General features: G+C 44.7%; 4 protein-coding genes and 1 long non-coding RNA gene across 5 annotated transcripts in view; all 5 read left to right on the plus strand.

Annotated features, from left to right (window-relative positions):
• Positions 1–4,426, plus strand: part of LOC310803430 — a 6,915-nt gene extending 2,489 nt beyond the window's left edge. Inside the window, exons 2-3 of the long non-coding RNA XR_014554181.1 lie at positions 3,495–3,623; positions 4,326–4,426. This is a non-coding gene — a long non-coding RNA (uncharacterized lncRNA). The remainder of the gene's footprint in view (positions 1–3,494; positions 3,624–4,325) is intronic.
• A 1,734-nt stretch (positions 4,427–6,160) lies between these two features.
• On the plus strand, positions 6,161–18,656 carry LOC310803429 (cytochrome b-c1 complex subunit 1, mitochondrial-like). Its single transcript, XM_083668182.1, has 22 exons — positions 6,161–6,217; positions 6,332–6,387; positions 6,559–6,687; positions 6,877–6,991; positions 8,369–8,488; positions 8,576–8,768; positions 8,872–9,020; positions 9,219–9,462; positions 9,701–9,960; positions 10,237–10,412; positions 14,295–14,435; positions 14,618–14,704; positions 14,859–14,988; positions 15,114–15,312; positions 16,138–16,217; positions 16,319–16,434; positions 16,590–16,733; positions 17,018–17,178; positions 17,356–17,441; positions 17,534–17,622; positions 17,834–17,909; positions 18,053–18,656. Exons 2-22 carry the CDS (start codon positions 6,373–6,375, stop codon positions 18,115–18,117), a joined length of 2,775 nt encoding a protein of 924 aa, XP_083524308.1. The 5' UTR covers positions 6,161–6,217; positions 6,332–6,372; the 3' UTR covers positions 18,118–18,656.
• Positions 18,657–28,397: 9,741 nt separating this feature from the next.
• cidec (cell death inducing DFFA like effector c) lies at positions 28,398–31,161 on the plus strand. The gene is made up of 5 exons (XM_083667548.1): positions 28,398–28,456; positions 28,621–28,774; positions 29,369–29,518; positions 30,437–30,624; positions 30,865–31,161. The coding sequence occupies exons 1-5, from the start codon at positions 28,404–28,406 to the stop codon at positions 31,046–31,048; spliced, it is 729 nt and encodes a 242-aa protein (XP_083523674.1). The 5' UTR covers positions 28,398–28,403; the 3' UTR covers positions 31,049–31,161.
• Positions 31,162–42,282: 11,121 nt separating this feature from the next.
• Positions 42,283–43,806, plus strand: LOC310803351 (G-protein coupled receptor 22-like; the record flags this gene model as incomplete). Its single annotated transcript, XM_083668087.1, has 1 exon — positions 42,283–43,806. One exon carries the CDS (start codon positions 42,283–42,285, stop codon positions 43,804–43,806), a length of 1,524 nt encoding a protein of 507 aa, XP_083524213.1.
• Positions 43,807–62,067: 18,261 nt separating this feature from the next.
• LOC310803292 (inositol hexakisphosphate kinase 2-like) overlaps positions 62,068–62,500 on the plus strand; it is a 7,571-nt gene continuing 7,138 nt past the window's right edge. Inside the window, exon 1 of the mRNA XM_083668021.1 lies at positions 62,068–62,500. This exon is cut by the window's right edge and continues 268 nt beyond it. The gene's annotated coding sequence lies outside the window, so the exon portion shown is untranslated.

A 62,500-nucleotide genomic window follows, 5' to 3' on the forward strand; every position in this document is an offset into this window, starting at 1 on the left:
GTGTGTGTGCGCGTGTGCGCGCGTGTGTGTGTATGTGCATGCGCATTGTATGAATGTGTATCTGCATATGTGTGTGTTTGTGAGCTTGCAATATATGTCTCCATACAAACGTGTCTTTCCTAGCTCAGCTCTGAGTGCATATTGATGCTCTCCACATACCTCTCTTATCTGGCCTTATCTCCATCGCCGTACAAGACATTTCTCAACAGCTTTGACCTCTACTGTCCAAATACAGTGAAAGACAAGCCGCGCTCTAATGCGCCGCGCTCTAATGCGCCGCGCTCTATCTACCTATGTTGTTGCTGTTGTTCCTATGCTGTTATCTCCCACTATATCCCCTGGTGATACAAACAAAACTGTGTAGTGGAAACTGTAGCCAACCAACAGGAGACAGCCCGCCAGCTCAGGGAGCTCCATCATTGGTCCAGAGCAAGTAAGGGGAGGGATTTAATGCAAAGTGTTTTCAGGTAAACACAGGCAGTGGGCGAGACCCAGGAAACACTACAATAAAGTAAATATGACCAGAATGTTATGTCTACAACACAGTGATTTGTGTTGCAGATCTTATATCGGTTGCCAGAGTAACCTCCACATATCTCTAGGTGTGTTGTGCGTCTGATGTGTCACTAGAGTCTAGGCATTAACATAAAACAGACTGCTAAATAGTATCTCCAAAATTAGCTCCTACTGATATAATCATGTTGAACAGACAGCTCACAAAGTAAACAAAAGTCTGCTGTTCTGTTCATGTGTCAACTCTTGTTTCGTCTTATCCTGTGAGAGAGTCTCTGGGGTAGTGGTGTTCCTGTACCTGGCCCTGGAGGGATATGAGGGGGATGTGGGGAGGGCCCCCACCCCCCACGTACCTCCACTTCACCCCACAGTAAAAACATCCCTGTCCCCTGAGCTACATGAAAAAGAAAAAGGTTTATTTGCATGTGCTGGCAAATTCAGGAGTTGTACAAAAGGAACTTCAACTGCCATGCAAATGACATGCAAATGAGGCATGATAAAGGAAGGTTCAAAAAGCTGAGGGTTATAGTATGTTTATGTGTACTGTATCTCATGACATATGAGTTATAGCATATGAGAAAGGACTGATTAATGTGTGAAGCTGGATCTCAAACAATAAAACAAGAGTTTCTAGGCCTATGTGTCTGTGTTTATGACTCTCTGTGCATAGGGCATAGATGGTACATAGTTGTGAGTGTGAGTTTCTGTCTATGCATGCGTGTGTGTATAAGCATGTGTGTGTGAGTGTGTTTATGTCCCAACAATGTGTGTTTGTGATTTTTCTCTCCCCTCTAAAATATCTGACAGTAAAAAGTTAACCACAACAGCAACAACAGCTCTGGGGATGACAAACTATGACATCACAATAGTAGAAGCAGTCACTGTGAGGACAATGGGGCTCTGTGAGGCAGAGGAGTCTGGGCGGGGTCTATCTGGACAGAGGCTCCTTACACTGGAGGGACCACAGCAGCTGTCTGAACCTCTGTGTCTCCTTTAGCCCCACTCTCTCTCTCTGTTCAGCTCCAACACTGGAACGCAGGGATGGAGGTGGAGTAGGAGGACAGCCAGAGAGAGAGAGAGATAGCTAGCACAGACTCGAAAACAAAGGTCCAATGGACAGAGAGGCCCTCTCTGTCAAGACATACACATGCATAAACACACGCAAGCATGCACGCACACACACATGCACACACACAAGCATACGCGCATGCACGCATGCACACGCACGCGCGCGCACACACACACACACACACACACACACACACACACACACACACACACACACACACACATTCCCACTCACAATTGCACTGTATTCATCCTCTCCTCAACACCCCCACAACCCTCATACACTTAGCCACTGTTTGCCTCCTGTCCTTCCCAGCCATATAAACCTTGAGCCTGTGGATCTGTTTTGAGTTAAGTATTATTTACCCAACCCTCCAAATGGAGTGCTATCCTCTTCAAACACCAATAAAGGTTTACTGGCCATGCCAGAGGAGTGAAGAAGTTACCACTACTAAGCTGAATTTTATATTAAGGAGGAGGATTAGAGCTGTGACTGAGCTGTGAACTCTGCATCTGGGAATGAATGAAGTTAGGCCTCTCCACAAGTATTCATGACAGGGACAAATAACCTAGGTAGAATCTGAGTAGAACCTGAGTCTGGCGGCCACTTAAAACAGCGTAATAAGTGATTGTGCAAACAGTGGGTGCGCATCACTGAGCATGTATGAGCTCAGAATTAACACAAAGCCCACCTGCCCCTCAGTTTAGTTTTAATGAGAAGAACAAACAGAACAAAAGCTCAGTACAATCCACCTAGCCCCAGGGCTTCCGTCATCCACTATGTATTCAGCCTCTTATTCACCATCAGCTGTGAATAGGATTCAATAGCTCTATATGTGTTTAAAGCTAACACGATGATCATTAGCAATATACATTTGCCTAGAGGACAGGAGAAGCCAGGAGACTTTTTAAACGACGGTGTGAAACCCTGCTTTTGATCTTGATACTTAAAGGTTACAGCTGTTCCATGCAGGTTCTCATATAGCTAATATAGCTCTCACCGGTTCCTAATATAGCTACTGCCAATTCTGTAGTTTTGAGCAGTGGCCTATCTCGTCATATGGTAGAAAAATAGACATTTAAGCTAGTCTATTTCACCAGCTGTATGACTTGAGTTAACCCCTGTCATGTCCCTGGTGAGATAGCCCTGAATGACTTTGCTGGTTCCTGGTTCCTGGCCCCCAGAAGGCTCTGGCCATAGGATGACAGCCATGACCTTGCACATTCATATCCCATAGGGAGCTGTGGACCGTGAGAGAGGGACTTACCCTGTGTGTCTCTTTACATGGTTATGGTTGAAAATTATGGCTGAGGTATAGCCATGATTTGAACACATATAGGCCTATCATCTACCATATTAAGGTCAGTAACAAAGCCTAGTTGTAGGCATTGGCATATGGCTTTGCTGGTGTCCTAGCTAGGATATCCCAAGCATTTCTGTCATTGGTTGTATATGGGCATTGATCGCCATCTAGCGGCATTAATATAATCATACACATTTCGGGGAGATACATTTAAGGCATTTCAACAATGTAACAGCTGAAGATGAGTGGTCGTTCATTCACATTCAACAAATCTCAGGAGCAGAGAGCGAAGCATCATGAAAGATGTGCAACAAAGAATTTAGGCCTACACAGTTTATTAGATTTTCATTAATTCGACCTCAATGTGGAGTAGCAGTATAAAACATTAATGGTATGAGTTCATGGAGGTGAGCTATATCACACAATAGTCATTCATATAGAATTTTAACTTCACGTCTGGGTAAAAATGGTTTACATCTGTGTCATCATGTCTTCTCATGTGGAACTGGTTCAGGCTACGTCACAATGACTGAAATATATTCAAACATTTAGGCCTACACATATTCCAGTGTCTTTGCAGTCCTTTCACTGACTTTTCCCTTTTCGCAGTCCTACTCGAGGTTGTTATGGAGACAGTAAACAGGCAGCAGGGAGAAATGTCAATCAGAGATCAGTGAAGAGTGAAGAGATTGCGCAGGTGCGATCCTGCACGGAGAACGCGCCACATCAGTTGTTGAGGTGAGTGCATTCCGCGCTTTTTTGACAACTACCTTTCTCCAGAAACACTGACAATTCAAAACCAAAAACATAGCTTTTCCTGCTGTCAATGTAGGTCGCGAACAATGTAAATCTAGGCAACGCGCCTTCGGGCAATCTCTTTGAAGGGACACTGGATGGGAACGTTCTGGCGTCACAGAAGGTGATGCCGAGGTCTTTACGCGCGAATTGACACGGTGGTGTTGTAGCCTATTATGTAAATAGCCTACACTATGGATGTCCTAGGCTAGATTATCACGTACACAGAACAGGCAGTGTCAGTATGAGATAGGTAATCGTCAATGTGTTAGTCCTTATTGTGTTCTGCTGTAGTAGCCTATTGTGTGAATGTCATGGTCAGATATATCTTTAGAACTGGGCCAGTGCTCCACTGTCTGAAGTAGGTAGGGTTGGGTGTAAACACGTGACAGGTGTAGCCAAGCTGTCTCCTGCTCAGCAATTTCACCCAGTTGCTTTGTAGTCTACTGCACCAAGGCTTACTGATATTCCTCTGCGCCTACAAAACACTCATAAAGTATGCAACAATCTATCCTCTCCTATATTAACAGAATATGAATACAGTATTTGAAAATGTTTGCATGCATGTCAAAGTGATTCTGTCAATAATTGTTGGACACTTTTAGTTTTGTGTCGCTGAAATCTAATTGGCAATTCTCTTTACAGCTACACCACAGCATACTGAACCAGCCAAGGGACTGTAAGGAAGAGAACAGTCAAATACATCATGAAATAGGAGGCTAGAGAGCAGGGGCCCTGGGGATAGTGAGGGCCAGTGTCTGCATGGAGGCTCCTAAGCCCAGAAAAAGTGTCCATCATGGGCAGAGGGAGGAGGGAGGTCAAAGCACTGATGGAAGTCCAACACCATGTACTGACAGTGGTGAGAGAGACCAGCTACTGTATACCCTGCCTAGTACCCTGCCTGCCCTAACCATCTGTCTGTGTAGGCTCCAATCTCATACTTGTCAGTTACAGTTGTGTGACCTAACCATTTAAATAACTATTCTGTGTGACTTAACATTTCTTTCCCCCTGGACTCAGCAAATACAGTATAGGGGTGTTGCTGTATGTCTTACATTACCAGAGGGTTTGGCCCTTGTGTTTATACAATATGTAAAGAATGTTAAATAAATTATGAGGTCACACTTCAAAATGCCAGGTTGTCGAATGTGTGAATACAGAGGCTAGGCATTAAAGTTTCATGTGTTTGCTCGTTTGGTTGTGGGCTGAGAAGGTCAACGTTTAGGCTTCAATTACAATTCTCTGTGTAGGAGAAGTTCATGACATATTTATCTGATGTGCTTATTACATGGAGATGTTGAAACACATGTATGTCATGATGTTTATTAGCTATTTTATACCTTGGGTAATTGTTCAGCTTAACTGTCACAGCAATGTGTTTTTATGTTTTGTTTTATTGTGTTGAATTGAGTGTGTTGCATACAGTATCTTTGCTAGATGTATGGATAAACGTGTGTTTTCTCTCCTCAGATTCAGACCTTGCAGGAGAGAGAGGAGACCCCTCTAAAGACCACCAGAGTAGAGCCCTGTGTCAGCGACGCACCCAAGTACTACTGAACCTCACCACAGAGAAGAACTTACAGCAAATACAATGTACACACATTACCTTTATACCCAACACAGTGAACAGGGATTTACACAAATTGAGGATGGTTACAGCAACTTAGAATGAACTAACTTTACAATGCACTCAATGTGGATATGACTGTGTATGTTGACATGTTTGTGTGTGTGTGTGCGTGTGTGTGTGTGTGTGTGTGTGTGTGTGTGTGTGTGTGTGTGTGTGTGTGTGTGTGTGTGTGTGTGTGTGTGTGTGTGTGTGTGTCAGCGCCACCTCCTGAGGGTAGAGTGCGACGCAGCTTACTCAACCTGCCCGTCATCAACCTAGAGAGATTGCGGGCAGTCAAGATCCTGGTGGACAAAGCTGTAAAGGTAAAAGCCGGCAAGATCAATTCAATTCAATTCAAAGGGCTTTATTGGTATGGAAAACAACCGTTTACATTGCCAAAGCAAATGAACTAAAGTTAAATAATCTATACACATTTAACAGTAAACATTACACACAAGAGTTTAAAAAGGATAGTTAACGTAAAACAATGTAAACGTTTTGGCATTTAAAATGTTACATTATTGACGATGTGCAGTGTTGTATAAATGTTTGACGTACTATAGGAAAAATAGATAAATAGTTAATTAAGGGTTTATTTACGGTTGTGTTTGTGCTCCACTGGTTGCCCTTTTCCTATGGCAACAGCTCACACATTTTGCTGCTGTGACGGCACACTGTGGTATTTCTTTCGCCTAGCAAATATGGGAGTCTGTCTATCTCTCTCTCTCTCTCTCTCTCTCTCTCTCTCTCTCTCAGATGCGTAAGGTGTTCTCCATACAGGGTCCGTACCCTGTAGTTCGGGCTGCCCTGAGAGCCAGAGGCTGGGTAGAGCATCGTCTAGCTCGTCCAAATCAGCATTGGAGCCGCCACCGCAGAGATGAGGATGATGATGTGAATGATGCTGATGACACCGATGATGATGGTGCTGGTGAGGAAATATCCATTTAACTGTAGGATATATTTCTGTCATGAGTTTGCATGGTAGAATACTTGGTATTTTGACTGACTGGTATTTTGATCTCCCTCTCTCTGTTCTGTTCAGACAGTCCAGAGGATGTAGAGAAAGAGGAAGACCCAGATGACATGTATGACCTCATGGTAAAACACCTGTTGAGTGTGTGTGTATGTATGTGTGTGTGTGTGTGTGTGTGTGTGTGTTTGGTGTGAGATGATAGGATGGGGGGGATATATCCGTATCCATTTACATGATCAATAGTTGTAGCAAACTGTTATCTGTCTTTCCTCTGCCAATGTTCCATTATGTTCCAGTCTCGCATGGTGCGCAATGAAATGACATATTTCTATTGGACAACACGTAGAGAGACCATCGACAACCGCTCATTGCAAAAGGAACAGATGACGAATCACTATGCTAAAGCAGGCACCTTCACCACCAAGGTTTGATGTGACTGACTTAGAAGTTTCCAGAACAAAGCTGTCCTTTACAACAAGCTATTTATATACCTTCCCTCATCTCTGATTATTTGTACTAATGTATGCCTGTTTTCTCCCTATTTTTGTCCTTTGTTCCTCTCCTTTGCTATTTCCCTCATTTGCCATCTTCCTCACTCTCCATCTCTCTCTCAGGTGGGGTTGTGTGTAAACCTGAGGAATCTGCGATGGTTCGATGCTGCAGACCCTGACACCTTTTTCCCACGCTGCTATAGGCTGGGTGCAGAGGATGAGAAACATGCTTTCACTGGTCAGAACATCCCTGTTCTTCTTCTTTCCCCCTGTCCAGGTTTACCTCTTATTTGCTTCCTCTGCATTTGTTTTCTTTGTACCCCACAATGAAATCAGGGAGTGGACTATGGAGTCTCTATTTGTTCATATGTCACACGCTTTATCTCCGACACCACTGGGACAGTTTTGACGAAACTTGGGTGAATGATGCGTCTTGCAATACAGATGCGGCATTTACAAAATGACACTGATTGTGTTACTCGCGAACGTCTGAGGAACCAAATGACGGCACACACTGACATGGTTATATAGCCCGAAGGCGTATTTAATAATAATAATAATAATATTATGAGGAGAGGGATAGGGGAGAGAAGGATAATCCGAGGGGGTCGTCGGGGTCCGGTCCAGGGTTCGGTAATAGGAAATCCAGTAGCTGAGAGGGGTCGGGGAGAGAAGGATAATCCAAGGGGGGGGTCATCGGGGTCTGGTCCAGGGTTTGGTAACGGGGGAATCCACTAGCAGAGAGGGGTAGGGGTAGGGTCCGTGGAAGGGGATAACAGAATCCGAGGGAGACGAGGGTTCTGGAGGGGCACAGGAGAACAAGGTTAACAAAACACTAGGAACACGTAGGGATACTTGCGAGGGCTGAAGCGTCTGCAGGTTATGTGGAAGATTACCGTAGACACAGTACGTTCTGGCACTGGAGTGGAGTTCAGGCAGGGTTCTTGTAGGGAGGTGATTGCCGATGGGTTGCAGGTGTGCTGATGGGTGATAGGAAACAGGTGCGCTGTCGACTGGGAGCTGGACGATCCAGCGATGACCGCCGGGGCCTCAAGGTGGTGTAGGAGGGTTGGTTAGGGGGAGGGACCGTAACAGATTGGCCCGATTTTGACGAAACTTGTGAAAGTAGCGTCTTGGCATAGAGATTGTTTAGGAGATTAGCCGATTCATCTTGTGAAGTGCAGCTAAAGTTATTGGTTGTTATTATTAAAAACGTCATAATAGGGTGCCAATAGGTGAGCGCACCACACCACCGCACCTTTTGACCAGTTGACTGTTTTCAAATAATACTGTGAAATCCTTGGAAATTAATCAAATAAGCACTAACTTTTCAGTCAAACGTTTGAATAATTGTCAACAATTCACACAAGGAGGGGCACTACATCATTCATGGGAGACAACATGTTTACTGTACACTTGTTCTTGTTTTTGCTTGGTTTTCATCCCCTTCTATTTTTACATTCCTGTCTTCCCTGTTTGTGTTCTTTTTCTTACCATTACCTTTTTAGGAAATCCCAAACTCTCTATCACTGCTGATCTATTCACCATCCCTCTCCTTCATCTGGCTCCATATTTGATTTGTTCTCTCTCTCTCTCTCTCTCTCTCTCTCTACAGAGGACTACAGGAGGACAGCCTGCAGCAGCCTTTTGCAGTGTGTTGTTGAAAGGAGTCGGGGTGAATGGGGAGAGGGAGAGGGAGGTGGAACAAGTGTGTCAACTGATCAATCAAATCAGGGTGAGTAGCATCCCTCACAAAATGATGAGTTACACACAAGAGGTTCCATACATTTTAGAGCTTCCATACTCTTGTCCCACACTTCAGGGCAGAAAAAGCAATACAAGCGCCGAACCATAGCATTGGTGACCTCCAGAGTGATTGACAGCGCATTACAAGTGTGTCAGGACTTCCTGGACAGTTTGGAACACAATGACATAGATGTTTCCTTGGAAACACCCCCAGCCCTAACGGAAGAGCAGTGGACTGAGTTCATCCACAATTACTACCTCACTGTGCAGTGAGTGCTCCATGTAGTGCGTGATAATTACATGTCCCTGTTCTTATGTTTCTCCAGTATCTCTCTATGAGTGTGTTTCAGTGGCACTGTCTCCATTTCGCAGTGATGGAGTAGAGATAGAGGACAGTATTCACTATGTGGACAGCTGTCAGGCCATGCTGCGCAGGCTCCGGGAGGTCAGTCCACAGCTGGACACAGATGGAATTCACAACATCTGGATCGTCAAACCTGGGGCCAAGTCCCGGGGCAGAGGTGAGCTCCAATAGGAGAAGAAGAGAGCATATGGACACTGTGTTTCTTCATTCATTTTATTTTATTTTTGTTTTCCTACAAAACGATGATATTTTTGTCAAAAGGCAGACTTCCACAGATATAAATATTCCCATTCCCAGACATGCTCTTGAGCTCCCTCAACTGATGATCAACTAAACTGTCCCTCTTCCCCTCCAGGCATCATGTGTGCCAAGAGGTTGGATGACATCCTGAGGCTGGTAGACAGTGACCCCGCCCTCATCAAGGACAGTAAGTGGGTGGTGCAGAAGTACTTGGAGCGCCCCCTGCTGGTCCATGGCACCAAGTTCGACCTGCGCCAGTGGTTCCTTGTGACTGACTGGAACCCCCTCACTGTCTGGTTCTATAAAAAGTGCTACATGCGCTTCTCCACCCAGCCCTACTCAGTGGAGACACTGGACAGGTGAGAGGTGGGGAGAAAGAGGAGGGGATAGGGGGGGTAGAGAGGAAAGAGGGGAGAGTAGTAAGGAAGAGGGGAAAAGAAGGTCAGAGAGAGGAGGGAAGGAAAAGGGTTCAGTTGAGACAACAGATGAGTGTGGAAGAGCAGAGTGAAGGTAATGATGATGACACCCTCTTTCCTCATCCACCTCCAACCTTCTCTTTCTCTTTCTCGTTACTCCTCTCCACCCCCCTTCCTCCAGCTCTGTCCACTTGTGTAACAACTCCATCCAGAAGCACTTCCAGCCCTCCCAGCAGAGACACCCGGAGGTGCCTGAGGACAACATGTGGTCGTGTGACCAGTTCCGGGCCTTTCTGTCTGGGCAGGGCCGGGTGTCTCAGTGGGGGTCTGTGGTGGTCCCAGGGATGAAGAAGGCAGTGGTCCACGCCCTGCAGACGGCCCAGGACCTCGTGGAGTCACGTCGCGGCAGCTTTGAGCTGTACGGCGCTGACTTCATGCTAGGTATCATGTTACCTCCAGCGTATCTGTCCTCATTGGCAGTGAATAACCTGAGTGCCAGCCTGAGAAGTTAAGCTAAGTTGCTCAAGTTGGCACTCAGGCTAGACCAGAACAGAGTTAACAGGATTTAAGTTAGTGCTGCAGCTTTGGTAATTGTAATGCCTATTATCTAGAGATGGGGTTTGGGTGCTCATTGGCTGCATATATGCAGCATGCAACATGTAAGACATACAGTATATAAAGCACAAGATATATAGATAAAAGTCCTGTGTTCCCTAGGTCGTGACCTGAGGCCCTGGCTGATTGAGATCAATGCCAGCCCCACCATGGCCCCCTCCACGGCTGTGACAGCTCGTCTATGTGCCGCCGTGCAGGAGGACACACTACGTGTGGTCCTAGACCGCAGATTCGACCGAGGGGCACACACCGGAGGCTTTCAGCTCATATACAAGCAGGTGGGGTGTGTGTGTGTCTGTGCCTGTGTCTGTGTCTGTGTGTGGGACTGTGCTTTGTATTGTAATGTAGTGTTACTCAAGCAGTTTTTCTCTTTCTTTCTCTCTCTATCTTTCTCTCTCTCCAGGCAGCAGTGGAGGTGCCTCAGTATGTGGGGGTCAACCTGCTTGTCGAGGGCTCCCAGATCAAACGACCCCGTCCCCGTCCCCCTCCTCCAAAAGCCTCTAATCCCTCTGAGCCTCGAACCAACCAGTCAGGGCTCAGACGTCCTCCACAAAGCAAGGAGAATGAGACAGGGGTGGAGAAACCCAAGGTCCACAATAAGAGGTGGTTCAAGGCCGTGGTGAGACAGCTCACTTTCGGCAACATCGGGGTCCAGCCCCCACAATCACCTGAGCGGCCCCTGCCTGGGGAGTCTTGGAGGCTGCAGCGTCTAGGCCTGGGCCTGGGGGTAGTGGATTCCCTTCATCTGCCCCCCAGGGCCCAGTCCCGCTCCATGGACTGCTGGCGGAGACCCCAGGTGCTGAGCCCCCGGTCAGGGCGAGCACAGCACCCTGTCGCAGACACCCACCACCAATGTCCCATCCTTCCCTTGGAGGTGATCAGCCTGCAGGACCCAGACAAGGACCCCCCTCTCGTGCTTGTGCCTGCTCCTTTGGTCCCAAATGCAGGGTTCAGGTTCCATAACTTCTCCAGACACCAGAACATCCACCGCAGGGTGATCAGGGCCACATGTGCAGGGAGGGGAACTCACAAGAGCTCCTGACAGGGGAGGGTTGCCGGACCATTCACTCACTGCTGCTACTTGTTTTTAAAGCTGTCTTTTTGCACTCAAACATTGTAGGCCTACCTCATAATAAAGTCAGTATTGGACCTATACTTTCATTTTCAGTCTTGAGGTAATTGACCTTATTACTTACCCCTCAAACTACCACTATACAAATATTATGAGTGTGCAACAAAAGGCACAATTCACCCAATTCAGCCTATGGGAGGTGAACAAATAATTATGATTAACATTACATTTTGGCATGTACAACTTGTCATGGCACTGCCTATGTCATAAAATAGATTTCAAGTGATTTTAAAAATTTGGGGCATGTGAAATCTTGAGCCCCTCCCATTGGTTTTATCTAAACTATTAACGTGTAAACTGCAAGATAAATAATTGTATGTTATTGTATGTATGTAAAATGTTATTATAAATGATAATGAAAGAAAATATATATATTGTGAGTTTTTTTTTAATGTTTTCAGTATTGGGGTCCGCTGTTGGTAAACAACGTATGCAAAATTTGTTGGATATCATCAGCTGTACTGAAATTGTTTTTTTTTACAAGGATCATTTTGGTCTTGTCAAATATTTTCTCTTTGTTGGTCTGGTCTTGCACTTGCGTCGAGAGCTGTGTTCTCTGAACTACAGTCACCGGTGTCTTCGGCACGTTCCGACAATAAGACTTTCGGTTTCTTGACTTCAAAATAAAAGCGCGAGGTAATAGATCACTGTAAAGTGTTGGGATCACAATATTTAAGAATATGTTTCATGAGTTAATGAAATATTACCTAACAGAAAGTGTGTACAATTTCAAAAAACTAATTTTGATTATTATAATGTACATATTTGTGCAATTCCTTGTAATTTTACATAGGGCACATATAATGAATGGACTGTACACCAATAATATTCCAAGGCTAAACATGATTTTTACTGCTAACCTACTCAACAACACTTCTAGTATACATATAAAGTGAGTTTCAACCATGAGGGGTGTTACACAAAGTATTCCTGGCCTTTTACTGTGGCCCAACAGTTCAAAGTGGCACCTCGAGATTGCATAGGGAACACATAATGGACTTTACACAAAATATTTTCCAAGGCTAAACATGATTTTACTATCATGTACTCAGCAACACTCATAGTATACATATCAAGTGAGTTTCAACCAATATTTTATGTATGGCCCATTTTGTGTTCCCTAGGCCATCTTGAGTTAGCACCTGGCGATGTTTGGCATGTCATTTTCTTTGAAACCACAATCTTCCCATTGTTGTTGAAATAATTATATTATTTAGTGTAGCTTATTATACTCATTTGTCTTCAGCATCCTAAATAATACCAGTTATGCACACTTTTAGAAAATAAAAAAAACCTGGAAGCAAAAGGTGAAGTAGGTTGTGGGACGCGAACCCCAAATTTTAACATTTTAATCAGCAAACCTCACGTCTAGCCGGCAGGTGTCACTCATGGACAATGTGTTAAAAGCTCCGAGTAATGAACCGTTTTCTGGCACAATTTGGTGAAAGCCCAAACAGTTCAGAAAGCCTCGGTTTCCCATGACTAGTTGGAAGGCAAATAGGCCACTTTACTGATAATGAACAGTATTATACAAAGGAAATACTAGAGAATAACACAAAAATGATGAAACAACAGAAAACACCTTCTTATGGAGAGGTTAATTAGTAAGGATGAGAAACACCTGGGAGTCCAGTCTCTGGGGGCGATCTCTGCCGCCCTCTGGTGGCCAGGCGGAACCGTGACATTCATCAGGGTAATTAGGATATTAGAAGCCTTAACCCTTAAAAACACAAATAATACATTGAGAGGATTAAATGTTTATTTCCAGATATAGTTACATGTAATTTGTGGTTTCTTTATCCACATTTAGTATTTCTAAATTCTTAAACAAGTTTAACGGTGGGCGCTTTTATTTTGAAGAAGTCCTAAGCTAAGTGGGCGGAATTCCACTGTTGTCGTTCACAGAACTCAGCTCCAAACGAGGACGGCCGCGTCTGTTCGTGCGCGCCGCAGACTCTTCAATATTTGCCAGGAAAAGATGGCAGCGTCCGTGTGCCGAGTCGGTAGCACTGTGGGTCGAGCCCTCGCCAAAGCCCGTAACGTAAGTTATTAGGAACAATATAGTAATCAGTACGGTATGTAAGGTTGTTGAGAAAAGTAAGATCGTTGGTTCGGAACAACATTTCCAAACCATGGCGACGTTAATGAAGAATAGGTCTAGCTAGTTCACTAGCCGCTACATAGCTATGTAACCACAGAGCACAGTGACTAGCCAGTTAGCTAGCATTATCTTGGAGGTCAACTCACTGACAGGAGAGGCGCAAGCCTTATATTGCCAGATTAATGACATCCATGTTCTGCACATTTCAGTCAAGACATTTTAGCTTTGATCTTGTCTCTGTTTACAGCTAGCTAACAAGGTCATTCTTATCACCCTTCCGAGTTGTCCTTACTTGTCCTAGCTAGCTAGCAAGCTAACGTTAGCTTGATCGTCTCACCTGACGTTTTGGCCAGCCGGATGCTGGTATAGTTCGCCGACGAGTTGCTAACCGCCGTAGTTTAAGTGACTCTTAAACTGAACCATATAACATTGTAACCGTATAGACTCATTGCTTGTGTATGATGTTTGATGACTTCAAGCAGGATGCTATCTACTGCTTGCAATGTGAATGAGATTGTTGATGGACCCTCGGGGAAGTTAAAAATAACTTGCCTCCAGTAACTAGCCGTGGGATCAGAAGCAGAGTACCCCTACGATCACTGGATCACGTGTAGATCTCTCCTACTACATATTTAGTGCTGTCAAGAACGTAACAATCGAATTAAACGTTATAAACCAACTCCTTAGCTAAATGTGTCCTTTATGATGTTGCTATATGGGTGGCTATGTCTATTACAACTAACCTACAGCTCTGGAGTTGTGTGTCCGTGATGGGCTGTCACGTGTCGCCCATGTCCTTGAAACCTACCGATTGCTGTGACATTTTAGCCATTCTGGTCTTGGCACAACCTCAATAACAGTTCTTACTAATGTATCAGTTGCTGTTATGGCCACATACTAATCCAATGACCCCTCTTTCTCCTTCAGCCCATCCTACTGTCTCTGCGACGTGGCCAGGCAACAGTGTCCTATGCCCAGAGCCTTCTGGGAGCCCCTGAGACCCGCCTCAGCGCCCTGGACAATGGCCTGAGGATCGCCTCTGAGGAGACGGGACATGCCACATGCACTGTAAGGGACAGACCATCCACAGGAATAAGACTCCTCAAACAAATGATGCCATCATCAGTACCAAGACTGTTGAATTCTTGTGATCAAACACTCAAAATACTTGGAATGTTTTGGCAGACATTGATTGGATGCCTGTATGTCGATAATGGCATTTACTGAGTAACTCCCCTCCCTTGTCTCAGGTTGGACTGTGGATCAACTGTGGAAGTCGCTATGAAAGTGAGAAGAACAATGGCACAGGGTTCTTCCTGGAGCACATGGCTTTCAAGGTACACTCCAGCTAACAATCTCTGCTGTGTCTTTATGGTGTTCTTGAACCTGAGTGTCTATATGGGGGGGGGGGGGGGCTTCAAACAGGGACTGAACCACAAACCAGGGTATCACACACTTGTGTTTCCTCTTTTTTTCCTCTCCTCCTCCCAGGGGACAAAGAAGCACCCCCAGGCTGCCCTGGAACAGCAGGTGGAGTCTATGGGAGCCCACCTTAGTGCATACACTTCCCGCGAGCACACTGCATACTACATGAAGACCCTAGCTAAGGATCTGCCCAAAGGTGAGCAAACCATATACTCCATATAGCTACCCAAGCATAGTAGACATAGCATACTACCTAGTGTTTAACCCAACAGGGTTATATGCATATTAAAGTGTGTGTGTAACACTCTCTTTTGTCCCTAGCTGTGGAGCTGCTGTCTGAGGTGGTGCAGAGCAGTGCTCTGAGCGAGGCTGATATTGAGCAGCAGAGAGGGGTGGTACTGAGGGAGCTGGAGGAGGTGGAGGGCAGCCTGCAAGACGTGTGTCTGGACCTGCTGCACGCTACAGCCTTCCAGGGCACCCCACTGGGACACAGCGTGCTGGGGCCATCCGCCAATGCCAGGTTAATACACACACACACACACACACACACACACACGTGACTAACGTAACAGCAGTTATGCATACATTAACTCTAAAGATTAAATGAGCCATGTAGTAAAAAAAACCAGATTTTTTATATGGTTCCACACTATGAGGTTAAAGTAACTCTGAAATTGACAAAAGTATGATGAAGGGCCATTGCGATGACAGCAGTGTGAAAAGTGCGCCTCAAGTGTACAGCTTGTTTTCTTTTGGGTGTGGTATTGGCTCCTCGCGCTGCGTCAACCAAAGATCTGATTTTAATACACCGATGACGACCCAGGTATAACTCAATTAAATAAACCAGTAATATAATTTGTTAACATTTACATCCTCCCGTTTTAGCCAGAACCGTTCCTGATTACTGCCGAGACTAGATGAAACCGGCCATTTAGAATGTTGTGGTAAAATGCAGCAAGACTGTTCAAAATACAACAGTAGGAAAATGACATTGTTGAAGTTATCTTGTTTGAGCTAGCACAGTGGTGTATATTGCAACTTATGTTTGTACAATAGAACATTTTTACAAAGCTAGCTACAAAGTAACTCACCAAAAGTGTCATAGCATCCAACTGCCAACAGAAATGCTGCATAAATTCACATCAGACACACTTATAGGCTGCTAACGAATTGTTAAACATTGAACGTAAATGGCTCACAAGACAGTCTTTTCTTACAGAAAAACAGATTGACTTTTTAAGATACCCTGAGATATTTGGAAACGATTACATGGAGACTTCAACACTCTTCCTTACATTTCAGAGCACTTTGAAACAATACCACTTTTTGTGTCTCTCTTTTTCAGGACTTTGACCCGTCAGGACTTGGTAGAGTACATCGGCAGCCACTACAAGGCCCCTCGTATGGTGCTTGCTGCTGCTGGAGGTAGGGCTCCTAATTACTGCTGTGTGTGTGGAAGTATAGGCTACTGCATGCGAAATCCTGATGGCGTTCTAATTGTTCTGTGATGGTGTTCTCCTGTGTAGGTGTGAATCATGAGGAGCTGGTTGGGCTGGCCAAGCAGCACTTCAGCAGCGTTTCCTTTGAGTATCAGGATGATGCTGTGCCTGTTCTGTCCCCCTGTCGCTTCACTGGCAGTGAGGTGAGAGAATTGTGTGCGTGCGTGTGTGTGTGTGTGTGTGTGTGTGTAGTGAGGCAGTGAAGTGAGAGGTGTGTGTGTGTGTGTCCGTGTGTCCCATGACTGTTCAGATAAGTAACACACTCCGTTTGGTCCCTTCTCCCTCCGTTTCTCTGCAGATCCGTATGCGCGATGACAACATCCCCCTGGCACACGTTGCCATCGCTGTGGAGGGTGCCAGCGCTGCCAGCCCAGACATTGTGCCTCTCATGGTGGCCAACGCCATCATCGGCAGCTATGACATCACCTTTGGTGGCGGAAAGGTGAGGATGTTAGGATCCCTTTCCTGAGCTTCTCTTGGCCGTGTCTGTCCTCCATCGCTGATCTGATAGGTTCCACCATATTACTTCCATGGGCCATGACCTATCCAGTCCTGTCATCTATCAGTGGTAGTACAGGAATGAGAGGCAGCCCCTTCCCATGGGAGACTCTTCTCAGTCCTTGTAATGATGGGGTCCCTGACCATACCATGCTCTGTTCCAATGGTTAATATAGCCGGCCTTTTCTGTGTGTTTGTGTGTGTGTGTGTGTGTGTGGGTGTGTGTAGCATCTGAGCAGCCGGTTGGCTCGCCAGGTCGCTGATGAAGCTCTGTGCCACAGCTACCAGGCCTTCCACTCCTCCTACAGCGACACCGGCTTGCTGGGAATCTACTTTGTGTGCGACAGATTCAACATCGATGACATGATGCACTTGTCACAGAATGCATGGTTAGTGTGTCATCACCTAATACGTACACACACACTGACTATTCACCCCATTCATCTCAAATGAATAAAAACACACATACACACACTCCTAGTTCATCTAACGTATGCTCAGCCTGTGCAAAGTTGTGTATATATTTCATATGATGATGATGAGCCTTACACTCTCCCCTCCTGCAGGATGAACCTGTGCACCTCAACAACCGAAAGTGATGTTGCCAGAGCCAAGAACATCCTGAAGGCCAGCCTGGTCGGACAGCTCGATGGTGCGTTCCCTGCCTTTTCATGTTGCTGACACAAACACACACACACATACTACCCCTCCGTTGGTTAATGCTGCCGCTCTTCTCTCCCGTAGGAACAACGCCGGTATGCGATGACATCGGCAGGCATGTCCTGAACTACGGCCGCCGTATCCCCCTGGCTGAGTGGGACGCCCGCATCGACGTGAGTTCAACTACCACACCACTGTTACGCCCGCCTCTACTACCTACCCCTGCACCACATTCCACCTATAGACTTAGCTACAACACACTCCTGTCACACCTACTCCACACACACACACCCTAACCTGATCTCACTCTGAAGTCTCTTACATCCTATCTTTTTATCCGTCCTTCTTTCTAAATCCTTCTCTCACCTCATCTCTCCCCCACAGGCTGTGACACCCAAAGTAGTGCGTGATGTCTGCTCCAAATACATCTATGACGTGTGTCCGGCCGTGTCTGCTGTCGGTGAGTTATATGTATTACATCCCAGCCCTCCTAATGGTGTCATTGAGACCACAGTAAGTATAAGTGTCCTTGTGTGTGGCTACCTAGCTCTGCAATGCTCTGACCTCTCTTTTTTTCACTACCCCCTCACCCTCCTCTCACAGGCCCTGTTGAGCAGCTGCCCGACTACAACAGAGTGCGCAGTGGCATGTACTGGCTCCGATTCTAAGACCCCTTCCTCCTCGCGTGTTCGACGTCTGCCCTTCTCGCCGCCACTCCCCCCCCCCCCCCCCCCTCCCCTTTTAACTCTCATCACAACAAGCGTGAAGGTCTGTGGAACATCACCGTAGCTCATCTGCACAGACAGCTATCAGCTCCATCCATTCTCCTCCTCCCCCCCCCCCCATCTCTCCATCTCTCCCCCTCCTGCTATAGCTTTAGTCGGTTACGAGAGGGAGACCTGGGGTGTGTAAGTCCTGAGTGTTTTGTTTCATTGTAATTATCAAATGATTACCTCTTGAGAAAGATTGTAATACACAGCTACTTGTTGTTTACTGAGCATCTGGAACTGTTTTTGGGGAAGGGGGGAAAGAGGGGGAAGTGTGAACACATTCAGTCATACATATACAGTAAAATCAGGGCACTGTACAACCAGTAAATGTGGAGCAGAAGTATTTATGAATTGATGTAACGTTTTGTTTCTGTCCTCTATTGTACATAACAGAAGCGCTCATTCCAACAAATTCAAATAAAACATTGTAAAACGGTCGTTTTGTGTGTGCACGGATCATTCTCATTTTATGATGATTGCACAATTGCCATCATATGATCTATTGGTTAATTTGGTATGAAAGGCTGGAGTGTTAGGTTAGAGGGATGGCCACATGAATAGGCTGAAGAGGATAGAATTCAACCACCCAGACCTGGTTCTATTTCAATGCATGCCAGGGGAAGGGTGCCAGGGAATAGTAAGGGAACTGGCCTGGAGTTGCTCCCATTACAGTTGACCTGCAGCGATCACTTATGTCCAGCAGAGGGACAATACCTTCTTTTGCAATGCTTTATTGAGGAGAGAGAATAGCCTTTCATGTATGAAAAAGGCAAATATGACATGTTTTCTGTTGTATAAAGATCAATTTGATATGCATACCAACATTGCAAATTAGATTAAAATCCAGCATCGTGGCATATAATTGATTTGTGTTGCTGCACTGCTGATCTCAGAGCTATGAGCCACAAAGTTACATGCTCTATATGTTTCTGTCACTCTTTAAGAGAGAAAACACACAAAAACTGACATATAAAGAGACAGTCAGCTTGGTCAAGATCAGATGAATGGACTTGTCAGGACTTGTTACTGTGCACCAGCACTGCATTTCAAACTGCTACGGTTAGCATTTACACTTCAGTGAAGGAGAAGAGCTCATTTACAGAAGACGGATGTTAGGGTCATTTACTCTCTTATTGATGCTCGGGTTGACTATCCCCTCAACTCCTGATGCGGTCAATGTTGCTCTGTGTATGCAGATTCTTTTTTTATCCCATAGCTTCTGGCTAGAAGAGAGCAAACCAAAACACAGACCACACAAACACGCTCTCTCCACCTCACTTCTCCTCCCTCATCTCTGCTCCAGCGCTACTCTATAAATGTATCTCTGAACCATTTTTGGAATCAGCGGCAACTTCCTTCATACTCATAATAATTGGATATACCTTGCTGTCAGAGGATGCTGGTGGAGGTAGAAATCGGAAGACAGGCTCATTGTAATGCACGGAATGGAATGAGGAATGGTCTCAAACATGCGTTTCTAGCCATTTTGATTGGACAAACAGTAGACAGAGAGCTCATTGCTGTACAGTATAGATTCAGAACCTCTCCTTATCTTTAATGAGGCTATCTTGTTTGGCCCATCTAGGATATATCTTCTGAACAAACATCAGACCCCAGGCTACAAGTCAGGACATGCCTGTGTGTACTTGACTGGACATCAGTTCCCATGGAGTCATTCTGGATCCTGGGTCTACTGGTGGGACTTAGATGTTCCTTCTGGGAGTCAAAGTAAGGCCCAAGTCGTCTCAATTTAGGCCTGTTCCCTCCCATATGTACAGACTAAGAGATAAGCCTTTGTATCGTCCCCACCCCCACATGCCTGCTCCCACCCCTCATATATGCTGATCTAACGATGGTGTATGTAATGTATGATGTGTACATGACCCCTGCTTTGTGTTTACACATAGGGGTCACTGAGGCGGAGCCCTCTCTTAGTGGCCCTGGGGGTCCAGTCCCTTAACTTAGTCTGTGTTAGTAAAACAATGGCTATCATTACACAGATGAGGATAATGTCTTGATGGGCTAGGCTGGAGGTGACACCGGAAACAAAAGAGGCTTCTTTTTCTCTCTCAACCTTCTGGGGTTGACAGCATTTCCAGGCTTTCTCTCTAGCTGCTCTCAATACCACTGCTCTTCTGTACATATCTGTCCATACTGTTCATACTGTTCATAATGCACATAATGCACATATCCTTATATTTTCTTAATACTACTGTTAATACTCTGCACATACTGTACATACCTGTTTATACTGTTTATACTGTTCATACGGCATCCCATATTTATATTTATTCTGCTATCTACCTCATGTTACTGTTAATACATATATATACTGCTAGACTGCATTACCTATATGCAAAATAATACCTATACAGTTCATATGCTGCTACACTGTTCATACTGTAACTTATTTACTCTGCTATAATGCTAATGCTACTCATATACTGCTTACACTGCACTACTTATATTATACTGCACTACTTACTGCTCATATATTGCACTACCTGTAAATACTGTTCATTGCACTTTCTGCTATTTTGCACTTCTGGTTAGACGCTAACTGCATTTTGTTGTCTCTGTACTTGTACTCTGCACAATGACAATAAAGTTGAATCTAATCTAATCTAATCTAATCTAATCTAGCTGCTCCTCTCCTCTCTTACTCATTTTGGTTTTTCCTCTTTTCTCCACGAGACCCATATGTAAACCCTGTCATTATTCAAAGTGCAGTTGAACACAACATTGATACATGGCTCAAATAATGCGTTATATTATTCAACTGTGACGTCAATCAAAGGCTGATCTGAATTGAAGAAATGAAACAATCTACAGGATGATACTTGATTGAAGAGAGAGTGCATCTGCACAAAGTTTTTGGATGTGCATATGCCTTGCATTTTCAAAACATTTGCATTGAAAACTCCACATACATACAGGACATGTCAGTAACCCAGCGTCTCTGTCTAAAGCCAAGGATGTGTTTACATGAGAGATGACCACACATTCGTGCTCATACACACAGAATACACAATACTTAGTTTAGAGTGGAGGTGGTGGGGGGTTGGGTTGGGCGGGGGAATCTTATACTCCATACAAAGACGGCAAGATATTGTAATTAACGTCACGTTATTTTTAGACAAAGAGGTTGATAGCAATGAGAGAAAAGGAAATGAGATGAAATGAGAGAGGACGGCCAAGAGAGATAAGATGAACAAGATAAACAGAGAACAGGGGGTGGAGGTTGAGAGAAAGGGGTGATGTGACTGTGCAGTGGGGCGTGAATGAAAGAGAGGGAGAGTCTTGGGCAACGAGAGACGAGTCCAGTTGAACATTGGTCCTTGCATATGAGTGGATGCTCCTCCACTTGCTGTGCAGAAGAAGCTGAGAGATAGAGAGACAACCAGAGAAGAACAGAGAGGGACAGAAGATAAACACATTGCCACAACTGCTTGGTTCAAAGAGGAACAGGACAAGTGCCTTTTTGGAACACTACTACTCCAGAGCCGTGACATTGGGTAAGTCCTTGGCACTTATGCTTATTGGACTTAAAAATGCTTCATCTACTTTCCCAGAATGATGAACACATTTCTGAGTAAATCCATTTGTGTACCTTGTGTACTATTTGTGGTGACCCACAATTGGGGCAAGTATTGAACTGAAATTGAGTTTAACCTACAGCTAACCCTAAGACAACAGCTGTATTTCTACACATATAATATGATGTATTGGGTGAAAATAGAAATAGTTTATGTATCAGTTAGAACCACTGACATGTAAATCACAGTGGGTAACTATTAATGACGGCAATTACATCCCATGGAGTGACCCATTACATAGGTCAAGGAAGTGATGGTATATTAATGGATTTACTTTATATTAATGGATTTCTAAAGTGCATGAGTTTCACTCTGGAGCTTGTGATTTTGAGCCATTTTGTGTCTTTCTACCCCAGACCAAGTGTGCTGACCATGGGAGGCATGCATTTGTGTATGTGCCTGGCTCTTCTGCTGCCCTGCTGCATCCAATGCCAGCGGAGGGACACGGCCAGCAGTGAAAAGCTGGGAGAAGACATAGATAGAGACCTGTTGGCTGTCCACATTCTAAACCGCAGTGGTGTCCTCCAGTCCCTGTTCCCCCCAGAGTACCATCCAATACTCCGACAAGCCAGAGCCCCTCGCCCCGCCCAAGTCCCCAAGAGAGCCCCCCAGGGGTCACGTTTCGCCCTTTCCCTTGATGTTCCCACCAGCATCCTCAGCGTTCTAATAGACCTGGCGAAGAACCACGACATGAGAGCCAAGGCAGCGGCCAACGCAGAGCTAATGGCCCGCATCGGCAAGAGGAAATAAGGGCTGGAGGGGAGCTCATGTAGGCAGGGGTGAGGGGGGATTCTCACCTCTACAGGGGTGAGAAACGTTTCCAAACCAGGCTGAGGGTGGAAAAGATATGGGGTCAGTGTTAGTATTAGAGGAAGAGGACATCTTTAGGAGTTTATTTAGTTTGGCCCTATATTGATTTTATATTGCTGTTGCATAATTCTTACCTCAGTTTATGCCAAAAACATTCCACTGACTGCCTCTAGAAAACCAATAACAATGTAAGATGAAGCTGGTCTTTTGTCTCTGCTACAATGAGCTAAATAATATCTCATGGGCAGATAGTATTACAAAAAAAGTGATCAATAAGATTTAGAGTCTATTTATTGTATTTGTATGTGTAACACATTTGGGAATGGTGGCATAAATAAAATCTGACAATGTAAAATCATTTTTGTGTGTATTGCTTTCATTCTGCACTGACGTCAGAGGCGCTTAATTACAAGCATCAGCGACCAATAAAGCACTAATGAATAGACAAATCATCCTGCGTCACACACAAAAATCTCTGATAGCGGGACAGGCACAATGACAAGGGGAGGAAATTGACCTCCAAGACAACCACAAGCCCCTTCATAGAGATTTACTGTATGTTTGATCATCAGTTCTCGGGTAAATACGGCACCAATTCTGAGGGTGTGAAACTCAGGCCATTTATTATATCAGATACATAAGAAGAGTATTAGATAAGACCAGGAGAAGTCTTGACTATTAAAAGTAATGGTAATGTACTATTCATTTGTAATCCTGCTGTAAGTGTTATATTTTACAGTTTGCTTCTGGAAATTATTTAAAAATTGTGATTATCAAAGACAAAGAGCATGTTCATATACAAATATGTATTGCAGTGAATATAGCTTATGATTTTAGTAGATGCATACAATTTATAATGAGATTTTAAAGGTAAAGTAGTGCAATGTTTCCTATGAAGGTAACATGTTTTCATGGGCCTGCGAGGGGCTTATGAGGGGCTATTTTAACCCTCCTGTTATGTTTGATAAAGCTATACACACTTTATGTTTGGGTCAAATTGTTTATAAGTCACCTTAAAATAGTCATTACCTCCTCCATGTATTTTCCCAGTGTGTAGTGTGAGTGTGTGCAGATGAGGGGAAGAGAGATGAAGAAGAGAGAGGGAACAAGAGAAGTGAGAGGAAACAGGGAAGTTTATATTGTGCAAGAACACAACAAACCCTATTCACTCTAGCTACCAGGTCAAATTGACCCATCAATGTTTTCCCTTTCATTAAAATGTTATTATTAGTATTTTTTATTTATAAGTTCATTACCCCTGCGTACCTAGAGGACTGAATGAAGGCTCATGCTGTAGCATTTCAGTGATGTCAAACTCTAAAATGGGTCAATTTGACCCGCAACATAACAGGAGGATTAAGTACTAAAAACGGATATTTGAAAATGAATTACTTAGTCACTGAATAGATGAGTCGCTGAAACCGGACCGAGACATTATTTTGAGAGCACTTTCAACAATGGCCTGGTCCCCTGTTGACAGTTATTGTGTCCTACCATTACTACTTTCCTCCGCGGACCCCCAAGCGCTCTGAGGTCTACCAGACTATCCAGAGATCTGTGCGTTCTCAATCTTGCCTTTAGAGAAACACAATTTGAAATCACTTCCTTTTAATAGACTACTGCCGACGAGAATAATTCTGGTTGAAGGAAAACGCATTCAAAACCGACCGACGCAAAAACCATAAATGTTTGCATTATTTATTATTATTTGTTTGCAATTAACAAAATACAAGAGGGAACAATTCACAAACAGCATTATACAAAACATTTAAAAATGAAACGAAGACAATCAATTTAAGACAGATACAGATACATTATTTGACAACAATAAGGCACATAGCTCCATAATGAGCGTTACAAGGCTACATTAAATTAGGTGCTGAGACATAGGATGATATATTTTCTTCGATTTTCTAGAAAAACATGTTTTGTTAAATCATTAATGAAAAAGATGAAAGAGAGTCTGATATATATAGTCTGTGATATTTACCCATTATAATAATCTAAAATATCTACCGAAGGTCATCCATATAAAAAACGAATATGTGAGACCGACCCTGGACAGAATAGACCCCATATCTACCTGTGGGAATGACTGCGTTATTTCGTTGTTTGCCCACGCGGTGTCGTTATCGCACTCTAGAATATATGAAGTAGAGGACGACAAAGTATTCTCTTCGCATGCGTGCTTTGAGAAAGCTAAATCATGCAAATAATTTAATCAGCCTTGTCTTTAAACAATTAAAACCACCCATAACATTCAACAATAATTTCTGCACGTCTTTAAGTTAGTCTAGGGCCAAGTCAATACGACAGACATCTTTTTTTCGACGCTTTAATTACTGCAGGTGTTACTCATTTTGGCTATGCGGTACTGCGTGCGAGGCGTAACTCCTTGGTGAAAGCAAGCACTATTAAAAAGTAAGTTCAATCGCAATTATTTCCCTGTACTCCAAAGGCACACAAAGATCAACAGGTTGTTCACTTCTGTCTATCTAAGAATTGATTGTGGTGTGTGACTATGAACTAACATACCAAGGATATGTACAATGATGTACTGAAACATAGGCCAGAGTTGGATATTGTGTCCTATTGCTTCCAACTTGGAACCAAATTAGATTTTGATCAACCAATGCACACAAATTATGATCTAGCCAGGCCTGTTTGAGCTCTTAATTTACCTTATTTTGACCCCCTGCAAGTAGGCCTAGTGGTGGCAGGGTGGCTTGGTACTGGGACTGTGTTGCTGATGATGAGTGACCTGACCTGCCCCAGCTGGGTATTACTGAGGCAGGGGTTAATAATGGAGGTGTGTGTGTGTGTGTGTGTGTGTGTGTGTGTGTGTGTGTGTGTGTGTGTGTGTGTGTGTGTGTGTGTGTGTGTGTGTGTGTGTGTGTGTGTGTGTGTGTGTGTGTGTGTGTTCTAAGAGCAAGACAGCATTCACAGCGGGACATTGTCACCTCAGTGCACTTAAGCATTTATCACACTTTCCTGCGTCCATTCTGTCTAATCCGTTTATGTTCTTCCATTATTGCGCTGTCCCCTAGAACAAACAAAGCTGTGTATGTGTGTGGATTTAAGATGCAGTTAAGTTACCATTTCCATGTTAGTTTTAAATGTTCATCCTTATTGTGTTCAAGGAAGCTTGTTAATGCTCAGTCTTGTGGGTTTGTTTCTGGATGTAAAAGCTGCAGGGTCACAAGACAGTGTGTGAAATAATTGGCACCAAAAGTAATATGTGAAAGAGTGGTGTGTGTGTATGTGTGTGCTTGCGCAGTCTGTTTCCAAGTGAGAATTGAGACACTGGGTAAAATGATATTCAACTGGATAAAGAACATGCCCATCAGTGTTCACACTGACCCAAAATGCCCTAGTTTCTCAGTGACAGAGACATGATCCATACACATGCATACATTAATTTGATACCCAGGTTGGACTATGACATGGTTGGACTATGACATGCTTTTATTGCCATTTATAAATTTACGGTGCTGTGATTTGTCAGTGACATCCATTTTCATACATTTCTATAAGCTTCCTGTTAATCTATTCCACAAGTGGTATTTTCTTTACTACGCTGCTCTAAATGCTTGTGGCCAATGTGACCAGGACTAATTGGGAGAGCTGACCACATATTAACCATTATATATAGGCTAGTATACAGCAATGGTAGACTACCCACTCTACCCACTGCTGTAAGACTTTTCAAATCTGGCTGGACATTATGATACAGGTATACAGCTATATTTGGGGACAGACCCTATAGAACAAAGGAGATAAGTAGGCTACCCCTGCTCTGGCCAGGCCTGATCTAACCACAACACTCTCACTCACCTGGGTCCTTTGGAGTTCTTATTCTGACCATTTACTCTTAACCCCTCTACAACTCCCCAGCTTGTCCTACTATACACCTACAGTATTACTTCTGATTTCTCAGTGCTGAATTAATGAGGAAGCTTCATGTATGCATGACATTTACAGACAAGAGATTAAGAATGAAGAATTGGATGATAACACACTGAATGGATAGAGAAAGGACTGGATGGGTTAAGAATAAGGACATACATGTATTCCCCAGTACAACTTCAGAGGGTTATGGACATGATAAAGCGGACTCTACACACTAGTGGTCACATGACCAACTAACACAAGTTATCATTACGTTATATCTGACTCCAAAAGATATTTTATGATTAATAATTATTTTCTCATTCCTGTCTGACAGGCACTCGAGATTCCATTGAGAATACCCAATATGCTATTACCATGCTTTCAAGTTAGAAGAAATCGTAAGGAGTTTACATATGGTCCAATACCTAATGTGATAACTCGAGTCTACGTGTTGCTAACGATGCATATGAACATAAGACATGATTATGTTGTGCTGTTCTAACAAAACCTTTATCTAGCACACAACATCACATTAATGCACATAAGAAGAATATCAATAAGAAACATATAAAATAAACAAACTGTGGTAAACGAATGGAAGTTTAACCATACGTCTAACGCTGTGTGTGTGTCAAGGACAACAGAGGAGACCGGTGCCCATAGGCTTAACCTGAGAAACTCAAATAATGAATGGTCTGTATCTTCCTTAAATATTCTCGAAAAAATAGAAAATAGGTAGGAGAGGCCAAAAGAATTGACGACAGGCAAGGCTCGATGTCTTCAAGACATCCACCAGGCATGCTCATTCAACTGTAAATAGGTGTTGCGGGCTGAGAGAGGGGGGTATTGATCACCATTCACAATGGAAGATCAGACGATCACTCTCTTTGTATCAGCCACATTAAATACATTTAAATCACATGGCTGGTGCCACCAAATCCGTCTACAAAGAAGAGACAGAATAACAGTGCTGTGTACAGTATAGGGGAGGGATAGTGGGAGGCAACTGGGAGAGTTGGTCAATATAGCTGACTGCATGTGGTTGACGGAGTAGTTAGAACAAAGGTGAAAGAACAAGTGACGCAAGGGAGAGAGGGAGTGAGAAAGAGAGAAGACACAGAAATTGAGACCCTTCGATTGAGTGAAACTCGGGACAGTAGAGCAAGCTAAAAGAAGGTAACCAAAACTCAAACAGGACATGATATTAAGTGATGGAACTCTCAACAATTTGTATCATTGTAGCATTTGAAGGTGTTAATGTTTCAATTGGATTGCAAGTGTAAATTGTTTTTTTGTTTTTTTACTGTTGTACATAGTGATAATTAGCAAAGTATTTGAGCAGAAACCTTGATAGGTGCGTAACATTCAAGTGAGACCTTTTACAGTTTATTATTAAAGGTTAGGTTATTACATTTTACAGAGAAAGCATGTTAAATCCAAGTAACGTGGAAGTTAACTTCTCGGCTTTTGGAAATGGGTTGCCTTTGGTCTGCAGGCCTGAATGAGATTAGATTTTAAATTAAATTTGATTTTGAATTACTGATTGATTTATTATTATTTTGTTTTCCGGCTCTGTGTTTAGTGTGAGTGAAACAGACGTCCAGTTCTTGCAAACAGTAGCCCAACAATTCAAGTTGCTCCAACCGAGTCTTGAACTTGCGACTTCTGACTTGCCAACACGTGTCCGTCTCCAATACCTGATACGCTTTCGAAAAGCTAGTAATTCGACAGCGCGGGTGGGGGTATTTAAACTTGAGGAGTGAGTTTGCCATCTCAACTCAGTTACATGAGGATAGGCTCTCCTGCTGGTGATCAGAGGCATTGCCGTGTGAAGACCTCATTGATGAACTGTTACTCCCTTTGGCTGGTAGGGCTGGTAAACTACCAATGGATTACGCCATGAAGTCCCTCAGTCTCCTGACCCCTGCCAGCCTCTCCAAGTAAGAGTTCTAACGTCTCAGTACTGAGGGTGGTGGCCTCTCTGTTATTTATTGATTATCATGAATGGGTTTTTGAGTATAATGTTTGTTTACTGTTGTTAGTCATGCATTTTGTGTGTGTGTGTGTGTGTGTGTGAGAACCCTTGTGCCTGTGTCTTCACCAGGTGTGTGACAGCCAGTGTGTCAGCCAGCGCTTCCATGACCCAGCAGCTCCTGAGCGGTCGGGCCCCTCGACCAAAGCCCTTCCGGGTCACCAGCGCTGACCGCAGTTTGAAGAAGGGCATCATGGCCGACGGGCTACAAGACCTAGTTCACAAGGTGAGTAGAAGAGGGGCAAAATGAGCGATGGAAAGGAGGGTGTATCAGTAGGAGGACAGGGTTGAAAGAGGGATGAAGGGAAGGGCATGGAGCAAAGAGACGGTTCCTTCCTTTTTACTCCCTGATTTGATCATAAATTCAAGCCAGCAAACAATGTGACTCAGATATGGATGAAAGAATAGGAGAATAAAGGGAAGGGTGAGTCAGAGCCTTTCAGAGGGAGGCAGAGAGAACACATTTCTCTTCACAGGCTTGTATGCAGCAGTACATGCTCAAGCACACATACCAAATCTGACTCGTTGTGGTGCACCATCTGTGACGTTATACTGCTCTGTCACTTACATGTGTAGTGACATACTCAAGACTAGGACATTGAGATGGAGCTTTCAGGAATGACTCAGCAGTGACCTGCAGATTTAATTATGCACTCTATACTCATTACTCGCTGTTGAGATCTGTGACCCTCCAGAGAAAGGAGTGGCTTTGTGACCTCTGTATGGACAGGCAGGTCTCAGCCCCCATGGACTGGAGACTGATTTACTCCATCTCCCTCCTTGATAATGGACAGTGTCTTCCTACTACTCCCCTCCACAGGTCATGAACTCCCTGCATGTGACCTGTGTCGGTGCCCTGGTGCTGGATGAAGACGGGACTGCGGTGGACACTGAGGAGTTCTTTCAGACCCTGCCTGACAACACTGCCCTCATGGTCCTGGAGAAGGGCCAGCAGTGGACGTCTTCACAGGTTAGCGGTGCCATATGTTCATAACCTTTGACCCCTCTTACAGTGGAGGCCACTAGGTGGCGCCATTGGTTAGCAAGGTTTTGATCTGAGGGTTTCTTGTGAATTATCATCCAATGATTTCTCAGATGTATTGCAAGCAGCCTTTTAGATGTCCAGAATGGCTGCCAGGATATAGAGGGTAAACATCTGTTGTCATATTGCACATGAATATGAATGCCATCTGGACTATTGGAATAGAAAATACAGGACACAGAAGTTAATTAATTAATGTCCGATGGATAAAAAAGGCATTTAGGCTGAATAGGAAATGTCTGATGTCTGACTTATCATTATGCAGTGCCCTTAAGGCAACAAATAGGGTACCTGCTCAATTAAAGGGTAAAATAAAGGCAGCTTTTGAGAGGGTTAACAATGGCCCTGCCAAATGTGAATGGTGTTTGTCCAAAAGCAGGTCATTTCCATATTCATTTGATTATGTGTGTAATGATTTGCTGCCATCTAAAGGCAGCCACCTTGCTTGTTTACTTTGCTCCTCTCATGCTAAGCCTGTCTCATTATCATGTCATTTCCTCTCTCCTATTGTCTGTCTGCCGTTTAAAATGCATTGATCTGTATTCTAATGCTCACTACATTCATTGGCGGATGACTGAAACCCCTGGATGGAGGGGAAGACTTGTTAGTGTTATATTCATCCATCTTAGTTTGACCAGACCATATAAAAGTTACCTACACACGTCTTCTATTATACTTGAGTTACTATAAACATTGTGGGAACAAATCTAATGTGAATGACACGGTACACAACAGCTATTTTAGTCTGGCCATGTTCCATCATGTAGGTGTGTATGAGAGATAAGACAATGAAAAATTAGGAAACTTGGTTCTCCTCTCAACCTCTTCTTGTTTCTGTCCTTCAAGGACAGTCCTCCCAGAATGCAACACAGTGATTGCACACGACGCAAGAAAAATGTGGCTCGCCTGACCTTTGACCTTTACAAGAACCACCCTCAGGATTTCATTGGTGTTCTGAACGTAAAGGCCACCCTGTATGGTGTGTACTCTGTGTCCTACAGCCTCCGTTGCTACGCTGCCAAGAGGATACTGAAGTGAGTGAGAGAGAGAGAGAGAGAGAGTAGTAGTGTGTGTGTGTGTGGGACGACGACGACGACGACATCTGTTCTCCTGTCTTTGTGTCCATTTGTCCCTCAGTGTATCTCTTGGTCGGTCTGTCTGTCTTTTTATAGTACAGGTATTTTGCCTTAAGTACAGGTGTTTTGTCCATAGTACTAAAGACAAAATACCTGTACTATCTTTCTGACCACCCCTCTCTATGATCCTGTACCCAGGGAGGCTCTGAGGTGGACCCTGTTCTCCATGCAGGCCACAGGCCACGTCCTCCTGGGCTCGTCCTGCTACATCGAGCAGCTGCTGGAGGAGGAGGAGACGGCGGAGAAGAGCCTGGCACTGCCACTGCCACAAAACAAGATCCAACAGCTGCAGAGAATCCTGCTGAGCAAAGCTGGGCTGTGACCTGGCCAGGGATCAGACACTCACACATGGGAGATGGGAAGAGTCAAACTTTAGGCAATGCTGTTCCCTGAAAAATGTCATAGTGTTGCAGAACTTAGACGTCATGGTTACTGTGGCAGATACATGCCATTTGGTGATGTCACCTCTCTTTGCTGGCTTAAAGCAGGAGATGCTTTGTTTATCCATACTTTGCATATACTTACTGTAGTTGCAGTCACTTATTTGCACTTTGTTACATGTTTATCTATATAGCGGTCAACATTTCTCTGAATGCACTTTTCTATTGCTACGGCTGCTGCTGGTCTTTTCATTTATGACGCACTGTAAACCACACAAATAAATCATGAAATGATTAACATTTGCATCTTTATTCCCCCCCACATTTTACTCTAAATGATTGTAAATTCCAAGCACACCGTTATATATCCTCAGCAAGAGCGCCAGAGTTTGTGAGGTCATTAGAGATGACGTGTATCTTGCTCCTGGGCAGTGTAATTGGCACCAGGTCTGGCTGTGTCTGTTCCTGTTACTGTCCCCTGCACTGGCAGCTGGTGGCGAAGCCTTGCTTGGCCTGAGAAAGGGGAGTGGGGAGAGGGAGCCGGCCAGGGAACAGCTCACAGCTGCAGGAGGTGAAGTGGAGGGGGACGGAAACAAGCCATTACTTTGAGAGGAAAGAAGAGGATGTTTTTGGCAGCAGCACCCAAGGGATCCACTCTCCCTGTAACTTCAAGGAAAATAGCAGGGACAAAAAGGTGTAATTTACTCCATTTGGATTTTGGGCCATTTGGCCATTACGTCTGAAATATTGAAGAGTGGTCCATTATTGTCCACTCAGGCAGGGTTTGAGAAAGTGAGTCATATAAGTGGTAAGGCGGTTCAGTGGTTCAGTCTCTGATCACAGGGTTGCATCTCTGGTCTCGTTTCATGACTAGCTACTTCAGTTGTAAGGACCTGCTTTTATATTCCTTCATTAGAATAACAGAGCATCTTGTTATAAAAGGTATGTGTGTTTCCAAGGAGTGGGCTGATGGTTTAGTAAGATGATGGGACATCAAGATTCAACTTCACAGAGATAATTTCATTTTATCCACTAACTAGAGACTTTTCTCATTTCAACCTACCTGATCGTACAGCCACACACACACACACACACACATACTTATTGTGCGTTTATGTGTGTGTGTAAGTGGTCACTTCACTTGAGCATTTCCCCAATGAAGTGCTCTATGAAGCGAGAGGACTGTGGTCCGTAATGTGGTGTATAGACGATCTCTCTGCCCCATTCTATCCAGCTGACATGTCTCAAATATGTTACTGGTTAATGGAAACATTCAAGTGCATAGAAGTCAAACCATGCAATCGTGTTCACATGGATGGTTTTGCATATTTTTTATCGGCTCATCTGCAGAATTGCAGGCTGGGTATTTCATGCAGACATATTTGATTTCCTTCCATAGCTATGCGTTCAAGTCAAGAGCACCTGTTCTTCTGAGTAACCTCTCCTGTACCATGGTCAATTCTGACTGCATGGGGAGCCAAGAACACATGTTTAAATCCTGTAACCTGCTTGGCATAGTCAACATTTCTCTGTTAGTAGGTAAGACTGCATGTCCTATGACCTTGGAATTCAGGGGTCCATTAGATACACATCCTGCCTTGGACTGTAGTAGGCCTTTGCTGTTCTATAGCAATTGTGTCTATGTCTACCTAAATCACAATCATGCACAGTACCTCACATCACTTCTTGTCATTATAGGTCTCCCAAAGCAGTCTCATTCCAGATGTGTTTGTTACCGCTGAATCTAAACAAGCAGCCTGGAGAGTGGATGTTTCTTGCAGTCTCGTGCGTTGTTGTGCTATAACTTATGCTCAACGAAAATGTGGGGTCGGGAAAGGATACATTTTAATTAATTTTATTGATCTTGCTTGTTAATTTGGCACCTCCTTCCTGTCATACGCGCATACAGTCATCCCTGAAACCGCGACACCCCCGCCCCTCTCCATAGTGACCTGGTAGCTTAATCCGGTGAGCATGTGCGAGATGTGTGGAGCTTGTTCAAGGTAAACACTGGCGGGTATAGCACGTCTTTGAAAGGACAGCGCGTCAGTGAAAGCCAACGTGATTTTTTCCAACCAATTGCGATGTTTATAATTTACTTATATTTTAGCCTAATAGAATATGTGATAGAATATAATATTGTCTGACAATCTATTTGTAACTGGACAAGCGACAAAACGGATTGTCACCTGTAAGATAATGTAGCGGGATCTCCGCGACTGGCACTGGCAAGAGCAGGTAAATCCTACACATTTCACCTGAGGAACTTTAATGACATCTGAATCAGAACACATTGCGAATATACCGTGCATGATGAAATAGTTGTCATTGTTGTCATCAAGAATTGTTATTAACGTGCTGTTTGCGCAGTATACTCACCTTGACAGTTGTAGCCTATCTGTCTACTATAGCTAACGCAGTTGCACTAAAGGGTCAAACAGGTAATTTGACAGACAACCACCTACAAGTCCATCACAATGGCTTAGCACAGTAGGCTGTAGAGTATTCATAGTTACACATTTATTAGGTTATATCTTTGCTTTGTACAACTATACGGTTTGTAGTATCACTGCGCCTTGTTGCAGAAGGAGTTGGTGCAAGTGCAATTTCTCCAATAGTGACTTTTGATTGGTTTTGTAAATGACAGATGGTAAATAACACTAAATGGAAACACAATGAATACAAATACAATGGAAATATGTAAGAACAGTATGGTATTGATCATGAGTATGGGTTGTATTGAAAGCCTTAGGCTTTATTGTGGGAGTAGATGCTTGACATAGTTACAGGCTTTGAGGCTGTGTGTTTCTCCCACGCTCCTATGGGAACTCCTCCACTGCAGTCCTTAGAGGTCTGACTAGGAAAACATCTCTCTGCATATATTGAGGTGTGTGTGTGTGTGTGTGTGTGTGTGTGTGTGTGTGTGTGTGTGTGTGTGTGTGTGTGTGTGTGTATGTGTGTCTGTGTGTGTCTGTGTGTGTCTGTGTGTGTGTGTGTGTGTGTGCTATAAAAAATGCTAACCATCTACATGAATTGCCAGATTCAGTACCATATAGCATGTATATGTCTGTATATCTTTATCATCATTCTAGAAACTAATCACACCTGTGAAAGGGGTCTACATGATTTCTTTACAGTAGCCAACCTGTGTGTGTGACTACATAAACTGTTTCTTAGTGAGTTGTGATATCATTTTTCCATTGTGAATAAAGGTGTCATACATTTTGTCCCCATTCAACTATTTTAGGTTTTTCACCAGTCATTATTCATTTGTTTCCAATGTGCATGTGTTATTACATGCACAGGGTGTTTTTCTCTTATTTTAATATTTTACCATCCAGTCCAAACCAGTCCAAAATAAATGTCTAATATTAATTTTGCAAGGCTCGCCACACTTACATAAGAACGAACTAAAAAGGCCTATCAAGTGCACTAGTGAGAGGCAAAGAAGAGGGTGCGAAAATAAATAGGAAAGAAGGAGAGTTTGAAGTTCTTTGAAAGAGAGGGGAAATGGATAGAAATAGCAGACAGCGGGCAGATGAAAGCCAAACTGAGGAGGGAGAAATGGAGAAGGAGAGAGCAAGAGATGAGATAAAAGATAAAGATAAAGATAAAGTGGATGCGGGGGGGAGTGCAGAGAGAGATGGAGAGACAGAGAGGTGGGGGTCAGAAAGAACAAGGTAATGAGAGAAGGGTATGATTTTGATAAACAGATTTGTATTTGAACTCTGCCCCTCTTTCATATGATTTGTGCATGTATTCTCTGCTGAAGTGCTTTGATTGTGGATGGAGGGTGACCTCTCGACAGGCACAGAGAGACACATTCATTATGGCAGGAGTGTTTGGCGGCAGAGAGGCATCACTCTCTTCTCTCTGTCTCCCTGTAGCCAGGAGGCCAATTGGTCTTCTAATTGCCACCTTCTCTAGATAAGTAACCTCATCATTTTAGTCAAGCGGCTCTCTGCCCAGCATCCCTCATCTCCCTTGCCCCACACACACACACACACACACACACACACACACACACACACACACACACATACACACACACACACACACACACACCACACACACCTCCTTTGTAGTCCCTCGTAGTTTAGGACATCAGTCAGGCTTTGTGTGTACGAAGGTGACTGAGGAGCCCAATCCTGGATGCACAAGTTGGGGACATGTTGGGGACATGCTGAAGAGCTCGGCAGGGGGGTTTGGAGTTCAGGGTTAGCATGTCTCTCATACGTTATATCTTCTGAGCTGCTTCATTATTTATGCACTGATCCTAAAAAAGCCTTGCGCCTTGGGATACATGATGTTGCCAGGCCAAGCAGTTTGTTGCCTTTTCTTCCCAGTCGCTGGTGTTGATAACACCTTTCTTGAGGGCCTTCAGGGTATGTTTATACCTTTTCCTCTGACTACACTGGGTTCGCTGGCTTGTAGAGAGCTGAGGGAAGAGGACCTGACGTGAGAGGCGGTCCTCGGCCATCCTGACATCCAGCAGAGTTGGCTCCGCATTAAGATGGCCTCAATGCCGGTGTAATCAGCCTCCTGGAGTACGCTGACTTTGGTTCTGCGACCCTCCCATTTGATGCAAAGGATCTGCCTCAAGCACCTCTGGTGGGACCCCTTCAGGCCTCACTACAGTTAAGGATAGTGGGAAGCACAACTGCGTTGTACACAAGGATCTTTGTACACTTCCAGAGGTCCCAGTTAGTGAAGACTCGCTGGCGCATCTGACTCTGTGCTAGATTTCCTTGTCTATTTTGGCTCCCTGGGAAAGTGGCTGCCAAGGTATGGAAGTATTGTACGAGACTAAGCACTACATCATCACCATACAGTATATGGGACAAGGGCTGGACAACTGGCCAGGGGAAGGTTGATGTATGATCTTTGTCTTTGTCATGTTCAATGACAGTTCAAAGTCTATATATGCAGTATTGAAAAGATCCATTGTGGTTTGTATGTATTATGCGGAGTGGGCCAACAGGCAACAGTCATGAGCGTTCATGAAGTGTTGTTGTATTCAGCTTGTTTTTTTTCCATGGAAGCAGTCCAGGTTGAATAGCCTCTCATCCAGATGGTACTGGAAAGAGAATCCCGGTGGGAGCTTGTCATATATGAGGTGGATAATGGCAGTCAAGTAGATGAGGAACAATGTTGGAGCTATTACACACCCCTGTTTGACACCCGTCTTGATCTAACGCTTTGGTCAGATCTACAGTATGAAGCCAAGGAATAGTTGCTGGTGTTGCTCCCAGCACTTCTACTGGCTTTGCTGGCTTTGAGTTGTTTAATGGTTTGTTGCAGTTCCGCCGTGGTTGGTGGGTTCCCAAAGGATGTTGTGGGATTGCCTTGATCTTATTTTCTGGTACAGTTGATGTCCAATTTAATAGTAGTTCAAAATGTTCTTTCCAGTGTTGATGGATGCTGTAAGGTCCATAGATGGTCCTGGTTGCTTGGAAATGTTACGCATGTAATTTTGGTCAATATAGGCTTGGATCTTGTTTATCTTTTCTGTCCACCAGGTGTTTTTAATGGAACGAATGGAACAAATTCTAAGCTGGACCTCCGCTTCCAATTGCTGGTAGGCAGCTGTTTTTTGCCAGGTGCATGCATGGCACTGTCAGGCTATAAAGGCTGCACGCTTCCGATCCGAGAGGTTTTGGATTTCAGCATCATTGGTGTCAAAACAATCCTAATTTATTTTGCTTTAGAAGCCAATTGTGTGGGCAGCGGCGTTTGTGACAGCAGCCTTAAGTGCCTCCCAGTGCTTATGGATCATCTGTGATGATCATCTGTCTCAAGAGCCATCATCTGTGATAGGCACTTGTTCAAGGGTGATGTGTAGCTGTGTCGGGAATTCTTTGCGCTTGCTGTTGTCTTTCAGTGATGCCACATCCAGCTTTGTATTGGTTTTTAAAAATGTTTTTGTCATGGAGAGGACTAGTCTATGATCTGTTCAGCAGTTCATGTTCATCTTCCCCTTCCAGAAGAAGATGTATCCTCATTTTGCCACCCTCCTCAGGGAGTGGAGTTCCGCTGAGAGCAGCGATGTCTATGTTATATTTTGCTAGTTCCTGTGCAACAACTGCTGTACCTCCCTCTGGACACACACGCACACACACACACACACACACACACACACACACACACCCCCCCCCCCCCACACACACACACACACACACACACACTCACCTCCTCTCCTCTTTTTTTCTGCTCTTTTTTTCTGTCTGTCTCTCTTCACTTAGCTCAAGTTTTCACAGAATGGCTATTTTGGGTCCATATTTCTGTAAAAGCTCTGCTATAAATAATTCAAGTATCAAAACAACACAAAGGCCCAATGTGGATGGGCATATCTCTGAATGTCGAACAGAACATCTGACCATTGTGATGGTTTCAGTTTTCCTGAAAAATGAATGATCTTCCTTATGCTAACTAATAATGGATGTGTCAGTCAGAACAGTGAAACACATCTGAAAAAAAGTAAAATGTATCTATCTCTGTATTCCAATATAGCACATCAGCATATTCATCCTAAATTGACAGTATGATGATACTGTTACTCTAGTAATTACTTTATTGTTCAGACTATTCTGTCTCCCCCTCGTCCTACTCTCATCCCTGTCTCCCCCTTGTCCTACTCTCATCCCTGTCTCCCCCTCGTCCTACTCTCATCCCTGTCTCCCCCTTGTCCTGCTCTCATCCCTGTCTCCCCCTCGTCTTACTCTCATCCCTGTCTCCCCCTTGTCCTGCTCTCATCCCTGTCTCCCCCTCGTCCTACTCTCATCCCTGTCTCCCCCTACTTCATGTAGCCATACTCTCCAGATTAGAGCTCCGTCTCTAACGGCTCCTTAGCACAGTTACCAAATGAGCAAAAATGTTTATGACCTGGAAAGAAATGATAATTAGATTTCTGCATAATAAGAAAGGAAAGGGCTGTAGCACACAGAATGAGTGGCTGTAAAAATTCCAGACAGATGGCCAATTAGCCAATCACGGCAGAGCAGCCCCATGGCCCCTTGGTTTGCCCTGGTATGTTATCGTACTGGTGAAGGTCAGAGCACTGGAATGTCTAGATAATTCAAATGTTAAGCCGTGGAGTTAATGAGTTGAGAGTGTGTGTGCGTGTGTGTGTGTGTGTGTGTGTGTGTGTGTGTGTGTGTGTGTGTGTGTATGTGTGTGTGTGTGTGTGTGTGTGTGTGTGTGTGTGTGTGTGTGTGTGTGTGTGTGTGTGTGTGGCAGTTGGTCAAATGACTAGCAGTGACAAGCAGAGAGGAGAAGTAGACCTAGAGGAGACCCTTGCATCTCCCTCTGTCCCTTCTCTATATTGCCAAATGCTCCTGTTTCCTTTAACACCGCATCCTAACTGCCCTCGGCGTGCGTGAGCACCGAGGTGAAAAACAGATCTGCGTGTGTCTCGGCTGTCGGGTGTTAACGGACGCTCTGTCTCTATTTTAGAGGCGCGTGCCGCGTCATTCTGTGGTGTTGTCTTGATGTGCCATGTGACGGATCATTGACCAGCCTTTGTAGCTCGCAGTACGTTGATGCATGTGACAGAGTATATTAGGATGCAGTGTTAGGAGTTACAGTGAGTGTCATAAGGGAACTCTGGTGGTAATGAATGCTGAAAGCAGAACAAATGGGTCTAAGTCACTGTATATACAACACATAGTTTACATTGACTATCCATGTATTAATATATGTGTGTGTGTGTGGGGGGGGGGGGTTCAGTCTCTTTCCCAGTGCGTGTGTGTGTCCCTCTCTCTATACAAGTGTGTTTACCGCCCGTGTGTATATGTGTTTAGTAGCAATGCGTTGTTTGTATTGCTTTCCCAAGGAACTGTGATGAGGATGGGCAGGGGTCTGTATTTTGCTTTAGTAAATATGACATTTTGGTGGTGAATGGGGGTTGCTGGGGTGTGCTGTCTCAGTGGGGCGCTCACTCAGATGGAGGGTTAGCCAGACACACCTACTGGTCTGTGCTCCTGCTGTAGGAACACACTGTTCTGTGTTGTTTCCATGTGCCAGAATCCAATTAAGAGTCTGGGCTGTATGCCATTATACGCAATTTTGATGTGTTGTCATTCACCATGTCTTGTTGTTGTGTTCGTTCAGTTTCCAAAGCTGTCATTGTGGTTGATTGTAAATGCTACTCTGTGTTCTGGTTTGCTGTCATGAATAATGTGTTCTATTGTCAGTGAGTGAAGTAGGCCCAGGGCTGCAGTGTATTTTGCTGTGGCATTGTGATGGGTTGCTGTGATTGGGAAAGTGTTTGACAATTCAAAGGATGCTGGAGGAGGGTCCATAGTTTGTTAAAAAGAAATGTTGACCTCTATCCACTGTATCTCTCTGTGTGACGGTGTTTGCATATACTAAGTAACAGTACTACAGTATAATACACCACTGGAAAAATAATGTTGAGCACCACAAAAGATTATTGAGATAGAGTACAATACCACAGCGCAAGTGCATAGTACGACTAATGTCACGTGGCGCTCCCTCAGTTTCCCTCCCTCCTCCACTGTCGTCCTCTCACAACCATTTTTCATCTTGACAGCCTGTTACATCAGGCTCTCTCAAAGGAATACAATAATTCTGCTCCACTGCCAATCATCTTTCATCTCCAGTGCTTTCGAACAGCAATGTAAACATGACCTCCGTTTGAATACAGTGTAGCTACTGTATCTAATGATAGAAAAGATCTGCCTAAACCCCTGGTGATTTCTTTTTTAGGATCTTTGCATTATAAAAAGAATACGACTAAATATCAGGTAGAACTGGAGGGAAAATGTCTGCTTTCCGTGTACGACCCCCACTGAGTATCCTACCTTCCATCTTCCTGGATACCCATATCCTTCCATGTCTGTCTTCATGGCACTGGGTCTAGCCCTCTCTCTAGCCCACTAAAGGCCCCACAGCAGCAGTGTAGTGTGTGTGTGTGTGTGTGTGTGTGTGTGTGTGTGTGTGTGTGGGGGGGGGGGGGGGGGTTGTTGGTTGTCAATGCTTGTAATGGCACATTATCAAGTGTGCTCAGGAGACACACTCTATTATGCTGAAAATGCTATATAATATTATGCTATACAAATGTATGTCAAGATAAGGTGAGTGTGCTTATGTTCACTGTGGACACTAAAAGGCCTTCCTCAACACCAGTTTAGTCAAGTAAATGGGTCTATAAAAAGATGCTGTAGTAGATATATGAACATAGAGTTGAAAAAGATACAGAAAGCACACATTATGTGCCATGCCAGCAAAAAGAAACATATGAGAATCAGCCAGCTCCTTCATACTGACCCCAGTTCTTCTTTCATGACTACCACAACCCCAGCAATTCAAACTTTCTCTCTCTCTCTCTCTGTCACATATGTTCCGAATTTTCCGTCCCTGACAATATGATAATCAGACCATGTTTCAATGTCTCTCACCCTCTCTTGTTAAGATTCTCAAACAAAATTCTATGACAGCCCTCATTACAAGTCAGCAGAGTACAAGGAAGTGTTACTGTAACCACCCTGGTGGCTCCACAGATTCCCTCCTGTGATTTGTTGATTAGACCTTACTGTATAGCACCTTTGTGTGATGCTATATGAATTGAATAGTCTGATTGAGATCATTGCCCTCTCTGCAATGGCAGGAAGTCATTAAACACAATTGCCTGTAGCTCCGGAGCTCCCCTGTGAGCCTCCTCCACTTCCAGGGGACTTAATTAGGGAGCGGTCTCCAGAGCCGATGCACCTGGGTTCAACACTACCTAGAGCCGATCAGCCACTGCTGCGTGTGAGGGAGCCGAGCGTGCCGACGATTCACTGATGAGTCATCAGCGTGGAAGGCTTGTTGTTGGACTTGAATGGGAGTGAATGTGGAGAACAGCTGCCTTGGCCTTGCCTCGCGCTGCAGTGCTTTCTGCAGTCTAGACACTGAACTGACATGATCTGGGCTAAGTTGTTGGACTCAGCCAGACTTCAGGTCTCTTCAGGAGGGAAAAACATGTGGACCCTATAGCAACTAAGCTCTACCATTGGACAGGAGGTGAGGACAGTGGCCAGGGGTCAGTTTCCCCGAAAGCTTTGTAGCTTAAGTAGTACGCAACCCAGCCGCAAAGTGCGAGAGAATAACAACTGTCAAATCAATGTTTGCACATCAATCTTCTGTGCGTTAACTAAAATGAATGAATTTCATTAAACGATTGAAGAACTTTGCTAATCGAGGAGAGGAGTGGGTCTGGATTTTCAAAAGAGATACTACTTTGGCCACAAAGCTTTCAGGAAACTGACTCCAGCTATAGAGCTATAAGGCCATGTGACCCTGTGTCCGGGGTCAAATCAAGGTCGTAACCTCTTACTGCACCTCCTGTACAGCTTCTCAAGCCCCATTGGAAAATCGGTATCTGCTTTTGGTCCTAGACCACCTATCATTCAAAAGGACAACTTCAAGGGACATAACATAGATGTATTAATGTGTCTTGTTATATAAGGGAGGTGTAGGTGTGGGGGCACGAATCACAGCCATGCAAAAGAACAAGTCGATTTTTCAAAGGTCTCATACAGGGCTTTACCAAACAGAGCGCAACAGGACCCAGCTCTGCATTGATCCACCATTGTAATCTAGCCATTTACCCCCAACAGAGAGCATTTGTTCCCTTCACTTAAGCAAGGCATGATGTCTCCCCCTATGGTGAGAACCATGAGTGTCCTATCTATAGATAGCACAGCACAGTTGATGGCCTGCATGTGTGACTACCTAGCTTCAATCAATTCATTTCCACACTTCAGCCAGTTATTTTCCAGATCCTTGTGATTCAGGTTGCAGTATCCAGACTGCTTGTGAATATTAGTCTTCTCAGGCCCAGATGGTAATCAAGGATACTGATATGTGACAGATTGAATACTGCATCTACATAGCACCTGTTCCCTCCACAGGTAGAGCATCTGCGTCTGCTCACATCAGTGTGTGTGTGTTATGTGTGTAACTTGAGTTTTCAAGTTTTAAACTTCCTAAAACAGAATCCCACTGTGTTTTTCCTTCTTAGTTTCCGGTTCTCATTCATCTTCTCCTGTCCGTCTCTCTGCAGAACTTTCACTGAGCTGTTCGTCATCCCTTCTCATGGAAGCTCAGCCTGGCTACACCATGGGAGCCTATCAATGCTGTGACGGCTGCTACGAATGAGGCCTGAGAGGTCGCCATGGAGACCGACAGCTACACCACGACCTTGGGCACAGGCAGCGACCGGGCCGGGACGGTGGCAAGCATGGGAGCCCTGGAGGAGGGCGGGGGTGGTCAGGGGTTGGCAGGCTCCTCCAGCCCAGCCTGGTACATGCCCTACCCCCTGGGCTTCCAGGTGTCCCTGACCGCCTTCCTCATGCTGGAGCTGGTGCTGGGCTTCAGCAGCAACCTGACTGTGTTGGTGCTCTACTGCTCCCAGTCCAACCTGGTCGACTCGGTCAGCAACATGGTCACGGTCAACCTGCACGTTCTCGACGTGGTGGTGTGTGTGCTGTGTCTGCCCCTGACCCTGGTGGTGGTGCTGCTGCCGCCAGGTCCCAACCTGCCACTGCTGTGCTGCTTCCACGAGGCCTGCGTCACCTTCACTAGCATCGCCACCGCCATCAATGTCCTGGTCATCAGCGTGGATCGCTATGACATCTCTGTACGACCCGCTAACCGTTTACTGACCCCACGGAGGGCTGCGCTACTATTGGCTGCAGTCTGGGCTATGTCTGTAGCGGTCTTCTTCATCCCTTTCCTGGAGGTGGAGTTTTTCTCCGGAGGGGTGGAGAGTGGGCAACCCAGCCCCGCCTCCTCCTCCTCCTCCCCTGCCACCACCACCACCACCACACTGGTGCCAGTGTGGCATAACCGGACACTGCTGTGTGTGGGCGGGCATGGCTACCACACTGGCCTTGGCATGTACTACCACCTGCTGTTGCAGGTGCCTATCTTCTTCACCACGGTGGCGGTCATGCTGTTCACCTACTCACGCATCCTGCGGGCTCTGAACATCCGCATCGGCTCCCATATTAAGAGCCAGCGCTTCAGGGGCCCCTCCTGCAGGGGGCACCGTAAGAGACAGAAGAAGAAGGCAGGGCTGGGGGTGATAGAGGGTGGAGAGCAGTGCTCCAACACCACCAAGCATCTCTCCCACCCTCCTCTCATTCCCTCCCACTCCCCCACCCCCACCCCCACCTCCCCCCCGCCCCTGTCCGCAGGCCCCATGGGCAGCTCAGAGGGCGCCGCCACCCCTGTCCCCATCACCTTGGGCGTCCAAGCCTCGGTGTCGGCCATCATTGCCCTGCGGCGGGCGGTGAGGCGCCACCGGGACCGGCGGGAGCGCCAGCGGAGGGTGTTCAAGATGTCCCTCCTCATCATTTCCACCTTCCTTGCCTGCTGGGCTCCTCTGTCTGTGGCCAACGTGCTGATCCTGGGCCTGGGCCCCAGCGACACCCTAGTCAGCCTGCGCCTCTGGTTCCTGGCGCTGGCCTATGGCACCACTGTCTCCCATCCACTGCTCTACGCCTTCACCAGACAGAAGCTACGCCGCGCCCTCAGGGCCAAGGTCAAGAAGAGGGTGGTCTCCCTGCTACAGGTGGACCCCTCCCCAGGGGGCACCATCATACACAACTCCTGGGTTGAGCCCAGGAAGAGCGGAAGGAAGGTACGACTGGAGACCAGTGATGCCACCGATCGCTGCCTGGCAGAGCCCCTATAAGACCAGAGCAGACTGGGTGTGTGTGTTGTGTCACTAACCACCAGACAAGGACTGGTGCAAAGGGTCACAGGTATTTTCTTGATAAAACTCGCCTGCTCATTATGCAGGTTCTTGTTAGTGCAAATGTCTGCTGTAGGATCCACCTTTGGGAAATGCTACAAACACAACCAGTGAAGTGAAAACCAATGCTTAATCTAGCAACATGCAGCAGGTGAAGTTTATGCCTGTGTTCTCAACCGCTACTTAACTCTGCCTCTGATACTACAACATTCCTTCTTACAGAAAACAAAGAATGCACGACAAAGACATCTTTCAAATACTGTAGTCTCTGTTTACAAATAGAAAACATGTCTGTATATATATATATATGTATATCATTGAATGCACTCACTGAGGTGCTTACGTAACTGCTCTCAATAAGTGTCTGTTTAGCCAGCAAATGCCACCCACTCAAGCACTCCAAGGCAGCTTCCAAGACAACACAAAAATATTGGCACACAATACTGACCCTATTGGATCTAACTAATATTACCCATGCCTTAGTTCTGTTGAGAATGATGAGGTACTGAATGATATTTATTCTGAATGAGAATGTGAGTACAGTATGTACATGGTTTATGGTATAGCATCATTTAAGATGTAACTATGTACAGATGTATGTGTATATTGTCATGTATTTTCGAGAAAGAGAAATGTTCACAAGAAAAATGTTCCTACACTATATTAGAGAAAGTGTTGCTTTGGATAGTTACTGACCAACATGACAGAAATGTTAAAATATGTACGGTATGTATTAACCTCCACATAGCTCATAAGTATGCCCACCAAGCACTCTTTCACACTGAAGTTATAATCATGTATTTATATATTTATTCCAGGCTGTACATATTGAATAGACATTGTAACTTATTCAAAGTGATTTCTACCTTTTCTATTGGTCATTTGGTTGGAGACTCAGAGATAAGGTTTATGTTGCTACAGTAGAGAGCATCACTAATGACCATCTTGCCAACCCCTCTGTCAAACCAAACCCAACACCTCTGCATGTAAGAAAAGTCCCACGAGTCCATCCAACTTCCTGTTGTCTGCAGGAAGGAAAAACAGAAACAGTTTGTCACTTTGTAACACAGGTAGGTTTGTAGAATTGATTTTAGTGTAATGTTGACATTGTCCAATCCCATGTCACAGTCCTCTGTGCTGCATTGAGGCGTCTTGTAGATTAATCGCTAAATGTGTACACACAAATCTGATACGGTATATTTGTCACGCTGAATATTTGCATCTGGTTTTCATGAACTGTATATACACACATGTAATCATTGTCAAACATTTTCCCTGGTGTTGTGCTCATATATCTGAATAGCTAGGACACTGACAATATCAATAAATGTTACTGTTGTAGGTGTGTGTTCAGTTCTCTGCTTTATCTTCTCCTGGGTTCTGGTCATCAATGTGTTTCGCAAGAGCAGGCCCCATTCAGTCTGAATAATGATGAGTGTCACACAGTGCTAAATGGATACAAACCATTTTAGACTACAGTGGTTGAGGTTGCTCTGGGTTGAAGCCTGGGAAGTTGTGTATTCTTCAATCGAGAAGAGACCTGCTGTGAGAGCTAAAGCTAGAGAGAAGAGAACAGCAACAATTTTATGCCAAAGGCACACACAAAGGCGCAAGCACACACACACACACACACACACACACACACACACACATACACACACACACACACACACACACACACACACACACACACACACACACACACAGTTTGTCCATTACCTCTTTATGTTATATGTGCAGTACTGTGCCAATATCTCATATCCTTTTGGCAATGCAGCCTTACTCATGCCTCAGACAACATTAAGTAGCCTCTTCTGCTGAACAAGCACTCCTTCTCTGCCTTGGAACACTACAAATTCTATCCCCAGCCCAATTGTAAATACAACACAGAAATAAATGTACTTTGGTTTACAGGTCTGTATCTGTACTGCATTACAACGACACTGGCGTGTTGTTGGTACAATACTCTTGGGTCTATTTGTACTGTTGGCTCCCTGAGACTGCCTTTTGGTCCCTTACTGTGATAAAAGCATACATGTATTATTCAGATAAGGGGAAAGAGTGCTTGTTTGAAGACGCAACTGTGCACTGTAAATCTTGGTCTAAGCTCTCCAATGAATTCCCAAACTCCCAATATGCTCTGTAGCCTATGATAAGAGCTTACCCACTAAAATAACTCAAACCAGAAATGGTCACATGTTGATCATAGGACTATAGTCTAGACTCTGGAAACAAAAGTAGAAGTGGAGTGTCAGTAGCAGAATTACAGAGAACCAATGGCATGTTTGCAGTAATCATTCTGTGTTGCACACCATTAGAAAATGAGATCTGAAATACTGAAGGAATTGCAGACTTTCACAGTTCTTGGCTGTGAGAGATGTTTTAAGTTTGAGTACAGAGGCTGAAGTGAGGTGTGGGAGTGGAGAGAATATGGCCTCTGCAGTATGATAAAAGAGTTGATGTGGGCTGTAGCTGCAGGACATGTAAAGCATGGAGCAACAGTTCAACAATTCCAACAGTTGAGCGAGTTCAAGCACTACAGCATAATCTGTCAGCTGTTTTACAAAAATGTAATAAAAAAATGTGACATTTTTAATTCATGATTTGTATTTAAGATTGCCTTTAAATCTTTATCAGTTGACAATCACAGAGTTTTTAAACTATTGATATAAGGCTACTTAACCGTCAATAATCCTACAGGCGATACAAATATTCAATTAATAAACATTTGAGTATATTGTTTCAGTACATCAAAACTACCGGTACATCAAATTACCTTGAAGCCTGTGTGATTTAATACAAATCAAATTGAAGTCTAATGTTTAAATGCAGTGTTAAGACGACCTCTACAGGTACATTTGCCACATAGCACATCTAAAGGTCCCTGGTTCGATCCCGCCTTTGGGCAGCACTTGGCAGCAATGTCTTCTTTAACACTTTACAAATTTGACATTGTCAGTGAAAATACATACTTATGTATCTATCCAATCCAGGTCATAACCGGGGTTGTAGGTGTCGGAATACGTGTATTCAGAATACATTTTGAGGTATTCAGTATGATACATTTAGAAAAAAATGGTATTCAGAATACATCTACTTTCATCAATATTTTTTTATTATTATTTTAGAACAAACACGCAATAGCCACCAACTCAATCGGTCTCAAAATGTTGCTTCTTAAGCTCATTTGCCAAATGCCAGTGATATGATTTCCATGCCCCTGAGGATTTACATTTTTTACTATTAACACATGTGCTTTTTCATGTATCTCATATAATGCACAGTAGACGTATCATATTTTATTCAGATTCGGTTTACCCTGTAGATGTCTAGGATATTCGTGATATTGTGTAAATAACAATCATTGAAATGTGTTCTAGAGGAGGGTCCTAGAAGATGCAAGTCCGTGACTTATGTTATCAAAAAGTTCCCTGATTGAGCACAAGGTGGTGCTATTACACAGCGTTTAATATAATTGTCCACGTTGAGCACACAAAAGTTTCAGAATGACTGTAATGATTTATTCATAACTTGGAACAGTTTGAAGTCTAGGTTTGATTATGGATCAATTAATAGTTCTGTAAAGACAATAATATAGTGGTCAAATAAGACATTATGGGCAAATGAGAAATGAAACATGCTATTTTTATTTATGCTAAAATATGTTTGGGATATTTGTCATGATAGAGGGTCATTTAAGGGTAGTATATGTTGGCACTACTACAGTACATGCCCCATGTTTCCACCTGAGAAACTGTTCCACCCTTGGACGGCACAGCAGGACTATGACAGGGATGTTGGGCCCAATCCAGTCCATTTAGAGGTTCTTGCCCTTTCTGAGTTGGTTGGCCTGTCCGTCTGGCAGCAACGTTTTGCTGTGGATGGAGGACACCGGTCCAAGAGTGCAGCCTGGCACAAAAAAAGGGTCAGGGATTTGCGTCATCTCCATTGAAACCTGAGTGAATGGTTCACTCCCTCTCTGCCTCTCTGCGGTGGTGTTCTAATCAGCAGTGCATTATTAATGAATGAAGCGAGAGCATTTCAGGGCGAGGGAGAGCGAAGAGAGGGAGGCACGAGATTGACAGGGGGTCAGAGTGAGGTGCATAATGTTCTGAGAGAGCTGCTGGGTAGTGCAGACTATGCAGAGGGAGAGGTGGGGAGCCTTTTGATAGTGTGTGTGAGTGTGTGTTTGTGTGTGTGTGTGTCTTCCCATCATGAGCAATTGAGAGCAGCAGGGTGCGGGCGCATTCAACAGAGAATGATCTGTACCTTCCACAGCCACAGATTTTCAACTCCCACCCTCACAAACTTACTGACACTTTGACCTATTCAAAACAAGGAGATGGGGTGGGAGAAGGGCCATAGATGCTTTGATGAATGGTAGCGTGGCTTTTGTAGGTGGGTGTGTGCATGCGTGCGTGTGAGAGAGAGAGAGAGAGAGAGAGAGAGAGAGAGAGAGAGAGAGAGAGAGAGTATGTGCTTCCCCTGACCCAACTCCAAGGTAATTATTTATGTCTGTAGATATAATATTTCCATGCCTAGTACCCGAATATGACTGTTTGACTTGAGAGAGAGAGTGAGTGTGTGTGTGTGTGTGTGTGTGTGTGTGTGTGTGTGTGTGTGTGTGTGTGTGTGTGTGTGTGTGTGTGAAAGTCAGAAATACAGCATACGGCCTACCATTCATCCCAGCAAATATACCATCCTCTCATTTGTGCTAGGTTAGTTGTTGCTGTGTGTAACATTTTGTGATTATGCAAGACTCTGCAAAACATGGCAGTTACTGAGCCCTTCTCCAAGCACCAGCTCAGAGAGTTCTATCACTCTCTTAGTTTCTTGTTCATCATGACTTGCAGATCTAGCAGACTTTCTATGTCTCTTTGTTTTTGCAGCTCCTGGAAAGCGTTATGCCAATCAAGCTACTGACTGATTCAATTAGGTAATTGAATAAAACATTCAGGTGGAAGTGTGGAACCCAATCCAGACAGCCGGACGTGGGGGGAACATTAACTCTTTTTGCTCGCAAACTCCATTCAGTCCTGTTCCAAACAGCTCCCACATGCATTCCGGTGAAACTGGCATCACTTGAAGTCTTGCGTAACCTGAACAACAGTGACTTAAACAAGCACAGTAAACACTCTCTGTCCTGTTCCTCAACACTGGGCCTATTGGACTGAGCCCTGGGAGGGAGAGAAACACGGGGAGAGAGAGAGAGAGAGAGAGAGAGAGAGAGAGAGAGAGAGAGAGAGAGAGAGAGAGAGAGAGAGAGAGAGAGAGAGAGAGAGAGAGAGAGAGAGAGAGAGAGAGGGGGGGGGGGGGGGGGGGGGAATTGGCAACAACAGCTACAATAACTGGTATAACATTCAAGCTGATAACTGACACTGACACCAAAGGGTTTGGAACAAGTGTGATGGTCAGCTATGAGGTGCTACAGTGGACCAACATGCAATTTTGGTTACAGTTAACAGTTACCATCAAGCATCAAGCATCACTGCTTCCACCTGAATTGCGTGGAATAGTTGTGTTAGGTAATGTATTCTTTGTTTTGTACATTTAGACATTATGAAACTGCAACTCAGCACTCTTAATCTCAGTTTACCACAGCAAGTTACCCCAGCAAGTCCAGCAACTCACTAGGAGTGGAATGTGTTCTTTGCTGTCACATTCCTCCATGTGTCACCGTGTTGACATGTCCTCTCAACACGACTGTGTTTCACATTATGTGTTATGTTTTTCTCCTTTCAGCACGTTGGGTAATTTTCTTTCCAATTTATATAAACTCATACAAAAAAATCAGACACATGTGCCATACATAATAACACACGTGGAAAGAACGATGCTGCACGCCCTCCACGTGAGGACATATTTCATGTGGCACAACATTTGTCAAATGCTCCTTTTTCAACTTTCAAGGACAATAATCACAATAGACACGTTTGTGTTGTGTTTGGGACAGGCTGTTTCACTCCCATTATGATCTAACACAATTGTTACAAAAAATCTCTCTTTCCTCTCAAAATGTGACAGGAGAGTTTGTCCATGGGTAAGAGGACAGAATGCCTCTCATTGTGGGGGGAGAAGAACTCCATTGTCTTTGCTGCGTGATTGAGCAGAAAATAACTAACCCACACACTCTCTCTCGAACCAGGCCTAGAGAACAGCGGTGGGTATTGTTCAGTGTATAATTTATGTTGATGCCGTTAAGATTGGCACTATTCTTGCACTTTACTTTTGACATTCACAAATGTCTCTATGCTGATCTGCGTCACCAACATATTTGTAATAGCATCCTGGGTAAACTGACTCCTTTTTGTACTGTACATTGAAGACAATGTAGGATGTCATGTGCTCAGTTTATGTGCTATGCTATGTGCTCAGTTTATGTAATACATCCAAAACTAAATCATCACTTGTCTGATGCTGAATTATTGTCTAAAAATATGTGTTTAAAAGTAACCTAATCTGTCACTCCTGTCAACTTCTTACTTCTGGCTTGAAAACATATAATTATTATGATTTCAGATTGGGTTCACCATTTAGACATACTCCCCCCAGGGCTCCAAAAGTATTGGAAAAAAATCATATAATGTCCAAATAAAGTACTCATGCTTAGTATTTGTTCGACAATCCTTTGCATGCATGCAATAACTGCCTGGAGTCTGCGACCCATTGACCCCACTATAGACACTGGGTGTCTTCTCTGGTGATGCTCTGCCAGGCCATCTGCAGCCATCTTCAGTTGTTGTTTGTTTTGTTGTGTGTTTGCCTAAAATCTTATTATCAGGAAATAAAATGCATGTTAAATTGGATTTAAATCTGAAGATAGACTTGGCCAGTCAAGAACTTTACACTTTTTGGCTCTGAAAAACTCCCTAGTTGCTATGGCAGTATGTTGGCAGTATGGCAGTATGGGTCACTGTTTTACTGTACGATAAATCGCCTTCCAATGAATTTGGAGGCATTTGCTTGTACTTGAGCAGACAAGATGTTTCTGTACACTTCAGAATACATTCTGTTGCTGCCGTCAGCAGTTAAACCATCAATTAAGGCAAGTTAGTCAGTTCTAGGGGCAACTATACATGCCCTAACATTAACACCCCCTCCACCATGTTTCACAGATGAGGTGGTATGCTGTAAATCTTAGGCAGATCCTTTTTTTCTCTCTAAACCTTCCACTTGCAATCACTCTGGTACATGATAATATTCATATTATCTGTCCACAATAACTTTTTTCAGACCTCTGCAGGCTTTTTAGGTACTTTTTAGCAAACTGTAAGTGACCATCCTTTTCGAGGATAACTAGTGGTTTTCACCTTGCTGTGAAGCCTCTAGTTCGGCTGGTGACGTATTCTATGATGGTAGTCTGACACATTCACGCCTACCCCCTGGAGAGTGTTCTTGATCAATGGGGGAAAAAATATATCATTATGGTGAGCGTTCTTCGGTCATCCACTGCAGAAGTCTGCCTTGGCCAACCAGCCCGTTTGCAATCGCTGAGGTCACCGGTGCTCTTTTTCTTTTTAATAATGTTCCAAACTGTCTTGGCAAGCCTAAGGTTTTGGCTATGTTTCTGATCGTTTTTTTCTTTCTTCAGATTGTTTAAGCCTAATAAAGTCTTTCTTGACTTTCATTGACACTGCTTTGTTCCTCGTGTTGACAGACACCAATAGCAGACTCCAAAAGGAATCACAAAGCCTAGAATCAATACTAGAAACCGCACATCTGTACCCCGATAGAGAGCTGTGAAACGACACGCCGTGAGCTTTTATGGCCAATCGGAGGCAGATGCTCACGGTTTTGAAGAACCTAACGGAAATACACATAAAACCTGTAGCTAGAAAGCCAGACAAGGTAAATATGATTATAATGACATCCAGATTTACATTTCACAAATAATGTTCTTTGGTGCCAAATTGTGTTTAATTGTATGGAAATTCAGCCCGATTTATTGTTTATTTGTCTGTTAGGCGACCTTTACCAGTTAGCCACAGAGCTGTTAGCTACCTAGTACAAACAGGACTGGTTAGATAGCTAGCTAACCGTAGCTAGCTTTAGTCTTGCTATCCACATTCACATTTGTTCACATAATTCACATAATTCATTCATTTTCAATACCAATGAGCGGTTTTAAGATTTAGCTGAATTATAATTGCTGAATTATGGACAGTTCAGTTAATGAAGTTAGGTAGCTAGTGCATACTAGCCTTGGGATCTATGACACCAATCTAGTGTCAAATGATTGTCACAGAATTGATCTATTTGCCAATCCGTTTAGTTTGGTCCCAGTGTGAACGTTAGGCTAGTGTACAATCATAAGCTTTCACTTACTTTGATATGGAATTGTATGGTTATTCCTGTCCTGATATCAGTAGCTAACATTTTATATTGGAGATAGTGACTGTGAGGCCATATTGAATTATTGTTTTCAATGATATACAGGTTCTATCTATCTATCTATCTATCTATCTATCTATATATATATATGAGATGTATATAAAGGTACTGTACTATGTATAATACCTTTATTATACCATAGCATTTGAATGAATTGTACAATCATATTTTTAGTGTTGATTTAATTGATTTCCAGTCTTATTACACACTACGCTGCTTTGGTAAGCCTGGAAAGAATGCTGGGGAGAGAGGAGTAGGCATATTGACATAAGTTCCTTGGGGTGTTTTATAGTGAATCATGAGTTTGTGGAAGTTGGGCTCAGAATGCACTGTTCTTGAAATCTACTGTAATTTTAAGGCATGAATTTGCCTCTTTCCTGCAATAGTTGGAACTGGAATATGTAATATTTCTGAAACAATTGTCTGTCTTGCAATACTAATAATGCTGTGTGTGTCTGTCTGTCAGTAATGAGAGAGGTTTTTTTCCCCCCATTGGTGGTGTAGGCTTTGAGCCAGAGGCTTCAGTTGGTCTCTGGTTTCAAAGGGTGAACATCTACATCTAGAACATCTATAATGCATAACCCGCCTCAGCAGACTAACTAGACTTTGAGATAGAGGCACTCAGTTCAGCCTATATCATGTTCTTTAACATACTTACTAAGATGGCATTGTTTTCCAGCCCATATGTAAGGCGTGTGAGGTGTCCCTTAGAAATGAGAAACCTCCAGTGATGACGTTCATCCCCTCTGACCTGCCTGTCCCCACGTCCCAGGTACAGCTCCATGACATGGTGTTTGTCACTGTCAAGGGAAACTGAGGCGGTTGGCCTGATGATGACACATTGGTCTTCCACTGGAGATGGATGGTTCAACCAAGAGGGTATGACTGGTCTTGCACATGCTCAGTTGAGCTCAAGTGGTTCCATAGGCACAAGCTATATTTAACAGGGAATACCAACTCTGTGTGGAAATGTTACATAATCAACCAGTCGATGCACCCTGCAGTCATCTCCTGAAGGCGGCGGTAGAGCTGGCTGCCTGATTCAGCAGCTCCACCTTTTTTAGTTATTTATAGTAGTTTTTATACTGTTTGTTAAACCCGACATAGAAATTTAACCAAAATAACCATGGACACTAAACCTTTTATTTACTTTTTTACCGTTTTACTACTCATGGGGACTGTTTTTATTCCTGGTGGATTTGCGTGCTGTGAGACCGCTATTGTTTACTTTCAAGGACAGCTGATCGTGTTGGTTCAGCCAGCAATGGTTGTTGGCGAGCGGCCCTCTGTACCGGAGGAAATAAGGAGACGGCATCGGGGAAGCGGAGTTGGGGGTGAAGCGACGGATGAAGAAAAGGAGATATAAACCATATCTTCCTTCTAACATCGTGGGCGACGTGAGATCTCTGGGCAATAAGATGGAGGAGCTTACGGCACTGGTGAGAGAACAGAGAGAATACCGTGAATGCAGTCTTATGTGTTTTACGGAAACATGGCTGCAGGAGGTTATTCCTGACGATAGATTCACGGATGATGCAGTCTCCCAGGTCCTCCAACACCACTCTCTCTCACCTTGACAGTCAGAAGGGGGGCTATGTGACACTCCCCTGTGTGCCCGGATCCTGGACTTCCTGACGGCCAGGCCACAGGTGGTCAGGATGGGTAGACATCTAGCAAGCATCTGGCCTGGGAGCGACCCTCAGAGCCGCCCCCTGTCTACTCCTCTGCCATCCCCCAGACTCACTGAAGGGTTCCACGAAGTGGCTAATCTGCTGTTCCCCTTAGGGGAAATCAATATGACATGGCAGCCAAGGAGGAGGGAGGTGTGATGAACCTGTCCATCATTCATGGTGGGGTGATGGCAGGTTGGACTTGAAGATGGACTGATGGAAACTCCAATGCACTCCTTTGGAGAATAACATCGACCTGCATTATGTCGATAAAGCCTTTTGGCAATCCGTTGGAGCCCATTAAAACCAAGAATGCTTTTGAGTTCCTGCCATTGACTTCACTAACAACAGCTTTTTATGTTATTATTGTTGTTGACGTTGTCAAAGGACACCTCTAGCCTTGGTTGTGGACTGTGGGTCTCCCAGACAGCCAGCAATACGCATCCATCTTTCATTGTCAGCACCACTCTCATATGATGATAGAGGCATTCAGAGTTGCTTTGGATAGTGCATCTTAATTTCTCCCCCCAGACCCTCCTTGACCACTTGGCACCCTGCCCACCCACCCCCCACCCCCCTCTCCTAGACACGAAGTGCCCTGCTGTGTGTCACTTGCTCTCTGTTAATGTGAGATCCCTCTGATGTTAGGGCTCTGATTACACACTCCTACACACACACACACACACACATACATCATGCCCATTTTTGCTGAGGTGGTGGTGTAGGAAGACAGGATGATTTTGCACACACACAACACTCTTTTGCCCTTAAATAGCCCTGTTCACATGACCACCACCTTATATGTAGCCTAAGCCATCCCAGAGACATGGTCACGTGCAACATACCCTTAAAAAGCTTCATGGGCTTTGGGTACACATGTTCGCTCACACAGAGCCCAAGACAAGTGATTGCAATCATAGTAAAAAAAAAAAAGTGTGTGTCCCCCTCTCTGTGGAGGAGTGTGTACTTAAAGCAGAACAGTGATCCATATCTCACACGCTAATATACACACAAACACTCTGTCTGCTGTAGGGAGACATGGGAGAGACCGGGGAGAATGAAGCCCTATCAGGTTCTCTCCCGAGACACCATGCCTTTATGTGTGCCTGTCCCAGGAAGGATGCCAGGGAAGCCTTTCTGACCTTTTGAAATAAGTGAACCCCCCCCCACCCCCATTCCACTCCAATGTTTTGAGTGCCATCATTCTCTCCATGCTTTATAGCCACAGTCATTCAGTCATTGTCATGGCAAAGGTCGGTGTCTTGTTTAAGTGCATGAACCATATAACCTCTGCTCTTTTGTTGTCCAGGCCTACAGCATTAATCTAGTTTCTGGAGAAGTTATTTAAACCTATATTTAACCTCTGCTCTCATTTCACTGGGTTATAATAGTGTTTTCGGCTGGTGGCTTGGTCATGGTAGCAGCATTTCTCTGTTTCCAGCAGCACATTTCTTTTTCCGTTTAACCTTTGGATGGTCAAGCTTATCCCCTGTGGTTTCGTCTCCAGTTGGGAATAGCATGCAGCCAAGCCGAGCACCCAGAGAATCAGAGCCTCGTGTTCCCGTCGTTAAATGATATCTGATTATGTATTTGTTTGTTTGTTGCTTTTTTTCCTGATGAGATGTGCTGTTATAATTGCACTGAGATGGTGTGTGTGCGTGTGTGCGTGTGTGCGTGTGTGCGCGTGTGCGCGTGTGCGTGTGTGTGTGTGTGTGTGTGTGTGTGTGTGTGTGTGCGTGCGTTGTTGTTGTTTGTTTGTTTGTCCGGAACACACTGTTCCGGTGCCGAGGGAGTTGCCTTTGACATCTGGGGAGAACACTGTAAGGGCAGCAATAATGAATCATGCACTCAAGGATCAAAACTCAGGGGAAAGCACTTTTGCAACCGCTGCTTCAGGCAAGGACACGCTGTTTTATTTGTATGAAATTATCATGTTGTGTTTCAATGACCTGCTGCTATTGAGCAGTGAGCAGAGGCATCTTCCTGAAGACACTCTATCTGTACTGCAGCTAAGTCAATATCACATCCTCATTCTGTACTGTTTTAGTGGCATGCGTCGCACTTGCACAGGGGTACAGTTAGAGGTTTTAGAGATGTGAGTGTGTGTGTTTTCTGTCTGTAGGTGTGTTGTTTAGCCAGTTTTGCAGTTGGTGATGGTCTCGTAGGTGTGCGAGCTGTGTCAGTTGTCAGTTAGTGTTGGTGCTTCCCTGAGCTTTTCCCTGTGTTAAGAACCTCACACCACCATTGCCCTTATCCCCATACCCTTTGTATCTCTCCCCTGTCCTCTCCCTTTCTCCTCTCTGCTCATCCTTCTTGTGCTCTATCGTCCTCCTTGAAGTCTCCTCCCTCTTCTCCACCTTTCTCTGGTCCCCTTTTCTTAACCTTTCCCCCTCTATCTCTGGGGTGGTTTTGTTGGGCAGGTCATGGCGGTGTTATGTAACTGTGAATGGGAGACAGATGGACACACACACACACACACACACACATATAAATAAATAAATATATATATATATATATATATATCAGACACCCTCACCAGGGGATTGAAATGGGCCGCTGGTCTGTAGCCATGGCCCAACCTGCAGTAACTGGAGCTCCGGAGTGGAGCCATTGTGAAACGTCTGTGAGGTTTGTGTGTGCGTGTGTGCGTGTGTGTGTGTGTGTGTGTGTGTGTGTGTGTGTGTGTGTGTGTGTGTGTGTCTCTCTCAGGCCACAGTGTTCTGTGAGGCTGCAGTACTTTTCCACTAGTCACTGCTCTGCAGCTGTCTCGCTGTGCTGTGTAGGTGTGCCCTGCTCATTGGACCAAGCCCAGGTTTCCCCTCAGCACCACTCAGGGCCCATCAACACAGCCATCAGCCAAAGCCACGGATGGGCGGGCCAACTCACCTCACCTCAGCACCCTCTCTGCTGCTCTCTCTCTCTTCGTCAGCAACAGCGATGCTAGCCCTCCACAGCAGTCACAGCAAGCAGAGGGGAGGGAAGAGCGAGCGAGCGAGTTGGAGAGTAGAGTAACTCCAAAGTTTATCCAAAGTGGGAGAGGGTGGGGAGATAAAAAAAAAACATGAGGTCCAATAGCCTACAAGGAGAGTTGGAACTGTGCTACTGCCCATATAGCCTATAGCCACTATCAACAGCCTGAATTGTTGGCTATAAACACAAACGCATTGTAAACGCACACACACATCTGAGTCAAGAAGTCAAATCATTATAATAGTACACTTTTACACACACAGTTCACTAGAAGAACAATTGAACACAGAAGCACACACTGTACCTCACCGCCCAGACTCAACCACACAGACACCCTAGTACAATAAACCACCTGATATTGACCAATACTGCACAATCACGATAGGCATGGGATTGGTGGTTATGGCACTCATATGGAGGGTTATAGCCTCTCTCCCATGTAGGCTATCACAGGCCTGTCATGAAGAATTTGGATTGGCAGCAGTTGTAAAGCACATGCAAAAACCTGTGCCATCCTGTTTCCTAGTACTGACACTGGGAGGCATTTCTTTGTCTGTCAGTGTTAAAGATTTGAATGGCATGGAGAGAGAAGATGGAGAGAGAGATTAGATTTAGTAGTTGTGGTGTTAGTGAGCAAAGAGTCATGTGCTGGCCCCCTTTCTGTCACCTCACGTTTGGGAGGGAAAACTGACACACTTCTGGGTGATGAAATCTCAGGGACACAGGCACACACACACTCCGCCCCCAATATCACAAACACTTCAGATGGCCGAGCCCTGGTGTCAAGTTGACAGCAGAGACGCCCGGTTTAATCATCCTAAACTTCCCCAGAGTTCCCTTCAACACACCTTTTTATATTACGCTCTCTCTCTCTCTCTCTCACTCAGTTCTCCTCCCTTCCTCAGTCCACTGTGCTATTGCGGTATCGGTAGCTCGCTATATTCCACGCCTGTTTTCTAACCTGTGCAGTGCCGCAACTGAGGCCCACATTTCCATTGCAAAGATGCTATGAAGGTCCCTACTCACTGTATGGAAATGCCATGACGACACATTCAAACACAACCAAATCCCCCCTCGCTCTGACAGACACGAGAGACCTGTGAGCCTGAGGGCCAGGCTGCTGTAGTTCCCTCTGAGCCCTGGCTGACCTTCGCTGTCCTAACTAGTCCTTGTACCACTGTCACTACATACAGCTGGTCTGAAAGGCATCGAGCTGGAATACAGAGGAAAGGCCTGACCATAGAACTGACTCAACATGGACCCCATCATACCCCATACAAGTACCATGGTTGTGATTTAGTGATACATTGGGCGTCAATGACCATAAACCTGTGGTGTGAGACTCTGCCAGAGAGAGAATGATAGTATAAGCCTACATCAGACCTGGGGCTTAGGTTAGTCCAACCTACCCAACCACAGATGCCTCAGTCCTCTACAGCTCACTGTCTCTGGGGTGCACACTTGTAAGGTCTTATAGAGCTGGTCTTATCCAATTTTAATATTTGTGATTATGTTATTAACAATGATAACACACTTACATACATATTACATACATTAGCCTTCGTAAAACAACACTGACCAGAATGAATAGGCCTTATGGACTTAAAATTTGGTGTCAATGTGTGACTGGAGTTTTACGGAGCTGATGTTTCTGAGAACTGACCTAGCCTAGTTTTAGGTTTCATGTGTGTCGTAAATCCATCATGCATCCGTGAGTGCAACTCTTGTCCAGTGTCACTGAGCTTACCTTTATTAATACTCCCTTAATCCCCTACTACCCTCCCTTTCCACCTCTGGCTGGACTATAAGACTGCACAGGTCTACATGTAGACTCTACATTCTACTGATGTGGGCAAACAGTAGGCTGAAGCTGGTAGGCTAGATTAAACATAGCCATTGTTCTCAATGTAACATTGATAGGGATACTGTTTGTGGCTAGACTGTTTGGCCTGTCTCCTTCCACCCAAAGTCTCTGTTTGGAGAGAGAAGAGCCTTGTAGTTTTGGCAGTCTGATCCAAGTGATTGGATGAGTAACGTGTGGCTGTCCCTGCCGAGAGATCCGGAAAGAGATAACGAGGTGTCCTCCAGCCAGTGCTCTCTCCTCTGTCCCCTGTGTACACACACACACACACACACACACACACACACCATCCTCCTACCCTCCCACCCTCCCCAGTGTGACAGATGATGAGTAGCCCTTTCATGTTACCTGGAAACCAGGATCTGGGGGGGGCAGGGTGGGAAGAGGAAGAGGTAGGCGGTTTGATAGGAAACAGATGGGCTGGCCCCAGGATGAGGGTGAGTGTGATGACCTCATCACCGTGAACCCATCACCACTCTGAGCTGTTATACAACAAGGCCACCACCTGCACCTGCCCTTCTCGCTGGCTGTCCTTAGGTGTGTCTGTGTGTCTGTCAGTGGAGATAGACATCGGAGGATTTATTGTAATGCATGGAATGAAATGAGGAGTGGTATCAAACCTTTTTACGTGTTTCATTGAGTTTTATTGCTCCGTGTTTTTCCACATGTATTGTAGTAAATCTGTTGCCAGGGCTTCTGATTCACCTCCTGAAAGGACGAAGAGGATCAGAGTGGTTGTATTTCCAGCTGAAGATGTTATGAATGAGTGGTTTAATTTTTAATCGTTTACGCAATGAGTTAAGTGAGAAATGCTGTTTTAAAAAGACACCAAGCCATCTATCCATCTCTCATTGGTCTTGTCTCTCTCTCTCTTTGTTTTCGTCCTCCAGAGTATTGCACAAAGTTAAAAGCTGTGCTCTTGGCTATCTGAAATGGCTCAGCAGCCATTCATCCGTCAATAGATCTGTGCGATCTCTAAAAATGCATTCTCTGCGTAAGGCCTGGATGGCCAAAGCATCTAAGAGCAGTATGTAAGCCATTCAGAAGCTGAACGCACGCAATATCATCCAAGGGTTTTTATAGTCTTAATTAATGGACCAATAGTATTTTCTTTAGCCCACAAATTTAATAATCCAAACATTATAATTACATTATGTTGGACAAACAATTTGTGGATGTTTTTTTCTTATCTTGGTAAGAGTGCTCTCGACCACTTAAGAGAAGAGCAAAAATAAGAAAGCATTGGTGAATCCCAGAAATCAATGGGTACTAATAAAATAAAAACAAATCGTGGATACGAACAAAAATAAGAGGAAATTTGTTTGTATATCGCTTCCTGCATGAGGCCCAATTTGTCGCCATCCATGCTGTGGAATAAGTGTAGTTTACAGCCTCTTATGTAGATGTGTGGGTGTGTGGCCCAGTGCCTTTGATGTGCCTGCTGTATGTGTTGCACCGGTTGTTTAAATGATAGCCTACACTTTGTTGTCAATGCTGGTATTTATAGACCTGTTCGCTCTGACACAGCGTGCATGTGTGGCCTATTATTAGTCAGTCAGTCTGTCTGTCTGTCTGAATAGTTGGTAGCAGGTGGTATCTGTAGTGGGGGGCTTACACAGTGACCTGTGAGGATTTGGTCAGCGTGCATATCTCATCTGATCTGATCTGATCTAATGTGATGTTATCTGAGGAGATCTGTCTGGGAAATGTCCAGACATTATCCCTGTGGGGAGGTGAGCCTTTTTTCCACTGCTCCAACCCAGAGTGATGGGGGGGGGGGGAGGACACAGATCAGCGGAGAGGTGTGTTTGTCTGTGCGTGACAGACAAACACACCTCGTGGGTTCTGTTTGTGTGCGTCCTTGAGTGAGTAATGGATCCTATATGAGCTGAGGTCTAACTTGTGTGTGACCTTCACAGTTCCTGCTCTCAGTCTTCCAGCTCCTCTCTCCAGTCTGAAGTCATTCAGCACCTTCATATTAGCCCCACTCCAGTTACTCTTGTCCTCTGGCCGTGCTCCTGGCCTCACGTGGGCATCAGACCGACCTCACCTGCTCCCTCCTCCCTCTCATGCCCTTCTCATGTCCTTCTCATGCCCTTCTCATGTCCTTCTCATGTCCTTCTCATGTCCTTCTCATGCCCTTCTCATGTCCTTCTCATGCCCTTCTCATGTCCTTCTCATGTCCTTCTCATGCCCTTCTCATGTCCTTCTCATGCCCCTCTCATGCCCCTCTCATGCCCCTCTCATGCCCTTCTCATGCCCTTCTCATGCCCCTCTCATGCTATTCTCCCCCTGCATTTTGTGGGGCTTTCTGCCTGTGGTCCCTGAAGAACCAACCAGTGTCTACACACACACACACACACACACACACATGCACGTGCGTACGTAGTGATAAGTGACATACCTGACACCTGTGGACTCAATCAATGTTCCATACAGTTTTGCCCTTAAGTGACAGTTCTCTGAATCAGATGCTGTTATGTTTTTCCTTACCGTTGTAATCTGTGTCTAGAAGAGGAATGAGGGGGAGGGATTTCTGTGTCCAGCAGCTCAGGAAACTCAGCAGCACCACCTCTCCTATCCTCTCCTTTCTTCTCTTCCTTCTGCTCCCATCCATGCTCCCACTCACCCCTCCTCTATCCACTAACTGTCTGTGGAACTCAATTTCCATGCTGTACAAGGCTGTTCCCAGTCAACAAGTTGCGCCTTACTGTGTTACAGCAATTAATCATCAGGCAGCTGAGAGACGAGCACTCTTAAGACTGTTGTTTTCATCAACTGACACCATTGAGTTCTTACGGTTGTTTAAATTTGAGGGCTTGTGTGTGCGGTGCAAAGTGAATGTGGGCACTGGGCACCTGCATTGTTTTATTGCCAGTCTGTCTCTCTCTCTTGCTATCTTTCTCCCTTCTTCCATTCCCTCTCTCTTATCCCCCTCTGGACTATGGAAATGCTGCTTGTTCTGTCAGGTTGTTGAAACGCTTCTGTCATACAGAGAAAAAACGGCTGAGTTCAGTTTGCCCTCCCTCCCTCCCTCCCTGTCTGTTGTTGTGCTTCTTTCTCTTGCTCTCTCTCTCTCTCTCCCCCTCCCCCAGACCCCCCTCCCTCCCTTCCTCCCTCTCTCTCTCTCTCTCTTTGTTTGCTTGCTCTCTTCCCTAGAAAAGTTGCCACCCAACAACCTGCTCCTGGTGCTCGCGATTGGTGGATGTGGGTTGAGAGGGCGGGCTCTGTGTCTGCTTGTGAGAGGTTTACCAGTCGCGAGCGAGCACTCTGGCTGTCAGACGGGTTTCAGTGCGCGGACGAGACACACCAAGGAGACACACTCAGGCTCTGTGGCACTCAGACCTGCAGCTGCAGCGCTAAACCTTTTATTTATTAAGCACAGGACATAAAGGCCTTTCTGTTCCAACACTGCTAGGGGACTAACTAAAGCCAAGAGAACAAAAGGGATTTAAGATCAACTCTTTTTCTCTCTCTCTCTCTTTCTTCCTCCTTCTTGTCCTCTTTGTTTTTTCGTCCTGCAGAATCCCTCCTGCACAGACAGGAGGTCATCGGGACCCCCACTGAAGACGGAGGGATCAAAATTAAGCAACAAAAACAAGACCAAAAGGCTCTCTCTTCTCCCTCTGACTCCGGTGTGTGTGTTTGCGTGCGTGCTTGCGTGCTTGCGTGCATGCGTATGTGTGTGTTAGTGCGCATCCAGCTATCCGGCTTCGGTGTCAGTGTGTGAGAAAGCTAATGC

This window comes from Argentina silus (genome assembly GCF_951799395.1).
Source record: "Argentina silus genome assembly, chromosome: 4".
Lineage (NCBI taxonomy): Eukaryota > Metazoa > Chordata > Actinopteri > Argentiniformes > Argentinidae > Argentina > Argentina silus.

Bases quoted from the DNA above. Each gene is read 5' to 3' on its own strand.
- LOC310803429 (XM_083668182.1), top strand. The intron at 10,413-14,294 runs GTGGGGTGTGTG...TTTCTCCTTCAG, and splicing joins TTCAGCTCATATACAAGCAG to CCCATCCTACTGTCTCTGCG. The intron at 17,623-17,833 runs GTGAGTTCAACT...TCTCCCCCACAG, and splicing joins AGTGGGACGCCCGCATCGAC to GCTGTGACACCCAAAGTAGT.
- cidec (XM_083667548.1), top strand. From the start codon at position 28,404: ATGGATTACGCCATGAAGTCCCTCAGTCTCCTGACCCCTGCCAGCCTC. The intron at 28,775-29,368 runs GTGAGTAGAAGA...TCCCCTCCACAG, and splicing joins TACAAGACCTAGTTCACAAG to GTCATGAACTCCCTGCATGT. The intron at 29,519-30,436 runs GTTAGCGGTGCC...CTGTCCTTCAAG, and splicing joins AGCAGTGGACGTCTTCACAG to GACAGTCCTCCCAGAATGCA.